Raw genomic sequence first — 53,537 nt, forward strand, 5'->3', positions numbered from 1 at the left:
CTGACGAGAAAGCAAAAGGGGAAACTTGCCACCAGATCTGCACGCGCTTCCTCCCGGGGCAAGGCACGAGCTCCGGGCCCGGGTCCCCTTTTTCCCCCTAGAGCAGCTACCGAGAAACGGGACACGCACGGCCGCACCTCACCTCACTTCACCTCACCCGCCCGGAATTCTTCCCCCGAGAGGCTCCAACTGGCGTCGGAAGCCCGGACAGCTCAGTTCCTGCAGGGCCTGAGGAAAGAGACCCCCTTCTTACACTGCACAAACAGAGCAGGGGGGAAGCGGTACGGAACACCTCCACTTACTCCCTCGCCGGGTGCCGCCCCTGGCGCCCAGTCCTGAGCTGAACTCTGAGTCACATGGCACTCGTGGACTACATTTCCCAGCGTCCCGTGCGGCGAAGAAAACCGGGCAGAGGGAGATACCCGCTCCTGGTGTCTCTCGGGAAGTGTAGTTTATGTGCTATTTTTAGTTCAACACTCTAGGTTTTCAGGTTTTCAAATGCCTTCATAGGTTTGGACTCTGATTTAAAAATATTCCAAGATAGAAAAGACCCCTCAGGACTAAAGAGAAAAGCACAATGGGATGATTACTTGCTTTGCCTGCAGGTTTTGATACCTGGTATTTATTTCACTGTCCCCTGAGCATCTCTAGAGTAACCCCACTCCCACTCCCCAGCCCCACGAGTACGGAGCTGGGAGCGGCCTCAGAGCACTGGATGTGTCCCAAAATCTAAAATATAAGAAGGAAAGGGTCCTTCAATGATTCCCCACACACACCCCACAAGGTCTCACCTAAATGTGTGCCCAAGCAAAGTTTTCATTATTTTCCAAAGATTTTATTTTTATGGAGCTAAGATTAAAATCATGCCACATATCACTCAGATGTGTAAATAATTCCACAAATAAAAACTCAACTCTTACTCCTTATGATTCAACTGGAGTTAATTTCCAATTCCCTGGGTTCTTGGGAACAAGATGAAGGCTGGTCCTTATATTTCCATATGGCCCAAGTTTGGGAACACTTGATAAAAAGAGGACCCTTTGGAAAACTCATGTCACTAAATGATAGTAATTAACATATGACAATTAGCCACAGCAGTAAAGAGAGAAATTCCTACTCTCCCACATCCCTCCTCTAACTAGTTGCTTATGTCGTTTGAATTAGTTCACAATTTATATAGCCCACGATGTTTGCTGCTCAGTTAGGGGAGGCCAAGTCGGGCTATTCTCCTTCTAAAGGTCTCCTGCCTCTTGTCTATGTCTCTTTCAGGTTCCATTGACGCTGGCATAGTTGACAGCTCTTAAAATTGGTTTCAGCATGTGTGTTGCCTGCTCACATGGTGCCTGAGCACATGTCACCTGCATCTCCCCTTTTCAGATGTGATCTTTCATACTTTTACTCATACTGAGTATCACTTCACCTTTGGACAATCCCTCATTCTCTCTTGAATGCATCTCTCTCTCTCTCTCTTTCTCTCTTTCTTTCTCTCTCTCTCTCCTTCCCTCCCTCCCTCCTTTCTACTTCCTCAGATTTTTCTAAATAAAAACCTCTTTTTATTTTAAAGAAATGTGTTTCTCACATAGCTTCTGTGATACTATTCTATTTTGTGTGTTTGTGTTCCTACCTCTCTCTGTGGATCACCTCTTCTCATCATATTTCCTTTTTATCCAAATCTTCTGCTATGGCTTGATTCTTAGTCTTTGTGTTGAGAGAGAGAGAGAGAGAGAGAGAGAGAGAGAGAGAGAGAGAGACAGAGAGACAGAGAGACAGAGAGACAGAGAGAGATGCTGAAATCAAAACAGTATATATGCTTTATCCATCACCCTACCATTGAGCCAACACACACACCATTTATAACAAATTATCTTTCTTAGAATTTATACTTGTTGATAATGCTTATAGGTTACTTGCTTAGCTGGACTTATACCGATTGATTAGTGGTCCCCAATTTCCCTACAGCGTTTGGTAACTACTGTTCTACTCTCCATTTGTTTATTTGATGTGTGTTGGGGGAAGGGATGCATCCAGAGGTGCTCAGGACTTACTCTGGCTCTGGGCTTAGGGATCATTCTTAGCAGTTCTCAAAAGATTACATGCAGGGCCCAGAGAGATAGCACAGCGGCGTTTGCCTTGCAAGTAGCCAATCCAGGACCAAAAGGTGGTTGGTTCGAATCCCGGTGTCCCATATGGTCCCCCGTGCTTGCCAGTAGCTATTTCTGAGCAGACAGCCAGGAGTAACCCCTGAGCACCGCCGGGTGTGGTCCAAAAACCAAAAAAAAAAAAAAAAAAAAAAAAGATTACATGCAGTGCTGGAGACGAAACCTTGGTTGGCCCTTAACCCCTGTGCTGTCTCTCTGGCCCCTGCTCTACTCTTCAATTCTATAAATTATTATTATTATTTTGGTTTTTGGGTCACAACCGGCAGTACTCAGGGGTTATTCCTGGCTCCATGCTCAGAAATTGCTCCTGGCAAACACAGGGGACCATATGGGATGCCAGGATTCGAACGGATGACCTTCTGCATGAAAGGCAAACACCTTACCTCCATGCTATCTCTTCGGCCCCAAATATGATTATTTTTATCCCTTTTAAGTGAATCATGTGGCAGCTGTCATTCTATGATAGGTATTTCGTTTAGTACTACATTTTATCCATGTGTGGCTCTGTAGCAAAGTGCCCTAGGAAGTCTTCTGGAGAGAGACTGGCTGACTCAGAGAGCCTCTTACCAAATACTTCTCAACAGGCCCTGAGTCTGGAACTCTGAGCCTGGAAGTGAATTATAGAGTTCACATGGCTCGTGATGTCATTTTGACCCCTGTGCATGAATCTTTTCCCTTTACCCCAAACAAGGACTAAGGGCACCAAGAGAAAAAAAGGAGAGAAGCCAGAAGTGGGTGTTGGTGGAAAGACACTTTTGTAGTCCCTCTGTTGGTGTAGGCTGGAAGTCCCGTCTGTGATAAAAAGATAGCCAATCCACACAGATGATTCTGGTCTACTTTATGTCTATTTGGGGAGCATAACAGGTGTGGTTGAACCAAAAAAAAAAAAAAAAGATGGGCCCGGAGAGATAGCACAGCGGTGTTTGCCTTGCAAGCAGCCGATCCAGGACCAAAGGTGGTTGGTTCGAATCCCGGTGTCCCATATGGTCCCCCGTGCCTGCCAGGAGCTATTTCCGAGCAGACAGCCAGGAGGAACCCCTGAGCACTGCCGGGTGTGGCCCAAAAACCAAAAAAAAAAAAAAAAAAAAAAACAGGTGTGGTTGGGCCACTTGACAATGCTCAGGGTCTATTCCTACCTCTGACCTCTGATGGTACTTAGAGATCATTTATGATGATGAGGATTCCAGCTGAAATGGGATCAGATGCAAGCAAAGCAGGAGTTTTATGTCCTGTACTATGGTTCAAGCTCCATGTCATTTAACCTCTGTAAGGGATGAGCATGAATTTAGTTGCCCATCCTCAAACTTGGCCCTTTACTAAGAACTTGTAAATATATGGTCTTTCTAGCCTTATGAGAGATAAACGCTAAAAATCAAGATGTGATGGGAGAGGTTTGCAGGTGGGAGACTTGACCGAGCCCATCAGGAGGGAGGAGCTGTCCTTAGAAACCCAGGGGCTCTGTCTGACCCAGGGCCTTATGGGAACCCTGCACTGTCTATCAGTCTTCCTTATTATGGAGACTCAGCCAGCCAATGACAAGCTCTGATGCCTCTGTATTTTTTTTTTTCTTTTAAGTGGGTTACGCTGGGTTACTCCCAGCTCTGCGCTCAGAAATCACTCTTGGCAGGCTCAGGGAATAGATATATGGGGTGCCGGGGATCAAACCCACGTCGGCCTTGTGCAGGACAAACGCACTCCCCGCTGTGCTATCACTCAGGCCTCATGTATTTTCATGTGATAAAGCTATCATATCCATTTGGATTTTGAACTCTTGGTGTTCCTTCTATCTTCTGCTTCCCATGGAGCAATTTGCCGCTCAGGTTGACATGTCTACTGCGCCCTCTGATGGGCAGTTTATGTACAGGCCTCTGTACTGGGGGTCCAAGTCAGCCATTCAGAGACGTTTTCTGAGTCTCTGAGCACGCACCTAGTCTCAGGGTTCTGTTCTTTCACTCGAGGTAGACATGACCTGATGATCTTCATCACATTCTGTCCTTTTTCAGCTGCCAGGGCCTAGTGACTTCTGTTTGCTAGGTCTGTCGTATTGCCCCAACTCTACACTCTTAATGTTGCTCTTCTCATTTTGCTACTAATTAAATTATCACTAAGTCAATAAGCAATACATGTAATAATGAAATATATAATCATATAAATATAATAACAACAATAAAAACCTTTATTTAAATATCTGTGCACCCAATAGTCATAGAGAAGGCAGCTTGGTTTTTCTTTTGGGTGTGTTTGGAGCTCAGTGGTTACATCCAGCTTGGGGTGCTTGGACGTGGTTCCTGATCAGTTTCAGTTTAGTAGTGACCAGGAGACCCTTGTGATGAGTCTCCATTTGACAACTAGGGCAGCTGGTTCTTTATTATTGTTTTTTGTTTGTTTGTTTTTGGGGTCACACCTGGCAGTGCTCAGGGGTTACTCCTGGCTCTACACTCAGAAATCACTCCTGGCAGGCTCGGGGGACCATATGGGATGCCGGGATTTGAACCGCTGTCCTTCTGCATGCAAGGCAAACGCCCTACCTCCATGCTATCTCTCTGGCCCCAGTTCTTTATTATTTATAAAATAATTTTAAAATTGAATCATTGTAAGATACAGAGTAGTATGTAAGTTGATCATTACCAAATTCCAGTCATATAATGTCCAACAGCCATCCCTTTATTAGTGTACATTTCCCACAACCAATGTTTGCCTCCTGTCTTCCCCATCCCCTTGTCCCCCACCTGTCTCTATGGCAGACACTTCTTTTCTCTTCTTTTTTTTTTCCTTTTAGACACTGTGGTTTTCAATCTTGTTACTGAAGGGGTATCATTCACATCATTTTACCTCCTTTCAGAACCCAGTTCTTGTCCAGAGTGATCATTTCCAAGACAAAGATAATCTCACTCATTTGTGAAACACACACACACACACACACACACACACACACACACACACACACACACAAACGTAGTATGGTAATAATACCCAAAGATAGCAGAGACCAGAGCAGGGCTGGTCTACAGTTGGAACTTGCTACAGAGCATGGGAGCACAGTTAGGGCAGAAAAGGGACCACTATGACAATAGTAGTTAGAAAGATTCATTCTCTTAAAGCTTTTGTTCCTCTCTCTGGGGGATTTCTAATTCCTAAAAACCAAATACTTAAGGCTGGAGCTAAAGTACAGTGGGTTGGGCATTTGTCTTACAAATGGTTGATCTGGGTTTGATATTTGGTAACCTACATGTTCCAAGCCCTACCAGGAATGATCCTGGATGGCAGAGCATCACTTGAGCATCACTGGGTATGGCCCTTCCAAAAGAAACAAAGGGAAACAAAGCAACTCCCCCAAAATATACTTAAAAAAAAAACCCTAAACCAACTGAAAAAAAAAAAACCCTAAACCAAATACTTCACTCATGAGTAATTTTTGAGGTGTTATCAATTTTAAAAATGTTACCCAGGGAAACATGACAGTGTTTCTGGGATAGCAGGATACACAGAGAGTGAAATTCAGGACTGAGTTCACTGAAGCTCTCTATTCAAACTATACTAAAAAAAAAAAGTTCCTACTATGTTCATAAATAAGAAATTTATACAATGCATTGGATATGATATAGTATATTTATTAAAAATTACATTATTTGGGAGCCGGAGAGATGGCATGGAGGTAAGGCGTTTGTTTGCCTTGCATGCAGAAGGACGGTGGTTAGAATCCCGGCATCCCATATGGTTCCCCTGGGCCTACCAGGAGCTATTTCTGAGTATAGAGCCAGGAGTAATGACTGAGCACTGCTGGGTGTGATCCCCCCAAAAAAAGTGAACAAAAATTTTTTAATTACATTATTTATTAATTATTTTGGTTTTTGTGCCACAACTGGTTGTGCTCACACCTGGTTGACTTTGCACAAGGATCCCTTGAGCAAACGTTTGAGGGACCAATATGTGATGCTGGGAATTGAACCAGGATTGACCAAGTGCAAGGTAATTCTAAATCTGGCCTGATTAGAATTATTTTTTTAAAAATGTTTTTAAATCCACTAATAGCTAGAGATTAATAATAAGCCATACCTAATTAAATATGAATATAGCCATAAGGTCTTTCAAATTATGTTTAAAAATTATTTTAGGATTGGCCATCATATCCTCCCTGTCTGCATTGTCTTTAATCCTAGTTTAAAAATATTTTGAAGTTAGACATTTTCTTGTGAGCTATATAAAAGACAACATTTAGGGCTAGAGTAATAGCATAGCGGTAGGGCGTTTGCCTTGCATATAGCCAACCTGGGACTGACCCTGGTTCAATCCCTGGCATCCCATATGGTCCCCCAAGTCAGCCAGGAGTTATTTCTGAGAGCAGAGACAGGAGCAACCCCTGAGTGCTGCCTGGTGTGGCCCAAAAACAAAACAAAACAAAACAAAATTTAACTCTTTTTGTTTGTTTGTTTTGTTTTGGGACACATCTAGTGTTAGTGCTCAGGGAACCATGTGGTGTGGAGGATGGAACTTGGGGCCCCAGTAGGCAAAGCCCATACTTCAGTCCTTTGTTTTATCTCTCTGTCCAAAAGAGTTTATATTTACATAATGTAACAAAATATAGGATAGTGCAGTAAACAGAACACTATGGTATATTATTCAGTTTTAGCTGAAGACAGGGAAGACTTGAGAAGGGCGAACTCTGATTGGCTGTGGTACCTGTTATCCTGTTGGAATATTAGCCTCATGTAGATGGGTACCAAGCGGCTATATTTAAACACACACTGGAAAATGGTGTCTGAGTAGACAATGGCTATCTTGCAGTAGTATAAAGTATCTCAGTAAAACTGAGGTAGCAGGTATGATCTTTCTGTTCGTTTCAGCATTTTTTTTAAACAGAGGGACATCAGAAGGCTGTTTGCTCCAGCTCTAGACATTAGCCAGCACTGGGCTAAGAAAAGCTGTCTGGGAACATAGGACCTTGGGCAAGACACAGAAATCCTGCAAGGATAATAATTGTATCTATCTTGTGGCATTTTAGATATTAATGAAATTCTAAAGGTGGCTATTATAATTTAAGAGTATACTTTGGGGCCGGTGAGGTGGCGCTAGAGGTAAGGTGCTGCCTTGCAAGCACTAACCAAGGAAGGACCGTGGTTGGATCCCCCAGGATCCCATATGGTCCCCCCAAGCCAGTGGCGATTTCTGAGCGCTTAGCCAGGAATAACTCCTGAGCGTCAAACAGGTGTGGCCCAAAACACCAAAAAAAAAAAAAAAAAAAAAAAAAGAGTATACTTTCTAGTATAATAGCATGCCAGGACAAGTAATTATCACTTTCATTATTTTTTAAAAAATCTTTATTTAACCACCATGATTACAAGCGTGTTTGTAGTTGGGTTTCAGTCATAAACAGAATACCTCCCGATGCAAATCAAAACGATGAGATACCACCTCACACCACAGAGAATGGCATACATCACGAAGAATGAGAATAAACAGTGTTGGCGGGGATGTGGAGAGAAAAGAACTCTTATCCACTGCTGGTGTGAATGCCGTCTAGTTCAACCTTTATGGAAAGCGATATGGAGATTCCTCCAAAAACTGGAAATCGAGCTCCCATATGATCCAGCTATACCACTCTTAGGAATATACCCTAGGAACACAAAAATACAATACAAGAACCCCTTCCTTACACCTATATTCATTGCAGCACTATTTACCATAGCAAGACTCTGGAAACAACCAAGATGCCCTTCAACAGACGAATGGCTAAAGAAACTGTGGTACATATACACAATGGAATATTATGCAGCTGTCAGGAGAGAAGAAGTCATGAAATTTTCCTATACATGGATGTACACGGAATCTATTATGCTGAGTGAAATAAGTCAGAGAGAGAGAGAGAAAAATGCAGAATGGTCTCACTCATCTATGGGTTTTAAGAAAAATGAAAGACATTCTTGCAATAATAATTTTCAGACACAAAAGAGAAAAGAGCTGGAAGTTCCAGCTCACCTCAGGAAGCTCACCACAAAGAGTGATGAGTTTAGTTAGAGAAATAACTACATTTTGAACTGTCCTAATAATGAGAATTTATGAGGGAAATGGACAAGCCTGTTTAGAGTGCAGGGGGGGGGGGTTGGGTGGGGAGGAGGGAGATTTGGGACATTGGTGATGGGAATGTTGCACTGGTGATGGGTGGTGTTCTTTACATGACTGAAACCCAAATACAATCATGTATGTAATCAAGGTGTTTAAATAAAAAAAAAATACCTCCCTTCACCAATGCAACATTTCCACCACTAATACCCCCCACTGCCCCCACTACACTAACAACTAGCATGACAATATTAAAGAATGGGGTACTTTGATTATCTTAAAGAACCTTATTAACATATGGCTGCTTTGAAGTTAGTCTTAGAATTCAGGTCTAAGGAAAGTTTTATTTCTTTTCTTTTTCCTTTTTTGCTTTTTTGAGTTTTGGGCCATACCAGCAGCGCTCAGGGCTTACTCCTAGATTTGCGCTCAGAAATCGCTCCTGGCAGGCTCAAGGGAGGGAAGGCGAATAAAGAGCCAAAATTTTAAACTGTGAGAGTCAGAGAGCCACACCACGCAGTGACCTGTCAAAACAAACACTCACACAAAAGCATATAATTTTAACAATTATGTGACCCAACATGTGACACATGGGTCCCCTGCCCGCTCGCTGGCCCGTGCAGTTGTTTCTGAGGGATGGGAGATGGGAGGATGCAGCCACGCAGCCTGGGGGTGGGACTCCGAGCTGGGAGCTCTCTCCTCAGAGGTCCCTCCTCCTCAGAAGCAGCAGAACAAAATCCAAACTTGGCAAAGAGCCCAGTATACAAAAGAATGAGAAGAGGCAAAGAACCGCATTCATTTTGGCCGGGAGCCGCATGCGGCTCGAGAGCTGCGTGTTCGCCACCCCTGACATATGGGATGCTGAAGACAGAAGGGATAACACTGTGACCTTCCCTTCCAGACCTACACTTCTATTTTTTTTTTTTGGTTTTCGGGCCACACCCGTTTGACGCTCAGGGGTTACTCCTGGCTATGCGCTCAGAAGTCGCCCCTGGCTTGGGGGGCCATATGGGACGCCGGGGGATCGAACCCGCCTTCCTTCCTTGGCTACCTCTTGCGCCACCTTCCCGACCCCCAGACCTACACTTCTAAAACATTGCTTCAAGTGCTGTCTGTGTCTCCTGATGGCTTATTACCCTCTGTTTCCCAAGCTTGTCTTTGGGACCAGGGATATCCCTGAGAGCAATGGGCTCACTCCACCTTGGCCCTTTTTCTACCCAGTTCTCCCAATTCTCATTCTCTCTCTCTCTCTCTCTCTCTCTCTCTCTCTCTCTCTCTCTCTCTCTCTCTCTCTCTCTCTCTCTCTCTCTCTCTCTCTCTCTCTCTCTCTCTTTTTGGTGGGGACTTTGTAGGGGGGCCTGGTGCTCAAGACTTACTCCTGGCTCTGTGCTCAGGGATCACTACTGGTGGTCCTCCACAGATAATATGGAGTTCTGGGGGATAAAATCCTGGTGGCTGCATATAAGGCAAGTGGTGTTGCCTTAACACCTTGATCCTGGTCTTGACTCTGTCCAAGATTTGAGTAGGGTCCCTTCCATTCTTCTGCTCCCATGCCACCCTCAACTTACAGCAGGGGTTGAAAGAAGCCTCAGATTTTCCTTGCCAGCTGCTGCGAGCAGCTTCATGTTACATCCCATGCTACGTTTAAATAGTCCTGCAAATTCCTGGATTCTTTCTAAGACTGGGGAAATCTTTATAATTTCCCAAGGCCATAAATTCTCCCCCAGACCTTGGGCTCACAAGAGACTAAGATAATAAGCAATACATGAGCATATGGAATATATAGCCTATATTTTTTATTTTTTGGAGTATATAACCAATAAGGTCTTAAATAAAGAGACAGTTCCTATTAGCCTAAATGGGTAAGAAAAATATTAATCTTATCTTACAATACAAACGTTTCTAAATTTCTAAATTAAGAAGAGAGAAAAATGGGAATCCTCCTCTGATTCTTTAAGAAACACAAAGACAGTGCTCGCTTCGGCAGCACATATACTAAAATTGGAACGATACAGAGATTAGCATGGCCCCTGCACAAGGATGACACACAAATTCGTGAAGCATTCCATATATATTTTTTTGTTTGTTTGTTTTTGGGCCACACCCGGTAACGCTCAGGGGTTACTCCTGGCTATGTGCTCAGAAGTTGCTCCTGGCTTGGGGGACCATATGGGACACCGGGGGGTCGAACCGCGGTCCGTCCAAGGTTAGCGCAGGCAAGGCAGGCACCTTACCTTTAGCGCCACCGCCCGGCAGCATTCCATATTTAAAAAAAAAGGGAAGAAACACAACGACCCAGTTTTCCTATGAAAAGCCTACAAAAGAGATTTAGGATCTGGAGAAGGGTTCCAGGAGCCTGGCTAGTCCTCCTTCCTTACCCCCAAGAGCCAGGCAAAACCCTGGAAAGCTCTGTCTCCCATTTTCACCCCTTTCCCAACTCAAAGCTAGGAAGCTGCACTGAGAACTGAGCCATTTTGTCCTCACACTGGGCCTTTAGTTCATCATCTCTCACAGAGAAGATATACTGACATTCTAATTCTAGGCAACTATCCACACAACAGTGTACAAAAAAACCCTCTGAGGTGCAAAAGTCATAACAAACAAGTAGCACAGAACCTCACCATATTTAGTGAACGAAGTTAGTAGGTAGCCCTGAAGACTCAACCAGTAATAACTATAACCTATCTGATAAGAACTTTAGAGAGGAAATGTTGAGGTTGTTTAAGAAGCATGAAGAAACAATGGGATGGATAACCAATAAAACACAAGAGAATAAGAGTGCAGAAAAAAAAAAAGAAACTACAAATAGAAATAGAACTCAACTATCGATAAACTTTGTAAATTATGTTGTTGTTTTTTTGCCACACCTGGCAGCAAGGGTTACCCCTGGTTCTTTGCTCAGAAATTACTACCGGCAGGCTCGGGGGACCATATGGGATGCTGGGGATTGAACCTGGGTCTGTCCCGGGTAGGCTGCATGCAAGACAAACACCCTACCACTGTGCTATCGCTCCAGCCCCAAATCATGGTTCTTTAATCAAATTTTAAAATATTTAAAACAGTAGGGCTAGAGTAATAGCACAGCAGGGAGGGCACATGCTTTGCAAGCAGCCAACCCAGGTTTAATCTCTGGCATCCATATGGTCTCCCAAGCCTATTAGGAGTTATTTCTGAGTGCAGAGCCAAGAGTAACCTGAGTACCGCCAGTGTGGTCCAAAACAAAAATCAAAGAAACAAAAATTTTAAACAAGAAAAAGAGATGCCAGAACTAAAGAATTTTGTAGGTGAAATAAAAAATTTAGTGGGAGACCTCAGCAGCAGAGTAATAGTAGCTGAGGACAAAATCAGTGAGCTACAGGATGAGATGCAGAAAACATCCAGCAGAAGATGAAAAAAAGGCTCAAAATAACTAAAAGCAGACAAGACAACTTTGTGATGAATTAGAGAGGAACAAATAAGAATCATCAGTGTCCTGGAAGTACAGGAAGGTAACCCTGATGAAGAAGCAACAATAAAGACATCATTGTAGAGAAGTTCCCAGAGCTGAAGAACACATCACCTAGATCAAGTAGCTCAAAGAAGGGTACCAGCTAAAAGATATCATATTAAATATTCTAAGACACATCCTAATCACATGTAAAATTCTTAGGGATAGGATACCAAAGCGAGCAAGATTAAAGAAAGAAAATATATACAGAGGAATGTCAATAAGATTCACAGCAGACTTAGCAAACTAGACCTTACAGATTGAAAGAAAACTCAATGACAGGTTGGAGAAATAGTACAACAGATCATGCTTGTGTTGTATGTAATCAACCTTGTTTCCATTCCCAACATCCCATGTATTCCCGCCACCAACCCACCCCGAAAAACCCAGGAGTAATTCTTTAGTGCAGAGCCAACTGGGTATGGCCCAGGAATCAAAGCTCAAAAGAAAACAAAAAACAAACAAACAAAAAACCAAAACAGCACCCCACCAAGAATACTTTACCCAGCCAGATTCATTCAGATTCGAAATTAGAAATTGAGCTTTTTTTTTTTTATAGTAATTTTTATTTTGACCAAAGTGGATTGCAAATCTTTCACAGTAATATTTTAGGTACATAGTGACATTAAATCAGGGACATTCCCACCACCGATGTTGTCTTCCCTCCACCCCTGTTCCCAGCATGCATCCCATATTCCCCTCCTTTGCCCTGGGCTGTTAGTATAAGTGGTCCCCTCTGTGTTTAGCATGTTGTAGATCGGGTATCAATTCTGTTGTCGTTGGCTTTGGATTTGGTGTTTAAGTCTGATCATTTTTTATTTCTACTCAGTGTTCATGCAACAGTGTGGTCTTGGTACCCTCCATTATTTCCCCCTCAATTTGTGAGGCAGAAAAGATGGTTCAAGTTATGTGGTTCTGTTTGAAGGAAAGAAAAAAAGAAAAAAATGGGGGGGGGGCCAAGAATCAAACAAGCAAAAATGGGAGGAGTCCTAGAGACTATAAATATCAATTTAAGAAAAGGGAAAAAGGAAGAAAAACATAACAATACAACAACAAAAAAAATCAAACAAAAAAACCACCAAAAACCACCACAGCAATAAAGACAACAACCAAATAATAACCATGGTCCCAAAATAAAAACAAAACAAAGCACAAAACAAAAAACAAAACAAGCAACAAGAACAATAACAAAAATATTAATTTATGCTACTTCTTGTTTCGTTTGTTTGTTTTTTTGTTTTTGGTCACACCCGACAGTGCTCAGAAGTTACATCAGGCTCTACGCTCAGAAATTGCTCCTGGCAGGCTCAGGGACCATATGGGATGCCGGGATTCGAACCACTGACCTTCTGCATGCACAGCAAACGCCCTACCTCCATGCTATCTCTCTGGCCCCTACTTCTTTTTTTTTTTTTATAGGCACAATATTGGGGAGATTAGAAAGGGAATTCCCTTGGCCTAAGAGATACAGGGTTTCTCTGCCCTTGAAGTATACTGTGATGGGTATAACTACAGACTCCATACATGCTCTTTTACTCTCCCCTAGGTCCTTTCGTGATGTCTGGAAACTTTCCACTCAGTCGGGGATGCCTCTGTAACTAGAGACTTGGTATTTGAACAGGTCATAGGATGGAGCCCAGGATGGAGACTTTCTTTATGGTTCTAGAAATTCTATTTCATCACTGTTGTTTTAATCATTCTTTTGTAGTTGGTTGTCTTAGTTTTTATACCAATCCTAGGATGAAGTGTAGGATAGAGTCTGTCATTATGTTTCCAGAAGTTCTGCTCAATTGCAGTTGTCTTGATCAGACCTCTGGAATTAAGAGATCTTGGTGTTGTAAAGATAGTAGGCCAAAGCCTAGACTAGGATCTTTTTTTATTGGTCCCAGGATAAGTTCTGCCCAGTCATGGTTGTCACAGTCAGTCTTCTGTAGTTAGTGATCTTGGCTTTTGCACAGATCAAAGAATGACATGTCTTCTGATTTAATCTTATCATTAGGTGGTGAGGTAAGACAACCTGCTCTTAGACCAAGCTGTGCCAGAAACTAGAAATTAAGCTTCTTTATAATCCAGCAATACCACTCCCAGGAATATACCCTAAGAACACAAGAACACAATACAAAATGCCCTCTTCATGCCTATGTTCATAGCAGCTATATTTACAATAGCCACAATCTGGAAACAACAAAGATTCCCGACAACAGATGAGTGGCTAAAGAAACTGGTATATATACACAATGAAATATTATGCAGCTTACAGAAAAATGAAGTCATGAAATTTTCTTATACATGGGTGGACATGGAAACTGTTATGCTGAATGGAATAAGTCAAAGGGAGAGAGATAGACACAGAATAGTCTCACTCATTTGTGGGATTTAAGAAAAATAAAAGACAATATGTTAATAATACCCAGAGAAAATACAGATGAGGACTAGAAAGACCAGCCTACGAGATGAAACTTATCACAAAAGACTGGTGAGTGCCGTTAGAGAAAAAACTGCACCAACAACTATCATGATAATGGTAGTGAGTGAAATAGAATGTCTGTCTTGAAGACAGGCAGGGGGTGGTGGAGGGAGATGGGGGGGCATAGTGGTGGGGAGGTTGCACTGGTGAAGGGGGATGTACTTTTTATGACTAAAATCCAATTACAAACATGTTTGCAATCATGGTGCTTAAATAAATAAATATACATACATATATATACATATGTATATATATTGCTTTTTTGGTTCACACCGGTGACTTTCAGGGGGTTACTCCTGGATATATGCTCAGAAATCGCTCCTGGCTTGGGAACCATATAGGATGCTTGGGGATCAAACCGCGGTCCGTCCTAGGTTAGTGCATGCAAGGCAAATGCCCTACCACTTGCGCCTGAAATAAATATGTTAATAAAAATATACTTCAGTTTAAAAAATAAGTCAAATCTCACATGCCAAGCTTTACAGAAAGATGGTAATAATATCACTCAATGTTAACAGCCTAAATGCAAAAGTTAAGAGACACAGAGTAGTAGGATTGATTAGAAATTTGAATACAATCTTCTGCTGCTTACAAGAAACACATATAAACAATAAGGGCAAAAACAGACTCAAAAAAATGGTGAAAGGTAACATTTTAAGTATACAATGCCCACAAAAAGGTGAAGTGACACTAGACAATTTCAGAATTATAAAATTTACAATTTTATAACAAAGAGCATCATTTCTTTTTTCATTACAAAACTTAAATACATTTTTCTTCTTTTTGGGTCACACCTGGCAGTGCTCAGGGGTTATTTTTGGCTCAATGCTCAGAAATCGCTCCTGGCAGGCATGGGGAACCATATGGGATGCTGGGATTCGATTCACCGTCCTTCTGCATGCAAGGCAAATGCCCTGCCTCTGTGCTATCTCTCTAGCCCCTTAAATACGTTTTCTCTTTTGGTTTGTTTTTTTTTTTGGGGGGTGGGGATCACACCAGGCAGCGCTCAGGGGCCACTCTGTCTTTATGCTCAGAAATCACCCCTGGCAGACTTGGGGGACCATATGGGAGGGTGGAATTCGAACTACAGTCCTGCATGCAAGGCAAACACCTTATCTTCATGCCATCTCTCCGGCCCCACCTTAAATACTTTTTTTATTGAGTTATCATCTGATACATAGTTACAAAGTTGTTCATGATTGAGTTTTGGTCATGTAATGTCCAACCCCCACCCATCCCTTCACTGGTGCACATTTCCTGCCACTATTGTCCCCTATTTCTCCCCAGAACCCAACCCTCCCAAGCCTACCTCAATGGCAAAAATTTTTCTCCATTCTCAGACAGGATCATTTCTTAATGATTAAGGGATAAGTAAATTAGGAAAAGCTCATACACCTAAATACAAATGCACTTAATGAGGGACCAGCAAAACATGTAAGACAACTGCTAAAAGACTTGAAGGAAGATAATGATAACAACATAATAACAAACATTTCAACACTGTTCTATTAACATATGATAGATCAACTAGACTTAAATCCAGCAAGTAAATGTTGGATTTGAAGGAAGAAACAGAGAGGGACTTAATATATATTTTTACACACACATATAATATATATCATTTACATATATATGTGTGTATAAGCTAATTCCCCCAAATCAGAATATATATTCTTCTCCAATGCTCATGGGACATTCTCTATGCTAGATCACATGCTGGCCATAAAACATACCTCCAGAAAGTTAAGAAAAAAATCATATAAACTATTTTCTCAGATCTTGATGCTCTGACAAATAGAAGGTAACCAAAAGCAGAATGGGAAAATAAATATCTGGAAATTAAACATCTTATCATTGAATTAGTGGGTCAGAGAGAAAATCAAAAGATTCTTGAAAACAAACAAGAATGAGGACATACACTACCAGAACTTATGGGAAACAGCAAAAGTGGTGTTAAGAGGAAAGTTCATACTTATGCAAGCATTCATTGGGAAGGAAGAAAGGAATCAACAAAACAGCTCAAAAAACTAGAAAAACAACTAAGAAAAGGAACACAGAAAAACAACAAAAGAAACAGGCAGAAGAAATAAAACTAAGAGAAGAAATTAATGAGTTAGAATCTAAAACATAATTCAAAAATTAATGAAGCCCAGAGCTGGTTCTTTGAGAAAAATAAATGAGAGCAATACACTCTATCAAGAGTCACAAAGAGAGAACCCTAATTAACTGAATCAGAAATTTAAAGAGTACATCACAACACATACCATAGAAATTCAAATGATTATTGGAGATTATTTTGAAAATTTTCATTCCATGAAATAAGAAAACTTAGAAGAAATAGATAATTCTTGAACACCTATTATCTCTCAAGGTTGAACCAAGATGATTTGGAATACCTGAATAGACCTATCACTAGTGAGGGAATTAAAATGGTAATCAAAAGTCTTCTCAAAAAACAAAAGCACGGGCTCAGAGTGAATTCTTTCAAACATTTAAAGAAGATCTCTCTCTGCCAAGCTCTTTTGGAAAACTGAAAACAAAACAAAACAAAACCCTCCAGAAATACTCCCAAACAATTTTGATGAAGCAAACATTACCCTGATATCAGAACCAGAAAGAGACAGCAAGTAAAAAGAGAACTAAAGAATAATCTTTCTAATGAACATGAATGCAAAGATCGTCAGCAAAATATTAGGAAATAGAATCCAACTCACCAAGAAGATAAGACAACCTAAACCTAATGGGACTCATTTCAGGTATGCAAGGATGGTTTAACTTATGAAAAAATCAATCACTGTAATACAACTACAAGAAAAATCATTAATAGATGTAGGGATGGCATTTGACAAGACTTAATATCTATTTATGATAAAATCTTTCCACAGAATGGAAATTGAAGTTTTTCTTACCACAGCTGAAGTCATTTACCACAAACCCATAGCAAACATTATATTCAATGGGAAAAAACTAAAAACTAATAAACTAAGATCAGGTACACAAGGTTGCTCACTCTCATCCTATTCAATATAGTATTGAAAAAAAATATAAAGTAACCCAGTCACAATTGTGCTTCAGAAAATCAAGCACCTTGGAATCAGTTTAATTAAACTGGTGAGACATTCAACAGTCGCTATCATATAAGCTCATTGGCCCAGCTCCAATTCATGACTAGTCTCAAAGAGATGCAAGTCCCTGAAAACTCAGATACCTTGTGGCCAAACCTGGTGCTGCTTAGGGGTTGGCCCTAGCTCTATGCTCACAGTAACTGTGGGTAGTACTCAAATGATACCTGGCATGTTGTGCCAGGGAAGAAACCAGTCTTCCAACATACAAAGTCCTAAACTCCAGTTCACTGATATATCCCTCTGTTTTGCATTGGCTATTGTAGTGTGTCCAGAGCACCACTGGATTCTCAATAAATCCAGTGAGAACACCATTCTCAGTGAATAGTGGGTGATATTTTTACTCTGTTACTGAAGAGATGGCTCATTTCTTGACCTAATTTCAAGGGGTGTGGAATTAGAGGGCCAGAACTAATAGCTGAGGGGGCTTTTTTGATAAGATACACAGCAAAAACCAAACACCTAAATAAACATCCTCTTTATTTTACCAAATATAATTTATCAGTTATGTTGACATTTGTCAATTCAGTTATAGTAACTATAAATAATTCTCTTAAGACACAGTTCTGTAACATTTTAAGGATACAGGAGTAAACCAATGTAGCTCCTTGCAGCCAGACTTAAAAATACATGCAGTTTGTGCAATCAGGGGAAAAAACTTTGTATGAAAGTCAAGTTCCCTTTCCTTCTTGCTTAGCCTGGTCCTCCCTCTGTGCACTTATATAAGGCCTGGGGCATGGCTATCCTCCTGGCCTTTCAGAAAAAGAGAGATGCTTAAGAGTCCTCAGGGTAGGCTTGGCCAAATTGGAGAGGGGGGGTGAATGTGTGGCAGGGACAACTTGAGATAATATGAATGATACCTCAGGGGCAGCAGTGGACTTCATTTTGGTGTGTGTACAAATCTGTGTGCAAATGTGTTTCTAGAGGAAAGACAGAATGTTGATGTTAATGAACTGTTAGACACAAATCCAATTAGATATGGAATCCAATGTAATGATTCCTTCCAATTCTAAGGTTGTAGATTCCAGAAGGTGGTCTGGGTAGAAAAGGGAGGGGGGGTTGTAATTCTCTGGAGGGAAGAGCCAGTTCCTGGGATAGGTACTGTTTTTGGGTGGGTCACTGCCCTTGGAGGTAGGCCCTTTATAGTACAGGGGGAAGGGTTGAGGTCAGGCTGCAGAGAGACTAGAAAGAGCTCCTATGCCCAGATCTGTATCTGTGGGAGTGTGACGATATTTCTAGCTTGTCCAGTCATGTTTAGGGAAGATATGGAGCCAAAGTTTTGCCACTATTGTATAAGGTGATGAGTAGAGGTGGCTGGTTGATGTCCAAACTGCTAGTTCTGAGTCTTCTTCTGGACTTAGCTTAGGTGAGGAGAGGTAGAAGGAAGGACAGGCTGGATATGGGTCATAATTATAGTGTGAGGATGGGATATGGACTGAGGGAGAACATGGTTGGGTGCAGTGGGCAAGAAAAGTTTTCTGGGAGTGAAAGAGATACGTAGGGAATGTGTGAGGTCAGAGCTTGTTTTCTTGTCACTAGGCACTCAGTGCCTGGCACAGTGCCCCCCACACATAGTAGGCATGAAATACTGCTCGCTTGCAGAAGCACTCCTGAGGAGCTTTTGTATTTGCTGAATGAATGTATGAATGAACGAATGATGAGGGTTTGTGAACAAAGCATGAGACTAAGGAGGAAAACTGACTCCCAAGGCTAGAAAAAAGAGTGATTTGAAGAAGTGGCTGTGGTTAAGGTGACCACACATTTGTCTTCAGGAGAAGCAGCACAAGTGAACATCCTGGCTGCCTTAACCTCTTCCCCATTCTCCACATGCTCCACCCCAAATCTCAGAACCAGATGGCAAGATCGAAGGAAGGAAGTGCTTAGAGATGACAAAAGGTAAACAGAGCCCAACAATCAGACCTCTCTGGCCACTCTGGAAGGACACGGACAACAGAGAGCAGGCCACTGTTCCTATCTTTCTGGATGTGAGAACCAATGAGAAACCTCTGATGGAGGTGTGGAGTGTTTGCCAGGCAGTAGGGTTATGGGCTGAGCCTCCTGGGAAAGCCAGCTCATATCATACAGAGCGGGCTGGATTCAGAGGGCAGGGAAGAGGCCGGGATTACGTAGGGCCAGGAATGGTCTCCTGCCCAGTGCTTAGAGTTAGTCCATTTTTAGGAAAAAATAGGTGATTCTAGAGTGTGAGATGGAGAGAATTATTCCTCTGTCCAATAAAAAAGCAAATCAAATATTTTAAACCAGAACCTACTCACATTGGGCTGGCCTACTCCATGGGGCTGAAGCTAAACTCAATAGCTTCAGGTTCCCAGGGAATCCCTGTGCTGATGCACCTCACCTGGAGACCCTGCAAGGAAATTGCACTTGGTGATTGTCTCAAAAATCTACTCTTCCTGCTTCTCTCAGCCATCTGTTCTTCCTGAAGTCTGCTCTATAAGCCTGGCTCAATATATAAATATTCCCATTGAAAATAATGAGAATTTGGTATCAAAGTGAAGTCCTAGAAAGAGGTGGGGTGGAGGAACAAAAGAAATATTTTCAAATAGAAAGTGCAAAGGGGTGGGAAGAAGGCTGTGACCAAGTTAATCCCCAACATCTGTATCTCTGTCCCCAATGAGCCAAAGGACATGAAAGCTGAGGGCTAAGAGCCCTGTGCCGAGCAGGTCCCCCAGAGCTGTCAAGTAGGGGATGGAGAAATTGTCCGGGTCCAGGCCGCGGCCCCACATCCAGTGCACCATCCAGTCTGCGATGTACAGGAGAATCAGCACCTGCAGGGAAAAGGCCCAGCCTTGTAGTGGTCCCTCTCTGCAGGGGAAGCCAGAGTTCACATCACAGCACCAGGCCTGGTGGCCATGGTCCTCAGTGAGGCAGCTCATCTCCTGCCCAGCATCTCTCTATATTCCAGTTACCGACTAAGTACTTCTAAAGCATGAAAGCTCTTTAGAAAAGAAGGTGCTATGACTTCTGGGGTTCCTTCTCAACAGTCTAGTCTGTTCCTAAATTTAAAAGGCTTTCCAGTGAAGCTCACTGGTGTCAGAACGGAGAGGCTTTTGCCTCTAATTCTGGGTCATCCTATCTTAGGATGGGTCACTCCAATTCCCGCCATGCTGGCCTCCCAGAGCCTGGCAGAGGATGGGGGCAGGGTGTGCTTCTCATTAGAGATTTCTTCTCTGTGCAGAGTAGAATAAGGACACTGTTTGAGGCTGCTGCCAGCACAGTTGTCTGAGTAACAGCTGATTGTCTCAAGCTGGCTTCTTCCTGACCCTTTCCATTCTGCTGGTGTGGGCTCAACAAGTGCAGTTTATTTTAACATTAGTTCTAGAAAAGTAGAACGACAAATAAGCCAGCTAAAATAAAGCTAATGGTGTACAGCAACTGAAAAGATAATTTAAATTATATGTTGGTTTTTCTGCACTGTTGCTTCCCTTCCATCACTAGAGATAATAAAGAATGATCTAGATTAAAAGTAGGCCATTTGTTAGTGGGCCAGAATCAGTAGTAGGACAATTGTCAAGAACTTGTAGAATGCAGAATCTTAAGTCCCACTCTAGAACTCCCTGGTAGAAACCTGTATTTTAACAAGTGTTACTGGTACTTTCATTTGTGGGCTTTATTTTTGGACAGCTCCCAACAGTGCTTGGGACACTTCTGGAAGTGGGCTTGAGGTACTGTTATAGGCTGGTGGGCACCAGAGCTACATCTGGTAGAGCTGGGAAGTAGGAATAGAGAGCTGGGAGTTAGTATGTCAGGGATCAAGCCCAGAGTCTCACACATACAACATCTGAGGCATGTGCTCTCCCTCTTGAGTTATATACCTGGTCCCCTTAAATGTACTTTTTTGGATTTGTTTTTGAATCACCTCCTGTGAAGCTACTCTTGAAGTCTTCCCCAATGTTTGGGGAACCCATATAGGTATAGGGATCCAAGTCAGAGTGGTCATCGCAAAAGCATACATTCTATTCCTCTGAGCCATCTCCCTGGCCCTCTGTTGCAAATCAGCCCCTGATGAAGTTGACTGATGGAGGGATGGAGGATGAGGTCTTTCTCCTCCAGCTCAGACCACGCGTCTGTTACCCCTCAAATATACTTTATTTGGGACTGGGGGTGTTGGGGTCATACCCAGCAGTGCTCTGTGCTTAAAGAACAAATGCAGTGCTGGGGATCAATTTGGAGTTGGTCACATACAAGAAAAGTACCTTAACCATGGCACTATCTCTGGTCTCTTTCACGTGCACTTGATCTAGAGTACTAGATATGGCAGGTTGCATTTTACGTATACTGTCATGAGCTCTTACATTTGGGATCTCCAAATCATAGTATTTCTGTGAAAATACATTGTTTCTAACAATACCATCTATAACACATCATTTGGAAGGTTTTTCTCTTGACTGTACTTTGCAAATACTGTGGTGTGTAAAGTCTGCCTGAAGGGGCTCAGGTGCAGGAATATCCTGGGGAATCTAACGGTCAGAATACTTATTTTCAGTTGAACTCAGCTGGTTTCCTGCCTTGTCAAGGAAGCTAGAGGTGACTTTTCTGCCCCCGGAATACCTGCATCCAGCCTGCCTTGTGTGCTCTGGCCATGGCTGAAAGCTAGACCCCATAATGTCACACCCTTTCCAGCAACAGCAGATGTGGCCCAAATAGAAAGTGGGTGGGAAAGTTAGCAGCTGCCCCCATTTCCATCCTGTTTCTACTAGGGGCACAAATTTCATGCAAGGATGTGGTGAGTTGGTATCTCTTGTGGGAATTTAGTATCAAGTTTGAACAGGCTTAGTCAGCCTTGCCAGGAGGCCAGTTCTGAAATGACCTCTTCAGGAAGGACTTTTTTGAAGTAAAGTTGGAGCTGAAGGCATGCTTGTCAATCAGAATAACTTGTTGACTGAAATGACAGAGCTTATATCTGTGCAATGCAGGAGAATGTAGCCATGAAAAGTCAGGCCACTCTTCACTACAAATCCAGATATAAGGATCTCAAAGACAGATACATTGTGAAGTAAAAAGAGCAAGGCATGACCCAGTGGTAATGCATATGCCTTATATGTATGAGAGCCTAGATTTAATGTTCAGCAACACACACAGGCTGGGGACATAGCTCAGTAAATACATATGCCTTATATGTGTGAGGCCCTAGATTCAATGCCCAGCAACACACACACACACACACACACACACACACACACACACACACACACACACAGAGGATTTTGACATTCTTTAAATCTGTTTAGCCCCTCATTTAAATAAATCTCCCAAGGAACTGCATGCTTAGCAGTCAAGTGGAGCTCTGTGTTCTGGCCAGTAGGGTTAATGACGAGTGTATGACTCAGATCCACATACACCTGCTGAGAACCTGCCTCTGTTCTGTCTTCTCAACCTGTTCAAGGACCAATGCTGAGCTAGTCCAGAGCAGGCCAGTGGGAAAGAGGTATTGGGCCTTGGTCCCTGCAGGGCACTTGCCCTGGCGCCATACCTGGAGCAGTGCCGCAGTCATGTAGAAAATGATGAAGATGAGTGTGAGTGTGGTATGTCCGCCCTGCATACAGCTGATGGTATAGAGGAATACCAGGTGTCCTGGGACCACGAGCAGGAAGAGCACTCGGGCTGAGCGTGAGTTCACATCTGGGACCAGCAGAGAGAGGAGTGAGGAAGAATGAGGAGGCTCCCAGAAGGCCTCTAAGTCAGCCAGGCAGGGCCACACTACTTGCCCCCACTTCACCCCTCTACAAAACTACCCCTGGCCTAGTTCTCCCCCAATAGCACAAGCAGCACAGCAGAGAATGCTCCCCTGAACCTGCACATCTTAGCCCAGGCTGTTGTTTTTCATTTATTTTTCTGGCTTTGGGCCACACCCAGAAGTGCTCAGGTTTACTCCAGTCATGCCTGGGAGACCATGTGGTGCTGAGGTTGATCCAGGGCTTCCTGTCTGCAAAGCATGTGCCCCCCCCCCCCTTGAGCCCTGTCCCTGCCCAATGGATGACTGCTCCATCCCTCAGAGGCTGGGAACCACCATTACCAGGACTGAAGAAGGTTGTACAGGGACTGGGGCAACGGCGTGGGGCCTGCCCAGAGTTCTCCCCTGGCATCCCATTCATGTGGAGGAAGGTGGAGATGCGGCTGGCCTGCACTGCCACCAGGTTGCCTCCAACACCTGTGAAGATGCATAGGACAGAGGAGGAGAGAAGTGAGAAGGGCATGAGCCTCTGATCTGTGGGAGCTCTGTCCTCATCTCCCCTTGCCTGGGCAAGATTCATTTACCATTCCCCAGGGTGAGATAGTGAAAAGGAAGATGGTCCCTTCCAGGAAGACCTCCAGGCTCTGCCTCTCTTCCCCTCCCTGTGGACACAGCTGAATGTGTAGAAAGGACGTGGCAGATGTGCAGACTCAGGGGTCTGACTTGTCTCCGCTGGTAGTCTGTGGGGCACCCTGGAAGTGGGCTGAGGCCTTGCTTGTAGGCCGCCACATGCAACTGTGTGTACCTGTGCTGCTTCCTCCTAGGACCTGTTACCCTCGTCCAATCCTGAGCCCTGCTATGGGCTCTCAGAGGCTGCTGTATTTGGATGTACAGGGAGTAATCAGAGACCCCCCTTTTCCCTGGTTCCCCTGTGGAAGACAGAGGAGGACAGCCTCTGGGATTGTGAACATGATCTCTGTCTCTTAGCTCCTCGGGCAAGTCCTCCCTTGCTGATCTCTGGGTCCATCCATACCTCACCTTCCACCCTCTTTCCACCTCTGTGAACAGTCATTAATGTTTCCAAGTCTTCCCGACTAGAAAACTCCCCATCCCTGCCAAAGTCTCTCTCTTCCTCCCCTTTCTCCAGCAGTGGGTGCCAAGACCTCACCATTAATCACAGGTGTGAAGACAGCCATGCCTGCAAAGTTGGGGTCAGAGACAGTCTTGTCCAGGATGAGGCCTCCCACACTGCACAGATACAGAGACAACATGTCACTGAAGTTGTGATGCAGTCTGTCAAGCTTTGCCAGAGACAGCCAGTCTTGGTGAAGACAGAATTGGATGCCTCCTGGAGATTCCATTTTTCATTCTTTCCTCCCTTGCCAGAACTGGCTTATGACATGTGGCCCAAAGCCCACAGTGGTCTATGTATCCTTGGGCAAGGCTATAGGACCAGCTAAGGGTCCTGGATCTGTCTCCTGAAGTTGCTGGGCCCTGTCTGAGGACCACTGCTGTTCTGTCTCCTCACTATTTCGTTCTGCTTCCAGTTACAGTGTTCAGCTCTGCATCAGAATTGCCACGCTCTCATTCAGACAGTGCTCTGAGGAGGGCCAGTGTTCCCAGTCAGGGCTCACACCCTCAAGATTGCTGCACTCAGTCAGGATGTGACTGGATATGAATCAGTAAACTCTACAGTGAGACTTTGTGGATTTGCTAAAAGAGTATAAATTGGATCACAGGCTGCCATAGAGCATAGTGACAGGCACTCCAGCCCTACCAGTAGTTCCTGCCTGTGATTAGCATGACCTTTTCAATTCCTTGTTCACTCTGAATGGTTCTGTCACTTTCTTAATGTCCATTTCTTCCCTATTATTATTGGTGTATAAAAAGGCCGTTGATTTTTGTGTGTTCATTTTGTAGCCTGCCACATTGCTATAGGAATCTATTATTTCTAGAAGCTTTTTGGTAGAGTCTTTAGGGTTTTCTAAGTAAAGTTTCATGTCATCTGCAAACAGTGAGAGCTTGACTTCTTCCTTTCCTATCTGGATCCCCTTGATTTTTTTTTCTTGCCCAATTGCTATAGAAAGTACTTTTCTAGTGCTATGTTGAATAGGAGTGGTGAGAGAGGACAGCCTTGTTTTGTACCAGAATTCAGAGGGAAGGCTTTTAGTTTTTTCCCATTTAGGATAATATTTGCCATTGGCTTGTGGTAGATGGCCTTAATTATATTGAGAAAGGTTCCTTTCATTCCCATCTTGCTGAGAGTTTTTATCAAGAATGGGCGTTGATCTTATCAAATGCTTTCTCTGCATCTATTGATATGATCAGGTTCTGTCACTTTCCAAAGAAGGACATGTGACAAATACACTAGTGAAGGAATCCTTAATGTAGACACCACTTTGCCTCTCTTCAGGACTTGTTGGGAGTCTATGGCCGAGTAGGGGAGGAAGGGCTTACCTGCTGATGGCCATGGCGATGATCACAGGCTCCCAACCAGAGTACAGCACTTCCCTGGTAGCTGGGCTCCGGCGGGCCAGCACTACCCATACAGGAAGCAGTGCCACAAAGAAGGCACACACCAGGGGGTAAATGTACTGCCAGTGTTCTGATGAGACAAAGAGCACAGGATGATGAGCACTGAGGCCCCTGATCCCAGCCACCTCTACCCCTCTTAGTTCAGCCTTCAAATGTCCCAACAGCAATTATATGAGGTGTTTCTGCAAACATATTGCCTCAATGGACATTAATAGTCCTCTCTGAGGTAGGTGAAGCCCACAAGACTTCTCAGAAGCACAGACCAGATTCTAGGTTGGTTGATAGCTTTGCGAGCCTGATACCACTACCTCCTATTCCCTCCAGTTTGCAAGCAGATGCTAACATTCCCTTCATGCATCCCCTGCCAATGAAAAGAAGAAACCATGGAATTAGGCAGGAATCTGCTTTGTAGCCTTTTTTCTCCTGCCTCTATTGCCTGTATGAATCTGAGTGAAATGCTCGCATCTTTAAGGCCAGGAATTTGCACAAACTACTTTCTAACCAAATCATTAAGATTATGGAAGTAATCCTGCCCATTTACAAAACCTCCCCCCCAGAAATTGTTTCTGGGTATGGGGGTGTTCAGCTTTTACCCTGCTCCTGGTAGAGTCCCCAGCTGATGCCCGAGAGCAATGCCAAGGTGATGAGGTCACCCAGACTAGCAGCAATAGGTGTGGCCACATTATCTGGGTTGATGCCAATCTTTCGAGAGCCAATGATGACTCCAATCATGATCATACCTGGAAAGGAAGGGAGTAGCCTAGCATGTGAAAAGACAGGAGATGCCAGACATGCTGGTTGCTCCTGGGGAGCCCCTCCTACAACCCTGGCCCCCACTTCCCTTCCTTACCCAGAACCAAAGAGGCAATGAAGGCTGTTGCCACACTGCTGGCACAGAGAAGGAAGGCATGGGGAATACTAAAATGGCCATCAGGGATCCAGCCAAAGACGACAGCTGCGATGGATGCCAGGAAGCCCACCACTGTGGCCTGCACCTGCAGAAGAGACTGTTGACTTGGGAAGCTTACAGCAGAGTGCTACTTAGCTACCTCCTGGAGCCCTCAGTTAGCCTGGCAGCCCAGAAGGCAGGCCAGAACCTTTCTTTAGTTCCATACCAGGCATGAGGCCTGGGCAATGTGTGCTGCAGAAGTCTAGGACACACTACCAGTGAATGAGGGTTTCCTTGGGGATTGGAGGTACCACAGAGACTGAAGAGTCTGAGTCACAATTGGGAAGCCTCATCTGGGACTACTGCGCAGCCTTGCAGGAAGGTAGGTCTCATGGGTGAGCACCTATGAGCTTCTCCTTCCTGCTATGTGGCTCAAGCCCCCACACCATGCTGCTGACTTGGAATGTGCTAGTCCCTCACCCCCCAACTGTGCTGTTTTTCTGAGTAACCAGGCTCTACCTTGAGCTGCTTGGGGCAAGTGAGCTCAGCAGGATGTCAGGGTTTCTTCACCCACGAGCAAAGGTCTGATCTAAGCCTTTCAGTCCACAGTCCCCACTCTTACCTGGATGAGGGCCATGTTCCCGGTGATCATTCGCCAGAGCTCCTTGGGTGTGTCCATGTGCCCAATGTTGGCCTGGGAGAGGGAGAGCAAGGGGCTGCAGCTCCCTTGTTAGGACCCTGCCTGTCTTTAGACTCTAGGTCTGGACAATTCTCCAGGGTTGGGGGCTTCAGGGGGAAAGGAACAAGAAAGAATCTTGAGCTCTACAGCTGGGTGGGGGCAGGCAGGGACCCCCTAGGACAGACTCCCTTATCACTTTCTGTCTAGGTATCTGTTGAGTAGAGGGAAAGAGAAGCCTCTAACCAGGTTAGGTCAGAATGACACTAAAGGCCAGTGAGCAAGCAGGAGAGTCCGGGAAGGAGTAGGGGCACAAGATGGGCATGAGTAGGGCAAATTGAGGGAAAGCTAGGCTGTACCTCTTCTCTCTGCTGCCTCCTCTGAACTTGTGGCCAGAAAAGGACCACCTGCTCTCCCCCAACCCCCACCACCATCATCTTAGGATAGATCCTTAAAATCTAAGAGGTCATAATGGCTCTGCTCCCTGTCAGTACGGGTTCATCCTGAATATGGCTCACGCAGGCTGATCCAGGAGCCATGGGAGGGAGTAACTCCTTTCTACTGAGCTCCTGTGGGGGACAGGGGAAAAGAAGGGAGGGCGGGAAAGGCCTGGCTCTGCTCCTGCCCAGCTGCAGAATGGGGCTGGAGATCAGAAGAGGCCCCCATCTGTGCAGATGGGGGGACCAGCATGGAGCTGGCCTGTCAAAGCTGCACAAACAGTCACGAGGCGGATTGCGAAGCAGGAGGTGGGGCAGCAGTCCAGGAACGGCGGGGACATCCAGAAAGCAGGCCTGGGAGTCTCTCCGGGCAGGGAGCCCCAGCCTGGAACAAGACACCCGGCCTGGGCTCTCCCTCCACCTGCCCACTGCAGTCCCATTCTGGGCTGGGCACAGGGAAAGGACTGGAGTGACTGACTGCCTTGTCTGGGCCTATGCGGCCTGAGTCCTCTTTCACCCCCTTCGCCCTGCTGGCACACTTACTGCAGTGGAGAGCCTTGATGCCAGGGTCATCTCCAGGTTCCCCTTCAGTCCTAGCAGTGCAGGCACCAGAATGAAGACCTCTGTCACCTTCTGGAAGACTTCCCAGTGCTACAAGGTGAAAAGAAAATCCAAGAGTTTTTCTGCCAAAGGGACTGGGGTCAGGGTTGAGAAGCATAGTGTCAGGGTGTCAGGGAGGAAATGGGATCCTCAAGAGTGAGCTGTCTGCGCCCAGAACAGTGGGAGGCAGAGTAGCTTTCCCAACCAGGAAACCCTTGCCTCGCTCTAGGTCCTAAGCCAAGAAGACAGAATAGACTGTGGTGTCAGGCTGGCTTACTCTGTCTGCAGTGTGATCCCATGCAAAGCAGTCTCCAAACCCTTTGCCTCAGTTCTGTTTCTCTGGGGCCTCAGTCTTGGGAGGTGTTGTCTCAGCTGCTGTGAGTTGGGGTCACGGGGCTGGGTTGCGGACATGAGCTTGTTTGGTTTCTATTTCCAAGGGCTTTGTGCCTCAGTCACAGAAACCCTCCTTCAGTACAGGCTCTGAATGAAGGCTGTGGCCCAAGCCTGTGTACTGCTGTGTGAGAACACTCTTCTTCCTCCTGACCTCTCTCCCCATAGCCTCCCCGCAATTACTTGGCTCTGACAAGCAGGTGGACCCCTGTAGGTGGACTGGGTTAGTTTCAAGGCTGGGTTCTACTGTCCTATTAAATCCTTCAGACAGCATTTGTGAAGCATGGACTGTGATGGGTTCAGTTCATCCTAAAGCCCTACTGTGGGGCTGATGGTTTCTTCAGGCAATTGTAGCACCAATATGATATGGCCAAACTGCTAATAGCATTCATGATTAAGCACCACCTCAGACCAATTAGGATGGTTACTACAGACAGTAACAAGTGTTGGAAAGGAAGTGGAGAAATTCGAACCTTTGTGCATGGTTGGTGGTAATGTAAAATTGCATATTTATGGTGGAGAACAACATGGTTGTTCCTCAAGAAATGACAAACCCAACCACTCTAAGACCATCTCATTTCTAGGTATACATCTCAGAGTCTGAAAGGAGGATCTTGAACAGATGCTGAACAGATATTTACATGCAGATATTACATGAACTTAGGTTCGCTATAGCATTGTTTACAATAGTCCAGAAGTTGAAGCAATTCAAATTTCCTATGAACTAATATGAAAGTATGAAAGAATAAGAAAAATACAATCAACACATAAGTTCAGCCTTAAACAGTTCTGCTACTTGCTGCTGCAGGGCAGACTTCAAGGCCCATGGTACTCACCTGCTAAAGTCACATGTGCTAAATAAGTCAGAAAAAAGACAAATATTATGAGAATGACATACCTGAAGTATCTAATAGTCACATTCACAGAACAGTGGTTGCCAAGGAGTAAGGAGAGGGGTAAAAGAGGTGTTTCTGTTTAATGGGGATGGGAGTTCAGTTTAACAAATGTAAAAGTTCTAGAAATTTGTTTTTGCAACAATGTAAATATACTTAAGACCACCAAACTGTATGTTTAAAAATGATGACAATGGCTAATTTTTATGATGTGTAGGTTTTTGTTTATGAGGATTCCCCACCCCACCCCCAATAATTGGGGCATCCATGGTGATCATTTCTAGCAAGTCTCAGTCCCCTGGGTCAGAAAGTTCAAGTTTGGGCTCAAGTGGTGTGTGAGACCATGAGGCCATGCAATGCCGGGAACAAACTTTGGGCCTTGCAACAGTTTGTGCTCCAGCCCTGTGAGTCATCATTCAAGCCCTACAACATAAGTATTTTCCCCCGAACATACATAAAACACAAAGAACAGCATAGAGGAGGGAGGTTCTGGGGGGTCCTATGAGGCAAATACTTGACTTCTTCAGTCTGTGCTGAAGGGGGTGAGAAGAAAGGTCTAGGGAAACCCTCAAGAGCACAGTGAAGAGCTGATCAGGTCATCAGGGCAGGACAATCCCCTGCCCAGACCAAGGCACGTTTACAGGGAAATGCCCCACTGAAACTCAGGCCTTTAGGGCAGGGGTCTCAAACTCAATTTACCTGGGGGCTGCAGGAGGCAAAGTCGGGGTGATCCTTGAGTGCAAAGTCAGTAGTAAGCCTTGAACATTGGGGGTGTGTGTGTGACCCAAACAACTAAAACAAAACAAAACAAAACAAAAAAGATTCCTCTAGGGCAGGGCCACAAAATGTTGTACGGAGGGCCATTTGCGGCCTCGAGTTTGAGACCCCTGCTTTAGGGGAACCCCTTCCATAGTTGCTGAGCTTTCAGGGTCCCACAGAGCCAGTCCTTTCCAAACACTGGTGGGATGTGAATCCCTTCTCATGTCCAGGCCCCGCAGAGACCAGGCAGCCCTAGCCAGCCCTCGCTGTCTGTGGAACTCGGTGACTGTTACTCTTGGACAAGATCGTGCCTCCCCTGGTTTCCAGCTCCCCGCAGGCTCGGCCTCACTCTGCTTCACCCTGACCTTCCTTGTCTAAACTGGACAAACAGCCCCAGTGAGGGCAAAAATTCTCTTCTATCCTCTCCCCTTAGTGGTTTTAAGGGCTTCTGCAGTCCCTCCAAGGCACCTGAGCCACCAGCCCTGTCCACTAGCTGATGTGTGCTGTGTGTGTGCTGACTGTGAAGTTCACAAGGAAAAGCTTCCAGAGAGGCAAAGCATCTTGTCTGAATAATTCATGATTAGGGCAGTGCTGGGATTCAAACCCAGGGCCTCCTACATGCAAGGCTACCAAGTCATATCCCCAGTCTGAAACAGTTCTGAATTGTTTGTAAAGAATGTTTCACTCTATGACGGATTAAGAGAAAGTTAAATGCACTTCAGCTGAGCCCCTCTGCTGCCACTATAATCAGTCTCAATCCTTCAACGTCAGTGAACGGCTTCCCTTTGAAAGCCCTTTCACTGGGCCCAGAGAATAGTTTTTAGCAGGCACAGGATGAGAGAAATAGGCCAGGGGAAGAAGGAGCCATAAGAACAACTTTTATGCAAGTCTCACCAACCTGCAGAGGCTGAAACCTCACATTACTTTAACCCCCACAAGACAGAAGTAGCTGGAAGGTGGGGTTGCCCTGAAGTTGGGGGTGTGCAGAACACGTAGGAGCACAGGGTGGGTGTCTCCTTGCTCCAGGCTGAATTCAGGCCTGCCCTGTTCTTCCTAGCTGGGAGTGCCTGCCCCCAGGACCAAACCATGGGCCAAGCTGCCAGCCAAGCCCTCCCTAACGCCTTCCCTTCCTGCTTAGCCGGCAGGGGCTGGAAAGGGCCTGTTCTAGGAGGCCCTGCCCCACTTGGCAGCTATAGATCTGCACTACTTTTTCAGCAGGCAGTGCCTCTTCCCTTTCCTTCTCCTCCTTGTGGGGTCTGGGGGTGGGGTTTACTGGTTCTGAATATTCTGGAGGTGAGAGATGAGCCAGTTTTCCCTACACTCAAGAGATACTGCTGACTCAGAGCCTCACCCCAAGTTTCAAATGCCATGAACCCACTTTTCTGGGTTCCTTTTCATGAGGATCTTCCATCCCTTACCTTCTCTGGCCTCACAGCCCGACCCAGCTTGTTTTCAAGGGTCTGCCCAAGCCCCCTTCCCTTCTGGGGCCTTTTTCCAGGAAGGGGACACTCCTGACATGAAGACCAGATTCCTGGAGAAAGCATAAAGAGCCTGTTGGAGAAACTGGAATGCTTGACTAGAGGTGATGTTGTAGGATGATGGCAGTCTGGTCAGAGTGGATTTTAAGCTCACCTTTCCTGTCTGAGACCACTAGTCCTGGCTTGCTTGCAGACATACATGTCTGATCAGTGAGAACAAACTGGTGTGTCCTGCCCAGAAATCTAGTACCTGGGATCAGGTCAGCCCCAGTGAAGGTGCTTCTGCCCCACTCCCTTACTCCAACCTCATGAAGATGTCCTGCTGGGTATTAGAGCTGAGGGGTATGGCGCTCCTTGCCTCAGGATCCTCACAAGTAATGGGGTCTGGAAGGACCTAGGATGCCACCTGGAAGTCCTTGAGAGAGTGGGCATAGTCTCTTGGTACCCTTGGGCTTAGAGAGGATGGCACTGAAAGGCTGTACAAAGTACCATGGGAGTCCAAGGCCAAAGTAGGAGGCAGGGCACCGGGGCAGCAGAGCCTGGTTTTTGCCAAGCCTTAGTACTGAGCCTGACTTGCTCAGTGCCTTGGGCCATGGGCTGGGGAGCTCTGGGCAGATGATGTTCAGCTCTCACAGTCTTACTTGGGCAATCTACCAGCCTTATCTTAGCACAGAGGCGGGCAAGCATAGGGAGTGAGTGCAGGGAGAGAGATAAGGGAGACAAAAGGGAACCTTCCAGAAGAAAAGTGGGCAAAGAAGTATGAGGGCAGGCCAAGGAGACATCTGAACCCAATATGTACTTCTTCTGGTTGTTCTGAGGCACTGGAGACACACTATAGCCCACTCCTCTAGATATCCCAGTCCCTCAGGCACATCCCACTGTTGACTGCAGAGCATTTGTTCTAGGAAAGAGAATGCAGAGCGGACACCTAGAAATGATTCCACTTTCTGCCATCCTTTTGCTCCCCTAGATGTGGTGTAAGATTCTCCCTGGTCCTTTTGGATCCAGTTCCTCCCTGATATTTCACTGCAGCTGTTTACAGGGAGGGTTTGAGTCTAGCTGTGGCAGGGAGACTGAAGGTGAGATTAAGACGAAGGGGCCATTCCAGTCATATCAAACCCTAATCTGGGGAAAGCCCAGGGGCCACACTGATGGCCCTCTCTGGCACAGTGGGCAGGCTTGGAGGTCTCCGACAGTCTCAAGCTAGTGGGGAGTGAGGTGAGGGTGGAGCAAAAGGCAAGAAGACTTTTCCAGCTCAAGAACTCCAAGTGTGTATGTTGGGGAGGGAGAATGTTTGTTCTCACTCACTTCCAAACATAATTGCGATTCTTCCAGGCTCCAGTCCACCCTGTTCTGCACACTTATCATGAATCACAGCCATGGCACAGGCCAGCAGGCCCAACAATAGGCTCTGTCTGCTGGCTAGGGACAAGAAACCCAGTCCTTCTGCACACAGGAAAGGCCAACAGTGGCTCCATTTTCAATCAGGAGACAAAACCATCCTCTGGGCTCATCATGGACCCTCTGCAGGCACCAAATCAGAACTCACAAACCACGGTCAGAGGAAAAAGGTAGAAGAGACAGAGAAGCAGCTCTCCGGCTCCTTTCTCCTCTTCTCACTGGCCTGGGAGTAAGGACAACCACCAGGAGAGGAGTCCAGAGCCACAATTCCTGGCTCCAGGTGTTCTAGCCTCCCTGAGAGGCAGTGCTCATATATAGGTCAGGGAAGGGAAAGACAGCAAGGGGCCAATACAGGCCATCATCCTTTCTGCAAGTGAAGGCTAAGATGTTCCTGAAGGGCTTATGTTAATGTAGCTTAGGAAGAGGGTTGAAGGATTCACCTAGAACTGACTATCTTTAATGCCCTTTAGGGCCTTGGGAGACAGAGCAGGTTTAATACCATACATACGTGGCTTGGTACAGGGGAGGGGGGGCTGATCTCTATGTGATCTTGAGAGATTTCATGGTCAGAGACATATTGGAGTAATCCTAGGGGGCCAAAGTCAGCGCTCCTCCAGCCTGTGTATATATCTGAATACTTAAGGCAAAGCCCCGCACTCTCAGCAGGAATTTGATCCATATGATGATGCACTGAGACGAACTTAGCACCTTCAAAAAGCTCTGCGTGCCTTCCTGTCCTAGACCTTTTATCTGGAAACAAGACTAACTCTCTCTTGGCCCTGCAGGTTCTGGGGAAGTCCTAATATATGATACAGAGAGCACTTCTGACTCAGTTTCCAGGACCTGCCAATTCTAACTCGGTCATCTCACAAAGAACCTTCTTTGTTTAGGACAGAGTGATGAAAAACAGGTAAGGAGCAAGGGCCAGGTCAGGTCTGGTTACATTTTGTTTCCATTTAAGTCACATAATTAGCACTTTTAGATCACGTGATACCAACTTCCCCAAATCAGGCATGGGACATCCTGTGTCCACCCTAATTTCCCAAAGAGAACATGTTAAGTTTAGGGACTGATAAGCAACATCAAATGCCTTTAAGTACTTTCCCATTTAACCTGAGACCCTCTTGGAAGCCAGACAAATTCCTGCCCAGCAGGAGGACAAGAGGGGAGACTTGAAACTAAGCTATCCACACTGGATCTCCTTGAAACCCCATGTGAAGGGAAAATCAAGCATAAAAAGATCACTCACTCATCCAAATGTCTCCCACTGGGCTGGGCTTGCCAGGAATGCCCAGGAAGGATGGCAGACAGCAACCCTGTTCTCTCTCTCAAGTCCCAAAACTTGAGAACTTGGAACTAGTTCTGCTTCAGTTAAGCAACATTGCCTTGGGCAACTTCCAGGCTGATGGTGCTTCCTCCAGGGTTCTGGAGAAAGCAGACTGAGAAGAAACTGAGGGCTAGATCCAGAAACAAACAGTATTCTAGGAAGCAGCAGCTGCTTCTCACAGGAAGTGGAGAGAGCTCCAAGCATTGGTGCTCTGAGAAGGAAGCCCTGGGCTCACAGTCCTGCGCAACTCTCCCCCCCTCACCACCTACCTGCACGATGTCCAGCACCATGCCGGCGGCCACTGTCCCAAAGCCGGCCAGGAGGAAGGGAAACAGAACTTGCAGCCCAATGGAAAAGGAGGTCTCCTTGAGCGGGGAGGGGGGTGGTGGGCCACGGTCGGTGCTGACGTCGTCACTTTCGTTGCTCTGGCTCCCATTCTCCAGCAGGGCATCCTCCTCCCGGATCCCCTTGGCATTTGCCCGAGACTCAATCACCACCACCTCTACCCCTGTCCCGTCGGGTCCCAGGAACTCAGAGGTCCCTGCCAGGGGCTCTCTGCCGGGGCCATCAGAGGAGCTGGCCGAGGTGGCTGGGCCAGTCCCATTCAGCTGGTGGACGTCCTTTGGCTCTGGCTTAGAGGACATGACGGGAAAACAGTGCCTTTCTCCTCCTTGCCTCTTCTCTCTAACTTGGGAAGAACTTAGTCTTGGGGTGAACCCAGGCTGGGGTGCCGTAGGACCTCTTCCCACGGCTCACAGCTCCTCCCAGGCACTGCAAAAGCTGAACTAGCAACAGACAGCCCCATCAAGCAGAGAGCCACAAGCTGGAGGGGAACAGCACGTCCCTTGGAGACCCCGCAGCCAGCCACTAGGGCACAGATGCCTGACTGCAGCCAGAGGCTCCGAGCTGGAGGAGATGAAGGATCTGGATCTGGATCTAGCCCCTTCTTTGGTTCTCAGCTGCCAGCTCCTCAGAGCAGGGGGCACTCAGAGCAAAAGGGTCCCGCAAAGTGTGGGTGCCCTTGTAGGTGGTCCTTCTTTCTCAAGAAAGTAGCCTGGGTCCAAATGTTTAGAAGACAGTGCCAATCTGGGGCTGTTGCCTTTTTCTCTCTGTCTCAGGCTGGCTTCTTCTGGCTGTCCACAGCTCCTCGGGCTCTGCTGGTCTTGGGGCAGCAATTGCTGCTTCTCTCTGTCCCTCCAGAGATGTTCTGCCTTCCAGAGAAGACCCTGTACTGCTCCGAATTCCTGTAGATGAAGTGATGAGTATCTGTGTGGAACACCTTATGTGGGAAGGAGGAAGACAAGGAAAGAACACAAGGAAATGTCAGGGAAAGCTCGTCCTGGAATTCTTCCCCATGGCAGGCATGAAGAATTTGCTTTCAACTCCTTCTTTCCATTAATCCAACCCATTCTGGTGCCAGGATGTGGATCAGCCATAGAATACTTACTTGCCTTAGATGTGGAAGGCTCTGGGCTTGTGCCCCAGCACTGCCAACAGTAACAAACTCCCCTTAAATGGAATGTTATAATTACCTATTCCAGCACTACAACATCTGAAGGTCTAGCATTATCCCCTCTGTCCTCCAGATCCCCTAAACAAGTATCACCACTTATCAAAGGCAGTGAGATAGGGCCAGTCGAAGCCTGGGAAGATGCTGGAGCCCATGGTTCCACCTTCTCAACACTGAGTTTGGCAAAGAGGCCCTGCAGAAGAACTCTTCATCTTATATATAAGGTTTGGGGACCATGCCCAGCAGTGCTTAGGATCAAAACTGGGCTTTGTGCACTAGCACTTTTAGCTGCCTCCCTAGTAGGTCCCATGGCCCTTCTTATACATAAATAAATATTAAGACTCTACAATTGGGAGCTGGCCATGTAGCTTTGAGTTAGAGTACCTGCCTTGCATGCATGAAGCCCTGGGCTCAATCCTGATACTGCTTAAAAACAAAATAAAACCAGAAAGCAACAACCCAGTATTGTTTAGGTGAGATCTTCCCTTGTCAGTCACACACTCTATCACAAGTTCCTTACCACAAATACCTTATTGCATTACGCAGGGGTCTTCAAACAACGGCCCGCGGGCCACATATTGTATTTATTCCCATTTTGTTTCTTCACTTCTAAATAAGATATATGCAGTGTGCATAGAAATTTGTTCATAATTTTTGTTTTTACTATAATCTGGCCCTCCAACAGTCTGAAGGACAGTAAACTGACCCCCTGTTTAAAAAGTTTGAGGACCCCAGCATTAGAGACTACTGGTGCTCACCACATGGCAACATGGTAAACAAACTGGAGACTGTTGACTGAAGGTCCCCAGACCCCAAACTGCCTGAGGTCCCAAGAAAAAAACAGACAGACAAGTTCTCCCTAAGCAGTGGGCAAGTGGCTGGACCAAGGCCATGAGCAAGTGGCCTGACCATGTCTGCCCTTGAGAGTCAACAGTGCTACTAAAAGCTCAGATGCTGACTTGGATCCAGGCCTCCGGCTGTTTCCCTCCCCTTGCTCTTGCCTTAGGAGCTTGTTAGGACAGGGAGAGATCTCCTTTTGAAGAGGGCGGAAGAATGTTGGTTAGTAGATGCACATTTCAGGGTTACTAAGAGTTGGATGTAGTGAAATACTTAAAATACAAAAGCAGAAAACAAAAAAGCAGCAGCTAATAAGTAAAACAACAGCAACATACACACAGCCAAAAAAAAAAAAAAAAGGCCCCAAATAAAACAAAGCACAAAAGCCAGAATGCACTTGTTACAGCTCCTGATCCAATGGAATCCCTAGGCTTGATACTGTTTGGTTTTAGTTCACCAGAACAGCTCTTACAAGTAAAAAAAAATTTTTTTTTGAAGAGTGTTTACCCAGGTATGATGAACAAGTCCCTTACCAGGGGAATTATTTCTCTTCCTACCAGCTTATAGCACCCCAACTTCCTTCTCCCATCTCCTTATGCACACTGCCTGAGCAGCTTTCAAAGGCCCCCACTAGGGACAGAGGAAACTTCTGAACAAGGTAGTCCACTGCCCTGCGGGGCACACATTTCTGGGTCGGTTAAGACCTGTCTCTCCTCCTCGGGTCTCTGCAGATCATCTAGCCTGCAAAGGGGCTCGAGGGACAAAAGCCAGACTCCCCGCTTTTTTCCAGTTAAGACCTAAGACGGCCCAAAAAGGCCCGTGCAGTTAACAAGCAAGAAGAGACCCAAGATGCGAGGCGGGAGCCTTAGAGAGACCAGTTTCAGTATCCTCAGACCCGAACCGGGAGAAATCGGGCAACCTCCTGCCTCTTTGCATCCAGATCCGAAAGGGGAGGCTCCGGCCCTCCCCCCAACAGCCTCCCCAGATCCCCAGACTAACCTGCCCCTCGCGTAGGAGAAAGGGGGGCGCCTGGCGAGAGGCAGCAGGAGCCCGTGGTCTCGGCGGGGACAGGGTTCCCCCTCTTCTCATCACTCCACCTCCACAGACCTCCTCGGCCTCCGGCGTGTCCCCCCCACAAACACACACACCCCTAGCCCAGGAGAGCGTCCAGCTGCGACCCCCGGCTCGCTACATTTCGCCTCCGCATTTACAGCGAGGCCGCCGCTCGGCTTCCACGAAGAGGAGGTGGCCGGGGAGAGCAGGCTATATCGCCTCGGGTCCGCCTGGGGGTGGAGGGAACCGGGGCACCACCAGAACGTGGGGTCGAGTCGAGCTCACTCTGCCCCCCAATCGCTTCGGGCCTGAGGACGAAGGCCCGACTGGTTGGCTGCTCGGGGCAAACGTGATCTGGGACCAACTGGGTGGCACCTCCCTTGCTACAGCGAAAAATAGAAGCCGGATGGACGCACGCGGCAGCCAATCGGCTCTGGAGAGAGGCGGGCCTAGCGCGGACGGGCCTCGCTCATTGGCCGTGGCGGAGAGAAAGGGGCGTGGCTAAAGGCTGTGCGCGGGTGTTGACCATTCACTCACTGACTGGCTAGAACCCCGGAGCCCGTGGGCTGGCGGCCCGACTTTCTCCCCCGCAATGCTGGCAGAGGCTGGTCCGCTGCGCGCTTCTGTTCCCCTAGTTCTGGAGGTTTACCTTGAGAAGACCCCCGACAGCTCCCGGTGGTCCCAGGCCCGCCAGCTCCAGCTCCCTTCCTTCCCGGGCACGCGCCTCCTCTCGGGCAGGTTGGTCCCCCGCGTGGTCGTCGGACCCGCGCTCCTCTAAGCAAATGGCCTCGGCCCGGTCGGGCCTTTTCAAGACCCGCTGGGCCCGAGAGGACGGCGGTGGGCGGGCTGCGGGCAGAGGAGTCATTTTCACTGCTGGGGGGGGGGGCGCGCCCATCGCACCGCACCCCCCAGGTTGAGGAAATCGGGGCTCCCCTCCGCCCACTGCAGCCGCCGCCGCCCAAGTGGGCAGGCAGCCTGGATCCAGCCTGGCTTCGAAATGCAACTTTCCCTGACGCACCTTGTGCCTGCCTTCAAACGGGGATGTACCCGGACTCGCCTTTTGTCACTTCCCCCCGGGGGTTTGTTTGCAGCGGACACTCCGTACCAGTACCAGGTCTTTTGGGGATTTTTTTGTGCAGTAGGTGTGACCGCCCCTCCCTAAAGGAACTTCCCTTTTCCCCTCTCTTGTCAGTGGAACCTCTGACCAAGGGTTCCTTTTTGCCCTGTTCCTCCTGGAAAGTGGCCCCTAGGGTATCGAGCCCTGGATGAACTTTAGTGAGGTGTGGAGGGAGCAGAGAATTGTGTGATGTTTTGCCTTCTCCCTTCCTCTTCACACACACACACACACACACACACACACACACACACACACACACACACACACACACACACACACACACACCTGGAAAGTGGGAGCAGAGAATTGTGTGATGTTTTGCCTTCTCCCTTCCTCTTCACACACACACACACACACACACACACACACACACACACACACACACACACACCTGGAAAGTGGCCCCTAGGGTATTGAGCCCTGGATGAACTTTAGTGAGGTGTGGAGGGAGCAGAGAATTGTGTGATGTTTTGCCTTCTCCCTTCCTCTTCACACACACACACACACACACACACACACTCACACACACACACACACACACTCACACACACACACCTGGAAAGTGGCACCTAGGGTATCGAGCCCTGGATGAACTTTAGTGAGGTGTGGAGGGAGCAGAGAATTGTGTGATGTTTTGCCTTCTCCCTTCCTCTTCACACACACACACACACACACACACACACACACACACACACACACACACACTGTGGAGGGAGCAGAGAATTGTGTGATGTTTTGCCTTCTCCCTTCCTCTTCACACACACACACACACACACACACACACACACACACACACACACCCTGAACCCTTGGGTTTAGCTAATGGGACATTTGCATCAGAGTCAACTATAAACCTTCACTTATAGCAGGGTGCGTATTGAGGAAGTATTAAGGGTCTTACCCAGTAAACACTAGGTATTTCTGTCTGCATCCTGAAGTAACTCCTAGACTAGGAAGCACTGGGCTTCTTCTCAAGGGTCCATTGGAGAAGAAGAGATGTGTGGTGGGTGGAAAATTGGGCCTGATGTATCCTGAGACTTTTTTTTTTTGTTGTAATATTTTTTATTGTAAGAATTTATTCAAGAGACAAAATTGATTAACATAATGAGGTAAACTGACATAACATAATATAGTGACATAACATAACATATAATATAATTGATATAATAATAATACATGTAAGTCAAAGAAAGTTTCTGATTAAAAACACAATTTTTTTCCATAATGGCTTACATATCTTTCACAGTAGTATTTTAGGTACATATTAACATTGAATCAGGGGAATACCCATCACCAACTATGTCCTCCCCACATTCCAGTTCACTTTCTACAACCCACGTATCCCACCATCACCCCCCGGGCTGCTAGAGTAGGTGGTCCCCTCTTTGTCTAGCTTACTATTAGTGATCATATATCTGTTTGGTCCTGTAACCCTCCCTTGTTTCCCCCTCTATTTAAGAGGCAGAGCTAGAAAAATCGAGGTATGTGGTTTTGTTTGAAGGAAAGAAAAGCAATAGATTGGGGTACAAAATAAGAGGAAAGAAAAAGAAGTCAAAAGTCAAATATGCTGAAAATGGGCAGAGTCCCTAGAGGCTTCCAACCTCAGTTTGAGAGAGGACGTGAAAAAGGTAATTGAGATACCACAACAATACAGAAAAAAATATCGAATTAAATAACCAGTGAGCACTACAGCAATAAAGACAGGCACCACACTATAGTCTTGGTTCTGAAATCAAATCATGCTCGAGTGCAAAAAGAAAGGGAAAGACAAGACAAAATAAAATAATATTGGAGACATCAACCGTAGTCTCCACACCAAAATAAAGACATCAAAATAAAAATCCATCAATCGATAAATAAACATGTGGAAAAATGATTGTTTTGTGCTTTTTTTTTCTTTCCTTTTCTTTATCCCCCTGTACAGGCACAGTAACTACTGGGGATATTGTAGAGAGAATTCCCTTGACCTAGGAGATACAGGGTTTCTCCACCCCTGAAGTATACTGTCATGGGATTAACTCTAGACTCCTTGCATGATCATTTACTCTCCCCTTGCTTCTTTCGTGGTGTGTGAAAGACTACTGCTTTGTCTTGGATGGTAAAATCAGACCTCTGTTTCTAGAGATCTTGGTGGCTGTGCAGCTCAGGGAATGGAGTTTATGAAGTCTTTCTTTGTGGTTCTAGCAGTTATGCTTCTTCAGTGTCGTTTTAATTCATCTTCTGTAGTTGGTGTTCTTGGTCGTTATGTTGCTCCTAGAAGGAAGCCTGGGATAAAGTGTTTTGTTATGTTTCCAGAAGACCCGTTCAGTTGCGGTTGTCTCAGTCAGACTACTGGAATTGGAGCTCTTGTTTGTTGAACAGATCGTATACCAAAAGCTAGGCTAGAGCTTTTTGTTGCTGTTGTTGTTGTTAGTCCCTGGATGCGTACTGTCCAGTCTTGGTTGCAACAACCAGTCGTCTGTATATCGCGATCTTGGCTTTTGCACAGATCCAAAGGGTGACATGTTTTCTGATTTTGTCTTATCGATAGCTGATGAGAAAGGACAACTTGCTCTTAGATCAAGTTGTTCCCATTTCCTCATTGTCAGGTTATCAATTTAGAACTGGCGCATGTTGGGGACCAGACTTCTTTTCCTGCCCCACCCCATTCAGCAGTCTGGCCCCTCCTCTCCACAAAATATCTTGTCCTGCTCAGCCACTCACATGTAAAAATTTTTTTCTTGTTTTTGTTTTTGGGTCACACTTGGCATCTTTCAGGGGTTACTCCTAGCTCTATGCTCAGAAATTGCTCCTGGCAGGCTCAGGGGACCATATGGGATGCTAGGATTCAAACCACTGTCCTTCCGCATGCAAGGCAAACACTCTACTTCCATGCTATCTCTCCGGCCCCTCACATGTAAAATCTTGATTTCTCTCCTATTCCCTTTTGTAGTTTTTGGACCTTACCTGGGGGTTCAGGTGGACAACTTGTGGCTGCAGGGGATGACTACCAGCAGTGCTGGAGAACATGTAGTTTTGGGGGTCAAACCACATGCAAAATTTGTGCTCTAGTCTTGAGCCATCTCTCTGGCTCCCACCTTTCATTTTTCACTCACTGCAAACTGTTCCAACCCTTTGTGGGTAGTATTATTATTTTGGATTTTGGGTCATACCCTGCAGTACTTGGGGGTTATTCATGACTCAGTGATCAGGAAATACTCCTGGCAGTGCTTGTGGGACCATGTGGAAAGCTGGAGATCAAACCCAGGTTTAATTGCAAGGTAAGCATTCTATCCATTGTACTACCTCTCTGACTCTATTATTATTATTATTATTATTATTAATTATTATTTTAATAAAAGTATAGGGGTTGGAGAGATAGTACAGCAGGTTGGGTGCTTTCCTTCCATGAGCCCCACCCTAATTTGATCTGCAGCATCCCATTAGGTGTAATTCCTGAGTGCAAAGCCAGGGGGAAGGAGGGAGGAAGAGAGGGAGAGAGAGAGAAAGAGAGGGAGGGTAGAAAAGACTGAGGGAAGGAAGGTATGAAGAAAGAAAGGAAGGAAGAAAATCGAGGTTTACTGGGCCTATAGGAAAGTGCACAAAACTTAAACATACACACAAGTGAACAAATTCTGATTCCTCAGCACTACCCAAGTCAAATGGAAGAGTGTTAGAAGCTTTCAGTAGTGCTCTCATTGCCTTTTCCAGTCAATATCCCATCCCTGTTCCTAGAAGTAACTTCAGTTAATGATCATCATCTGGCTGTGTAACTGAGTAACTTCTGAGCACCGCCGGGTGTGACCCCTCCCAAAAAAATTCTCATTCAACATTTGGTATTATCAGTTTTAAGAGATTTTAACATTCTAGCCATTCTGATGGCTATTGTAATTCTATCTCATTGTAGTTTAAATATGAACTGAAACCATTCAGTGAGTATTTTGTCTATGACTTTTGACACTCAGAATTGTCTGTGAAACTGGTTGATAATGTAGTACTTGCTATTCCTTTTCATTGTCATTTAATAAAAATTAAAATGATTTATTATAAATATTAAGTAATAATAACAATGTTAAAAATTGTCTGGGTCAAAGCCTTCACAGACATGTGAAGTGTCTTGTAGAGTAGCTGCACTAATTTATATTTCCACCATCAATTGGTGAGGGTCCATCTTGTTCTAATTCCTCACGAGCATTTGGTATTGTCAGTGTTTCAGATTTTGGATACTGTATAGTAATGCAAGAAAATAAAGTGATTTGCATGGTGATTTGCCTTCAGTCACACTGTTACAAATTACAGTGTCTAAAAGGAAAAGAGGAAGAGACAGAGAGGGAGAGAGCGTTCAAACCTTCCATACATTCATACACTACATGTATGCTACTACATGAATATACCACCATTGATTTATCTATTATTCCCTTAATGTCTACTTTGGTTGTTCCCAGTTTGGGCTTCTTAGGAATATGCTTTTATGATGCTTATGTTTGTGCTCTTTGTTATGGTTCTGTTTAAATGCTACAAAATGATTTTCCAGTGTGCTCATTGTAGTTATACCAGATAGTTGCTCAAAATCCTCATCCAGGAGAGATAGCATGGAGGTAGGGCATTTGCCTTGCATGCAGAAGAATGGTGGTTCGAATCCTGGTGTCCCATATGGTCCCCTGAGCCTTCCAGGAGCGATTTGTGAGCATAGAGCCACGAGTAACTCCTGAGCACCGCTGGGTGTGACCCCCCCAAAAAATCCTCATTCATCATTTGGTATTATCAGTTTTAAGAGATTTTAACATTCTAGCCATTCTGATGGCTATTGTAATTCTATCTCATTGTAGTTTAAATATGAATTTCCCTGATAATCAGTGAGGTATTTTCATAATTTATTTCCCATTTGAATATATGTTCAAGAATTTTGTCCATTTTCTTTCTTTCTCTCTCTTTTTTTTGTTTTTGTTTTTGTTTCTGGGTCACACCCAGCAAAGCTCAGGAGTTGCTCCTGGCTCTACACTCAGAAATCGCTCTTGGCAGGCTCAGGGGACCATATGGGATGCCGGGATTTGAACCACCATCCTACTTGCAAGGCAAATGCTTTACCTCCATGCTATCTCTCCGGGCCCATTGTCCATTTTCTATTAGGTTTTCTTTCTTGCTATTTAGTTGGAGTTCTTTCTTTAAAATATGAGTCTTTCATTGGTTATGGGTATTGCAGATATTTCTGTGGGTATATAAAATACATAAGAGCTCACTTTTGGGGTCTACTGAAGTGTCTGGACCCTGTTTCTGAGCTCTAGGCTTTATGTCTATTTAATCACTGGTATATTCCAAGTTGCTGTACTTAGTAGGCACTTAGTACATAGGTTGAGATGGATAGAAGAGAAGAAAAAGACAACCATGTTCTGCCAGACATCAAGAATGGTAGAGGGATTTCCTCCAGGCTTGGCCAGCTATGACCTTGAGAAGGGGAAGACATTCAGCCCTCCCTTCTAACAGAGAGGCATAGCTGTAGCCTGTGAAGGCAGAAGCACATATGTAAGAGGAGGCCACAGATGAAAAGACAGGAAGCTGCAGTAGGTAGACAGATGCTTTGGAAGAGGACTCTCAGTTAGCTGGCATGTTAGTTGAGAGAACTCTCTGTATTTGATTTTTATTTTGGAGAGGGGAACACCTGGTTGTGCTCAAGACTTACTCCTGGTGGGATTGGCAGATCCTATGGGGCTATCAAGGATCACATCTGTTGACCATGTGCCATGCTCTGTACTTGAAGTGCCTTCTCTGAAGGAGGATGGAGGTGCCTGGACTCCTTTCTTGCAATGTTGCCTCACTCAGCCCTGTTGTTTTTCAAATTTTATAATTTCCACATGACCTGTAATGTCCACCTGGAAATGGAAGACCATTAACTCACTGTCAGCCCTTTCTTTTGAAAGGCTTTTTCTTGGCTTGTTGCTTTCTACATTTCTGTTCTGTCTCTGATTTTTCCTTCACTGTCCTCTCTTTCCTGCGGTTATGGCTGATACAGGTTTAGGGCAAGAAGTGTTTCATCAGTACCTGTTATTTTAGGAGAGTTTTCCTGAAAAATCCTAATGGAGGAATAGTGTCTCTGCCTAGGTCTTCCAAAAGACTGTGAGCTGGTAATAGTGCCAGATGTTTTATTTAGGATAAGCTTGCAGTAGCATTATAGTTGAAGATGAGTTAGATGATGTTATGAAATGGCATCTGGTGCAAGACTCACATTTGTACTTAGACTAGATTATTGATGGGGTGGAGGAATTTATGGGAAAGGGAAGGTGTTGCAACTAAGAGCCTGTGAAGCCTTGGAGTGCTTCTGTGGGGCAGACTTCTTTAGTCTTAGTTGATCTATTTCCTAATAGTCATCTCTGTCCATCTATCATTAGGTCCAGGAGACAGCTACTGTCCTCCTATGCCTCCCTGCATGGTCTACCTGTGTGCTCCTCTGAAATGTCACAACATTCTAGAACCCATTAATGGGTGTGGTGTTGGAATTATGTGCATGAGAAACCATTAAATAGCATTTTAAACCACTGAATCTCAATTTTTAAAAGATTCCTTAACCAGCATGACAGTCACAAGACTAGTTTGATATGGCTGGAAACTATTCCATCTTTTGTTTCTGCTAGGTAATGGTACATCCTCCCATTTTTTCCTGCTGTTACCCCTCCCCTGCTGTCTCTCTCTCAGAGGTCAACTTCTTTCCTGCTGCCCAGAGCTGAGGTGATATCCCTTCCTGGCTGCCTTTAGTTCTAGGAGGATGTGGTTATGGGGGTGGAGAGGAGTGTGACCATCTGTAGCTCTCCCCATCCATTCCTTTTGTTAGATTCAACCCAAACCCTTTCCCAAAGCTGCCTGACATTCTCCCAGGGATTCCTCCAGGCAGATGGCAACAGGTATTTGGAACTGAAAATTTTAAATTATTGGAAGGCTTATTATCATGTAAACTTGTTTGTCTGGTAGACTCTAGTGAGAGAAGTCATGCATGAGAGACTGTGCTGCGGCTGTGTCCTGGCTTGGTCATCTCTTGTGGGTTTTCACTTCAGGTGTATAACCTTGGGCAAGCCCCTCTGTGTCTCTAAGCTGTGTCTATGAAGTGGAAAACTACTTATTTTTTCTTATATATGCAGTGAGAATTATTGATAATAAGGCTTTTGGAATATTTCCCACATGTGTAGGAAGATTACGATTTCACCAAGGAGGAAATAAAAACAAATAAAGATTAGACTTCTGAGAGGGCAGTTGGGGCTCCATAAATCCACATTGATTTAAGGGTTAATGGAGGGTTATTGAAGGTCAGTGGCTGCTGGTGTGGTCAAGAGGTAGCAGTCCTGGGCCCGGAGAGATAGCACAGCGGCGTTTGCCTTGCAAGCAGCCGATCCAGGACCAAAGGTAGTTGGTTCGAATCCCGGTGTCCCATATGGTCCCTCGTGCCTGCCAGGAGCTATTTCTGAGCAGACAGCCAGGAGTAACCCCTGAGCACCGCCGGGTGTGACCCAAAAACCAAAAACCAAAAAAAAAAAAAAAAAAAAAAAGAGGTAGCAGTCCTGAAGTCCTGAAACATTCACCTGCCACGAGCTTTCTTCAAAGCCTCGTGCAAGAAGATTATATCTTGCAAGGCTGAGTTGCTAGTTTCAAACTGTACTCTGTTTATTTCCCTCTGCTATCTACTAGTCCAGAGTTTCCTAAACTGGCCTAGTCATAGGAATCACAGGTGGGCACTTCTTTCCAGATAGAGATTTCCAGGCCTCTCGGAAATTTTGTTTCCAAAGATTTGGTATTAGGCCAGGAAATTCATCTTTTAATTAGTGCTTTAGATGACTCCCATTTATTGGGGGAAACAGTGCTTCACTCTGGAGGTTCCCAGCTAGGGTGTACTCCTGGTTCTATGCTCATTAAGAATCACTTCTGGTGTGGCTTGGGGGACAATACGAGGTGGCAGGAATCAAACCCAGGTTAGTGCATGCAAGGCAAGCACCCTACCTGCTATGCTATTTCTCCAGCCCTGTGGATTTATATATTAACTCACTCCATTCTAATAATTATCCTATAAAACAGGCTGTTGCAATATAGCAACTGAAAAGTATGTCAGTGAATAGGAGAATAGTGATGGAGGAGTACCGTTAAGGCAGAGAAAAGTCTGCTATAGTAGGAAGTGATCACTCTGGATAAGATCTGGGTGCTGAAAGGAGATAAGATGATATGCATGGTACCCATTCAGTAACTCTATTGCAAACCATAGTGTCTAAAATGAAAAGAGGAAGAATAAAAAAGGAGAGAGAGCATGTAAGGGGGGGCATGAAAATTGTCAAAAATGTCTGCCATAGAGGCAGGCAAGGGAGAAGGCAGTAGGGAGGTTGGGAGGGAAACTGGGGACACTAGTGGTGGGAAATGTGCACTGGACATTGTATTATTGAAGCTCAGTAATGAACAACTTTAATTGTGTATGTCATAGTAATTAATTAAAGTGTTGATTTTATTAAAATAAGATATTTTAATATCTTCTTTTATTATTTATTAACATTGCTGGGTATGGCCCAAAAACAAACTAAACAAAAATTAAAATGGACTGGTTTATTTGAAAGGGACTTAGACTTTTTATTTTTCCAATTAGATTAAAAGGTCCTTAAGCTCAGTATTTTTTAAATTATTTAAATGTTAGGTGTCTGATATTTAAAATTTTTTGTTTTATGTATTCATTATTCACTGTTTTATTTAATTTTCCTCCAAGTTCTCATGCTTCTCCATACTATTCCTTCTAAACCCCACTCCCAGCATAAGTGTGTGGGCTCTGGGGGTTGAACTGGGTGATACAGATGTACCTATGCACTCATCACTGATCTATATCCCTAGCATGTTCTAATTTTTTGTTTGTTTGTTTTGGTTTTTGGGTTACACCCAGCAGCGCTCAGGGGTTACTCCTGGACTCCTGGCTCTAGGCTCAGAAATCGCTCCTGGCAGGCTCAGGGGACCATATGGGATACCGGGATATGAACCACCTCCCTTGCATGCAAGGCAAACGCCCTACTACCATGCTATCTCTCCAGCCTGTATGTTCTCTTTTTTTTTTTTGGTTTTTGGGTCACACCTGGCAGCACTCAGGGGTTTCTCCTGGCTCCACTCCACGTTCAGGAATCGCTCCTGGCAGGCTCGGGGGACCATATGAGACTCTGGGATTCGAACCAATGACCTTCTGCATGAAAGGCAAATGCCTTACCTCCATGCTATCTCTCCGGCCCCAGCCTCACATGTTCTAATTTTTTTTGTTTTGTTTTGTTTTTGGGCCACACCCGTGATGCTCAGGGGTTACTCCTGGCTATGCACTCAGAAGTCCGCTCCTGGCTTGGGGGACTATATGGGACGCCGGGGATCAAACCTCGGTCTGTCCTAGGCAAGCGCTGGCAAAGCAGACACCTTACCTCTAGCGCCACCACCCCGGCCCCTTGTTCTAATTTTTTTTTAAACTATTTACTTTTTAAAATTTGGTGATGGGTATTCCCCTGATTCAATGTCAATATGTACCTAAAATACTACTGTGAATGATATGTAAGCCAATATGATCAAAATAATAAAAAAAAGATGGTATAATCTTGAACCGGAAAAAAAAGAAAATATATAAGTGAAAATCAAAAAAATCTTTACTTTTTAAACTATTTTTGGAACTATAATTAGGTTTGCAATAAAATTGAGAGATAACTATAGAGATTTCCTACATAAGCAAAAGCCAGCTATCAACACCACTAGCCAGAATGATACTTTTTCTTTTTCCTGCTAAGGCAGAATCTTGTTATCCAAAGTTACCCAAAGCTCACAGCAGTATTTACACTTGGTGGTGTACTTTTTATGGTATCAGATCCGTGCACAATGACATTTCTCTATCATAAGAATATCCAATAGAATATGTTCACTGCCCCCCCCCCATCCTCTGCTCTGCCTTTTATTTTTCTTTTTTCTTTTTGGTTTTTGGGTTACACCCAGCAACGCTCAGAGGCTACTCCTAGCTCTATGCTCAGAAATTGCCCCTGGCAGGCTCGGGGGACCAAATGGGATGCTGGGATTCTAATCACCATCCTTCTGCATGCAAGGCAAACACCCTACCGCTGTGCTATCTCTTCTCCCCCTGCCTTTTCATTTCTTCTTCTTTACCACAACCACTGATCTTCTCATTGTCTTCTTAGTTTCTTCTTTTCCAGAATATTTAGAGGCATCCAGTATTAGCTTCCTCAAACCATCTACTTTCATATAGTGTCTTTTCATGACTGAGAGCCTATTTATTTTTAGCGATGAGTAATATACTAATATACCACTGTTTATTTACCCATTCACTTAATGAAGGACTTTTTCTTTGTTTTTAAGTTTTGACATTTATGAATAAATCTGCTGTAAACACTGTGTGCAGATTTTTGTGGAGACATACATTTTAAGTTCCTTTGGGAGAAACTTGGGAAACTAAGGTGCATGATAGCTGGATCGTATGATAAAAATCTGTTTAGTTTGGGGATGAAGAGATAGTATAGGGGCGAAGGCACTTACTTTGTTTGGGTGATCATTAGCAGAACATGGTTAGATTCCAAGCTGGGTATGACTTCCAAACCCAGAGCAACACTACCCTTACCAATCAATGTGTTTCAATTTGTAGGAAGCTTGTGAAGTATCTTGCAAGATTAATTACCTAATGCTATTAATAGTTAGTATTAAGTAAATTATTAAGTAAATTACTAATTAAGTAAATTATTAAGTTACTACAGTAATTACTACTGTTGGTAGTATTAATTACTTACTAATTCAGTATTTCCACCATCAATAGGTGAGGGTCCATCTTGTTTTACATCCTCACTAGCATTTGGTATTGTCAGTGTTTCAGATTTTGGACACTGTACGGGTATATAATATTTTCCCATTGTTTCAGTTTGCATTTCCTGATGCTCTGTGAGGAGGATCGTCTTTCTCTATGTTTATTTGTCATATATGTATTTTGAGGGGGATGGACCTTTGCTGTACTAGGGACCCTGGATGTCACTCACATTGATAATTTTCTGAGGTCTTGGCCTAGTGTTTTGGCGTTTAGCTCCGTGGTACTGGGTTTCTCTAAGGACTGCCTGGCACTGTGTGTAGTCTTGGGGCATGAACTTTAGCCTGGAGCATGGACAGCATGTACTCTGTATCTTTGCACTATTGCCTTAGAGTATTATTTGCCACCTATTTACTTTTTTTTTTTTTTAGGGGTGGGGGTGTCCCCAAGCAGTTCAGGGAATCTGGAGGCCACTCTCTGTGATCCTTGGCCAGTACAATGCTCAGTGATACTTAGACTGGCTGATCCAATCCCTTGGCATAGCCATGCCATGTTACTTAGTTACCAGGGATGACTGGGCTCTCTAGGGTTATGCTTGGTGGATGCTCAGGCTTTTCCACATGCAAGGCATGCACTCCTATTTTTCTTCTTTTTCTTTTTTAATAGAAGTATTTGTTATAGTTATTAATTCATTTTTAAAGAGCACAAAATAGTTTTACTTATAAGGGTCACATGAAGTGGTGTTGATGTGGTGTCTTGGACTGCGTGGTACCTAGGATTCACCTGGCAAGCACTCTCCCATGTGAGCAGTCTGGCTCAGTTACAAAAGCTCTGTATTTTAGGATAACAATTTTAGTCCCACTTCACAAACTCTTTTCTCTTAACCAAATGTAACTCTCTTTTCTTTTTTTTTAATTTGATGTGGTGATGGTGGGGGAACATTCCCAACAGTGCTCAGGTATTCCTGGCTCTTTGCTCAGAAATCATTCCTGTAGGTGCTCAATGAACAACCAGTGCTGGCATGGATTTGGAGAGATGATTGTCATTCACTGTTGGTGGGAATGTCACTAGTTCAGCCTTTCTAGAAAACAATATAGACATTCCTAAAAAATAGAAAGTGAGGGGCCGGGCGGTGGCGCTGGAGGTAAGGTGCCTGCCTTGCCTGCGCTAGCCTAGGACGGACCGCGGTTCGATCCCCCGGCGTCCCATATGGTCCCCCAAGAAGCCAGGAGCAACTTCTGAGCGCATAGCCAGGAGTAACCCCTGAGCGTCACAGGGTGTGGCCCAAAAACCAAAAAAAAAAAAATAGAAAGTGAGCTTTTTTTTTTTTTTGACCCAGGAATTCTACTTCTTGGAACATATTCCAAAGTCCTAAAAACAAAACAAAAAGATATTTGGAAAAGAAAAGATTCTTAAAGCACTATCCACAGTAGACAAAGCCTGGAAACAACCCAAGTGTCCAATAGATGAATGGAAAAAGAAACTATGGTTTGGGCCACAGCAGTAGCACAGCAGGTAGGGTTCTTGCCTTACATGTTACTGACCTGAGTTCAATCCCCAGCATCCTATTTTGTACCCTGAGCCCACCAGAGGTGATTCCTTAGTGCAGAGCCAGGAGTAACCCTAAGCTCTGCTGGATGTGGCCAAAAAAACCCAAACCAAACCAAACAAAAAAAAAACAAACAAACAAAAAAAAAAACAACTATGGTACACAGTTACACAATGGAAAACAGCTCAGCCAGAAGAAAAGATAAAGTCATGCAATTTGCTGCTACATGGAGGGACCTAGAGAGTATCATGCTGACTGAAATTAGAGGGAAAAAAGAGACCAACATAGAATAATCTCTCTCATATGTGGGATATAAAGAAACATAGTGGTGGAATAACAAATACTTAAAGACAATGGAAATAAAGAATTTAAGAACTGGTAGGAAAGAAACCTTTTGAGGGGGCTGAAGGACAAGACGGGGACTGGGGTGGGTGAAAGACACATATGGTGGAGGAAAATTGTTCAACCGGGAGGAGGAGGTAAAAGGTGGTAAAGTATTATGCACGAAACCCCATCAGCAATAGTACTGGACACCACAGTGCAAAAATTTATATTAAGAGAAAGTGCTTATAGAAGCACTTATAGAAGTAGATTAGTAGGAGGCAAATGGGAGTGGGGAGCATTGGTGGAAAGTAGATATTGGTGAAGAGATTGGTGCTGAAATCTTGTATGCTTGAAACACAGTTATGAATAGCTTTGTAATTTCACAATAATAATATAAAAATAAAATTATGAAAAATAATAATAGTGAGTCCGGTAAGGTGGCGCTAGAGGTAAGGTGTCTGCCTTGCCAGCGCTAGCCAAGGAAGGACCGCGGTTTGATCCCCCGGCGTCCCATATGGTCCCCCCAAGCCAGGGGTGATTTCTGAGCGCTTAGCCAGGTGTAACCCCTGAGCATCAAATGGGTGTGGACCACCCAACAAAGAAAAATAATAATAGTGCTGCTATGAGCATTCCTGTACAAGTTTTTTTTTCTATTCTTTTGACTACATATTTACTAATAGAATTGCTGGATTTAACTTTTTGAGGAAATGCCAGAATGTTTTCCATAGCCACCAAACCATTCCCTCCTTCTACCAGGAAATATGCAAGGCTTCCAATTTCCTCACATCCTTACCAACACTTGTTATTTTCCATTTTTGAAAAGTTTGGCCAACCTAATAGGTGTAAATGATATTATGATTTGGTTTTGATTTGCACTTTTCTAACAGCCAGCCTTTTATAGTCCGCTACTTTTATCCAGTTCACCAACTTGATTTTCATATGTTGAGTAGAATATGATTAACTATATTTGTAGATATATACCACTTGGACCAGACCTGGTATTAGTAATAAATATATAAGTATTTATAAGAAGAAGTAAAAGAAGATCAGAAAGGATAGAATGATGGAAGGAAAAAATCAGTCTCTTGTTTGAACAAAAAGAATATAAACTATTGTTCCCTTTCCTGTGGTCCTTAGATCGAGCCTATACTCAATATTCTTTTTTTTTTTTTTTTTTGGTTTTTGGGCCACACCCGGCAGTGCTCAGGGGTTACTCCTGGCTGTCTTCTCAGAAGTAGCTCCTGGCAGGCATGGGGGACCATATGGGACACCGGATTCGAACCAACCACCTTTGGTCCTGGATTGGCTGCTTGCAAGGCAAACGCCACTGTACTATCTCTCCGGGCCCTATACTCAATATTCTGACTTACAAAGCCCCATTAAAATAGGTCTCCATTCAGGCTCACGAAGAACCATGTTCTGATTTGCTTTAGTCTCTACCCACTGCTATATATTTATTTATTTATTTATATTTGGATTTTAGGTCACATCCAGTGGCGCTCAGGGGTTAGCCCTGGTTTTTCACTCAATAATCACTCCTGGCAGGCTCAGGGGACCATTAAAGAATTCTAGGGATCAATCCTGGGTTGGCCACATGCAAGGCAAACACCCTACTTTTATGCTATTGCTCTAGCATCCTGCCCACTGTTCTGTTTGTCTGGTACAACCCTACCCCCAAACCCCAGTTTAAAAAAATATATAAGAAATGTCCTCCACCTGTGAAGATCTATCTCAGAGGCAGGATCTGAAGCTTTTTGGGCTTTTTGTTTCTCACTCTGTGTTTCAGATGAGCATTTCTGAGTGATGCTGGTTGGGATTAGGTCACCTGCTCTTTCTTCTCACCATTATCCTGAGGATGAGCCAATGCTCTTTTTTTTTTTTTTTTGGGGGGGGGTCACACCCGGCAGCACTCAGGCGTTACTCCTGGCTCTACGCTCAGAAATCACTCCTGGCAGGCTCAGGGGACCATATGGGATGCCGGGATTCCAACCACCATCCTTCTGCATG

At 45.0% G+C, this 53,537-nt stretch overlaps 2 protein-coding genes and 1 non-coding gene across 5 annotated transcripts in view; 1 reads left to right on the forward strand and 2 right to left on the reverse strand.

Annotated features, from left to right (window-relative positions):
- Positions 1-322, reverse strand: part of RAB29 (RAB29, member RAS oncogene family) — a 6,240-nt gene extending 5,918 nt beyond the window's left edge. For 2 of the 3 annotated variants that reach the window (XM_049770988.1, XM_049770986.1), the window contains exon 1: positions 1-91. This exon is cut by the window's left edge and continues 234 nt beyond it. The gene's annotated coding sequence lies outside the window, so the exon portion shown is untranslated. Of the gene's footprint in view, positions 92-302 lie in introns of those variants that run through there. The other variant, XM_049770987.1, reaches the window with a different exon arrangement.
- Positions 323-10,187: 9,865 nt separating this feature from the next.
- On the forward strand, positions 10,188-10,291 carry LOC126004621 (U6 spliceosomal RNA). Its single transcript, XR_007493889.1, has one exon. It is a non-coding gene; the product is annotated as a U6 spliceosomal RNA (small nuclear RNA).
- Positions 10,292-17,755: 7,464 nt separating this feature from the next.
- SLC41A1 (solute carrier family 41 member 1) lies at positions 17,756-38,125 on the reverse strand. The gene is made up of 11 exons (XM_049770957.1): positions 37,716-38,125; positions 34,639-35,648; positions 28,065-28,172; positions 27,031-27,102; positions 26,370-26,514; positions 26,113-26,259; positions 25,442-25,589; positions 24,153-24,232; positions 23,327-23,461; positions 22,784-22,932; positions 17,756-20,078 (listed from the first exon to the last, which is right to left on the reverse strand). The coding sequence occupies exons 2-11, from the start codon at positions 35,011-35,013 to the stop codon at positions 19,893-19,895; spliced, it is 1,545 nt and encodes a 514-aa protein (XP_049626914.1). The 5' UTR covers positions 35,014-35,648; positions 37,716-38,125; the 3' UTR covers positions 17,756-19,892.
- Positions 38,126-53,537: the final 15,412 nt, after the last annotated feature.

This window comes from Suncus etruscus, chromosome 3 (genome assembly GCF_024139225.1).
Source record: "Suncus etruscus isolate mSunEtr1 chromosome 3, mSunEtr1.pri.cur, whole genome shotgun sequence".
Classification (NCBI taxonomy): domain Eukaryota; kingdom Metazoa; phylum Chordata; class Mammalia; order Eulipotyphla; family Soricidae; genus Suncus; species Suncus etruscus.

What these genes read in the sequence shown, in the direction of transcription:
- SLC41A1 (XM_049770957.1), bottom strand. Translation starts at nt 35,013, where the DNA reads ATGTCCTCTAAGCCAGAGCCAAAGGACGTCCACCAGCTGAATGGGACT. An exon ending in CATCAAGGCTCTCCACTGCA is followed by an intron (nt 27,103 to 28,064) that starts GTAAGTGTGCCA and finishes TCCCTCTCCCAG; the next exon opens with GCCAACATTGGGCACATGGA. An exon ending in GGGACTCTACCAGGAGCAGG is followed by an intron (nt 25,590 to 26,112) that starts GTAAAAGCTGAA and finishes TTGTCTCATCAG; the next exon opens with AACACTGGCAGTACATTTAC.